The sequence below is a fragment of the Glycine max genome, chromosome 12, assembly GCF_000004515.6.
Source record: "Glycine max cultivar Williams 82 chromosome 12, Glycine_max_v4.0, whole genome shotgun sequence".
NCBI classification, from domain to species: domain Eukaryota; kingdom Viridiplantae; phylum Streptophyta; class Magnoliopsida; order Fabales; family Fabaceae; genus Glycine; species Glycine max.
The window spans coordinates 5,593,736-5,664,734 of record NC_038248.2 but is presented as its reverse complement, the minus strand read 5'-3'; the positions used below and the strand labels follow the sequence as shown (position 1 = coordinate 5,664,734).

Below are 70,999 nucleotides of genomic sequence, written 5' to 3'. Positions count from 1 at the left end.
GGGTATGCACGCCTTGTTAATGAGATATTCTTACTTTCTCTGAAATTACTTCACCAAAATCCAAGTCAAATATACATGCAGTGATGTTAAGAATATGATTATTTTAAATTAGATTCCGGTTGCTTAACTACTGGAGATATTAACTAACTAATGTCATAGCCTGAATATTTTTCCTTATTAATGTGTGTAATGGAATGGATCAGATGAACAATTGAGTTTTAATTTAATAATTCATAATTCTATATGACCTGAACATATGGCCTATTGGATCATAGCATGCTTATTAGTCCATATCTGTATTCCACGATATAATGCAATGACCTCAATCTCTTTCTCTTTCTTTAATCCTTTATGTTGTTATGTAATGCTGTGCATCTGAGATGTGTTAGTGTATCTAGAGTAAAGTTTGAGGTTATGTTTGCTGACTCTGTTTAGGACTATCCCTAACAGAGTGTCCTTTTTTATGCAAATATAACAGTATGGAGGGTGTGTTTTGCATGCCAAAGATGGATCCGACCATGAATGTGAACCGCATTTATGCCTCCATCTAGGTTTGACAGATTACAGGTCTCGTGTCTGTGCCCCTCTTTTAAATGTTTCATTTTTTTATATAGCATGGTTAGTGATATTGATAGGATGCTAATGAGAATATAATCTTGAATGATAATTTATAATTTCATTTTTCACGTGGATACCTCAATGATCTTAATATGTATCTTTTTCATTGTTCTTTTTCATTACTTCTAATATATATATATCTATCTTTGATAGGTAGTAAATAGTTAAAACTCATATTTGGTAAATTAGTGGGAAACTTTTGTATTTCCATATTAAATTTCAACATAAGGTAGCCTTTGGCTTAAAAACATGTGCATGATTGATGTATTAAACAATTTGTATAATATATCAGCTGACATACAAATGTCAGATGTTATTTGCAGCAAATTTCATATATACTGTACAGTTATTTTTGGTGTTTTTGTGAAACCAATGGAGGATATCTCTGCCATGCTGCCTTTAAGCCTAGTTGAATCTTATTGCTATTCTCTCCTTATATTTTGCTTATCAGTTCTACTTCCCTCTATTTATTAATTATTGGTTAAACTTTCTTCCAGGACTTTTGTGGGGACAAATTTAAGTCCTTTGTGGGAAAGGTTCCTGGTTCCATCAGAAGGTAAATCATTACAATTTTCCGCCTTCTTTTTAACTTAAGTACTACTATTTTGTGGTTACCCTATGACCTTAAACTGTTAGCACCTAAACTTAGGTAATCTGACACCTGACTTTCAAAATGAAGCTGCTTTGATGTCCAAAAAAATTATCAGGAAAGGATCAAGGGGATGGGGGTTAAGTTATTGAAAATTTAAGGCAGTAGGAGGGTATCTCTCTTCTGTTTCCCTGCTTGGATGCAGTGGAGTTTCCCTTTATGTCTGAAAATATGTAGATCTCGCTCTTCTCTCTGTTCCCAAGTAGAGGAGATATTACTGGATCCTGAAATCATTAGCCATTTGGGAACTTGAGCATTCATCATCATATAGGTTTCCAATTCCATAACTCTTAGTACAGTAACCCAATAACACAGGAACCACAATCTTCATTCAAGTTATAACTGTTTTAGGTCCTGCCTTCCTCCTTTGTACCTTGTTTGAATTGGATTGTGTTCCACTTTTTAATCAGAAAATATTCAAAAAGGGTAAAGGATGTAAAATTGTTGCCTTTTTTATGCCTCAATTGTCATGTAGGTTCATAGAATTGCTAAACAAGGGAATAAGAAAGAAGGAACAATATTACATATTGGCTGCTTTATGAGTTGGTTGTTTTCATTAAGAGGATAACGTACTATGTCACAGTTGGAAGATATAGAAGCTCATTTATGATTAGTAGTAGGAAGAGAATGTACTTATGTCAGAATTCATATGTTTTATATATTTTTATTTTATCCACCACTTTTCGGGGACAAAGTAGACACGGCTTTCATCAAACATTGTTCAAACATGTTAGCTTCATCCTACGGTTAGATGTATTGGTTGTTTTATTTGATCTCTTTGATTGAATGTTATTAAAAAATAATGGATGGAATTATAAGGACCAAAATTGCGAAGCTTTTATGTTCCCTCTGGCTCTGCCTCTGCCTCTGCCTTCTCCTCTTCCATCCTTTCTTTGCTTTGAATTGGTATTGATTTATTTGTCTTAATCTTCTGGCTTCATCCTTATCTCTCTTCAGATGATTCTGTTCTTTGTCAGCACACCTCCAATCCACTAGGAAATGGTGCAGTGGTGGAAACAAATGACAACAAAATACTTGTATTACAACGAAGTGATAATGTTGGTGAATTTCCTGGACATTTTGTTTTCCCTGGAGGCCATCCTGAGGTATGGTGAAATGGATGTAATAAATCCTTTCTGTTGCTGTTATCTAGTATTACAGTAGTACATTTATTTTCTACAATAGATATGTAATCTAAGAAGCACGGACGCGGCACTTCAACGGTGTGTTCGGTGTTGGACTAACGCCAGACACGGATGCGGACCCGACTCGTATGCGATGCGGTATCAGGTGCGTTCACCGTCGCTGGACATGGTTGGGCCGACGGACATGCGTGATTGGACGAGGACACGTTAGCTATTTGTCGACAGAGGGAGACGACGACAAGATGCGCAAAGGGAGAATGTTGTCGGTTGCTTTGTGGCCGTCAATAATGGCAACATTGTCCGTGGTTCCTCCGTTTTGGTCAGCAGAGGGTTTGACTAAACTTGGGTGGAGAATGTGCTCCTGTGGTGCCTCTTCAACTGCGACATTGTTTCGGGGATGACGCTCAACGGTGTGTTGAAGTTGGGGAAGGCCGAGGCACATCCAGATCTGTGAGAAAGATTTTGGATTTTTGAATTTTTGTTACGATTGGTTGTAATTTTGGATTTTGGTTATGATTGGTTAGGATTTTGGATTTTGAATCTGGTTGAATTTTTATTTCTTTTCTACCTTGTGGAACTGTTACTTGCTAATCTATTTATTGTGAAATTTAATCAATATCGAACGAGTTATTTCTCCATCGGTTATACACCTCTTAGTCTTAGTACTTTTTGTTAGACATATGACATATCTCTTGATGCCTCTTAGTAGTTAGTACTTTTTCTTAGATTATCATATAAATATATAAATTTTATTGTCATGCTTGATCATATTTAAATTTTGATCACGTTCATATTGAGCATATTTTACATATATATAGGTGTCGGTCGTGTCCCTGTGTCCTATGTTTTTTATTGTAGGCTTGTCCCTGTGTCTGTGTCCATGTCGTGTCCGACACCGTGCCCGAATCCGTGCTTCTTAGTATGTAATGGACAGTTCTAAAATAAGTCTTTAATTTGATTTTTGGGTGTGTGATGCATTTATTTGTCATGATATATGCTCCTTTTTGCTGTACCATATTGTCGTTTGCTCCTTTTTACTTTACTGTATTGTCTTCTGTTCAATGATTAATTGATTACTGAATAGAAGCACATAATTTTTCCTGTTCATAAAATTTCTGCATAGACTTGGCTATACATTGATTTTTCTTTATGATTGATTGACAGCCTCAAGAAATTGGTATAACATCTCATCAATATAACAAGGAGTTAACAGAATCTATTAACACTAAGGTTTCACAGGAGATGTTTGACAGCATTGTTCGTGAAGTAGTTGAAGAAATTGGAGTGCCGGCTTCATCCCTTGTAAGTTTCATAATTCCTATTTCCTACTTTAATATTACTATGAGTGAACACAATATACATGGTTTTTACCTTTATAAGTGAGTGAACTTCAGAGCCACCTAGTATGCTAGCTTTGGTAGACTTTGTGATTTACACCTGTTCTCATAGTGAATTGGTTGCTGGTTAAATTTCAGTTTGTTTTGCTAATATTAATCTCCTGTTCCTTTTCTCTTTGAAACTGGGGTTAGATAGGTTCCAAAACTTGGAATCTAATTTTGATCTTTTGTCATGTAGAGCATCCCGGCTTTCATTGGTATATCTCGCAGGAACTTGAATGTTAGACCAGCTGCATTTTTCTTTATTAAATGCGGTCTTGACTCAAAGGAAGTTCGGCAGTTTTATTCAAGTGCACAAGATGGCTATGAGTCAACTCAGCTATATGCTGTTCCAATGGTGAATCTAAAGCTTGTTCTTATTGTGTTAGCATGAAATCCATTCTAAATAACAATTATGTGATTATTTTCATTTTTATTTTTTTGCTGTTTCCATTTAAGAACATTTGCATTATTTTGGTAGTGGCATTAAAAAGAGACGAGCATGGTCTTGGTAGGCTTTTTCCTTATGCCACAGAAGGCCCATCAAAATGATCATGGGTTCAGACTTAAGAGGAGCCACTGTTGGTGGGTTGCAGCTGTAGCGTGATGAATCAATGATAGTGACATAGCTACTTGTTTAGTGATATTTCTTTCTCTAGGTTATTGTGGGATCTGTTGGGACTAATAAACTTGATAGTTGAAAGCTAAAAGCTAGTTTATTGTTAGTTCGTTACTAAAGTTTAAATTGGCCATTTTAGTTTAATGCATATGTTTACGACCAACCTTTAGCCTTGAAACTATAACTCGTTGATTTTGTATCTTTCAGATTGAAATAGAAAACATGACTTCTAGGATGCCTGGCTGTCATCGAGGTGGATTTGCCCTCTATAAATTGATGGTTGACACCAGGAAGATTACTTGATGGAAATTTGTAGCACTCACAGGTGTCAAGAATCGTAGTTGCTTGCCTTCAAGGATTTTTCCTGCGTGATGTAGTTTGATGCTGACATTACCGAGTTGAACCTCCACTTCCCCGCCCAATGAAAGAGACATAATTTAACCGAGTGCAAATCTTCCCACTGAATAGTGAATGCTACAGAATTTCTATTTCATTGCAATAGATTATACTCATGCTTGTTTTCAATTCATACCCAAATAAAATGAGGACAAAACTAAGATGCAATTGTTTAGGACCTTGGGTATTTTTAGTATTATTCTTAAATTAGAAATAGAGTGTCGTCTTGATAATTAATTGTGTAGTAAAGGTTTCCATTAAATGTCAACACAAATAATTGAGGTGAAATTTTAATGCTAATTAGAGAACAACATCAAAATACCTATAGAACTACATCAAAGTTTCGCCGAAAAGTAAATAAGCCAATCTATTCTTGTATTTATATTTTATAGCATTATCATTTCGAATGGCTTCTACCCGATGGTCACCCTACAAAACACGGGTTGGCGTACTAGAGCTCAAGTGGCTCAATCTGCAGTCCATTTGGGACGAGTTTGCAGTCCACTTTAGATTTATCGTCATTTATGAGATATTTATTTCGGATTTACATTTATTTATTTGTAAACATGAACCCTTTTAAGATTGAGATATGTTTCCTGTATCAAGCTTTTTAGCTTTGTTGCCTATAATATCATGCTGCAAATTGAGCTTGTTCATTTATTTATTTATAAATGTATGTTTTACGAAGGAGGTAATTACATGATATAGGATTATGCATTTCTTAAAACCTGTTACTTTTTTTCTTTTGGGGGATTTACATCGTGAATTGTCGACACTTACTGTCTTACTCTTCATGCTTATCCATCGAATAACACTATGACCTTCACGGCTGGCTGATCGTTGAAACTTGTAGCGCTGACAATTAATATTTAGCTTCAAACTATAGAAAATTCACAGTTAGGCCAAATTATTCGATTTTGTGATTTGAGACTTGGTGCATTCAAGAAGCCTTTCAACTTGCGTAAAGGTGGACCTAGCTGTGGTGCTAGTATAGGGAGGTGGCTACTCAAAGCCAAAAATTTCCTTTGTAAATTGTATTTAATTTAATTCATTTGGTAGGCTTTCATAAAGTTTTAAATTTGCCCAGTTTTAATGTGCAAGTAATCTCACCTAATATTTTGTAGTTATGCCTCCCCGTTGAGTAATTTTCGGTGTGACACGGCACGAGCAGTTGCTGCTGACTTGTACTGCCAAAAGTGATTATTCTGTATGTATGAGTGCATGTTTGATTTGTAATTGGAATTTTTTTGACACATTTAAATGTAAATTCAATGGATAAATAAAAAAAATAAAGATTTTGATCAGTTGGCAAAATAATTTTTGCTTTAAACATAATTTTATAACGGAAAACCAGACATGCATTTAGTATGATCAGATTCCTAAGTATTATCTTCATTGTGAATCTGAGAGATAGAACCTAATAATCTTATATATCACGAAGAGTTCTATAATTGGACCAATGTGGATGCTATACTTTGAAAAATACCATTATGAATTGGGCATACCAGCAGTGTAGCTTAAAATCCGTATGTCAGATCATGCTCGTTGGTCAATAATTATTTCAGTGAATGGTCAACGGCCGGAAACATAAAAATTGGTTATCTTCCTAGGTCAACTTTCAGTTCACGTCAAACCAAAATTTTAATTTGACCTTTTGAGTTTGGACAATAAGAAGTAGGGTACTAAAGCCCACTATACGAATAAATACTCATTAAATTTTTACACGATAAGACGATGAGGAATTGATGATGAGGGTCCTACCATTTACTGTAACATTTAAAAGAGAAACTAGAATTTTCAAATAACCTTATCATATCAAAATTTATTTTAAAAGGATTTATTCCCATAACTATTTTTATCTGATATATTAGTACGAAATACTTCAATCTTCGGGACCATATACTACTATCTGGTACAAGAATTTTATTATATTAATATTTCAAATATTAAATCAATAACAAATAAATAATATTAATTGTATTTAACATTTTAAGAATATACGGTACCATCTTTACTTACTAATTATTAAAAATTTAAAATTATAATGTAACTTAAATTTATTCATAATACTGCTACAAGCTTGCTAGGTACTGTTGTGACTTGGGAGTTGGTTAGCAACGTTGTCCAGGCAGGATGATATATTTCCAACAACCAATGGGTGGAGTGGAAGTGTAAAACTTTTTATATTATTTATATAATTTAAATTATTTTAAAATAATTATTTTAAAAATTAATAAATTTATCATATATTATAAATTATGATTCAATAATTATGTGAAACTTTTTATATTATCACATTTTTATTGATATCATACATTATATAATCATTTTTCTCAAATGAATAATGATATCCTGTATCAGTATACGTCATTAAAAATAAAAAATAATTATAAAAATGTATTTAGTTAAATTTTTGAAAACATTTTCAATAAAAATATTTTTTGAAACGAATCAAAAATTGAAAGTTCATTTTTAACTCATTTTGAGTAAAATAAAAACACGATAAATATAATTTTAAATAAATTTTAAAATATATTTTTAATATTTTTATTTCTTAAAAATAAAAAACAATAAAAAAAACCAAATATATATTTTCAAAATTCTAATTTTATAAAAATAAAAATAATTTTCAAAAAATAAAAATACAAATAAAAAAAAACCCTAAATTCCACACAAAGTTACACAACATTTGCACTTACGACATCTTGGAGGTTGTTGTTGTTGTTACGTTTGCCAATTTTGTCCTTGTAGGGTTTAGGATTGTTTGGGTGGTGATTGAGGGAGTGAAAGCAATTGCGTATCTCCTGCTTCTTCGTCTGCGCCGACTGCCTCAACTGATTTCTCATGGTGGTTAGCTCCCTTGCCGCCGCACAACACCGCTCTCGTTGACAACAGGATCCTTGAGAGGGAGAAAATAATGTGCTTATTAAAAACCTCTTTTAATCATCTTAATCATTTAATTATTTGAAGTTAATAATAATTATTAGCACTGTTCAATAACAAAAGGGCAAAAATTTGACAATAACAATTACCTTAACTTTTTGTAATAAAATTAAATTATAATTACCAAGGGGCAAACACGTAAATTGCCCCACCACCATTAAAAATCTAACTTCTCCACAGGATTTCATGGACCCAATCTACTCGTTAAATATTATATTTATAAATCTAACTATCACCCTAAAATTTGACCACCAAACACAATAAATTTATATATATATATATATATATATATATATATATATATATATGAAAATTCTAATTAAAAAAAAATATTTTCTTAAAGAACAAAATATTTGTTATGATTAATATCATTAATTTAGTTAGAATTTATATTCATTCCATTTTTTATTTTAGTAGTTTTTTGTCAACAAAATTGTTCGAAACATACATTTTGATAAGTTATTGTAAATTTTGGATGAGATCTATGATTTGAATAATATCTTAAAAAAATTCAAAATTCATCATATATATGCGTGTTATTAAAAAATATATCAAGACGTTATAGTTTTGATTTTTAAAATACTATTTCCAGAAAGTAAATGGTACATTTCACATTTTTTGTATCTTTCTACAAGTTGTTAGATAATGATAACATTTAAGGTCGACATAAAGGTAAAATTATTAAAGTTGAAGTTCACCAATAAAATATTTTTTATAAAGCAAAAAATATTTCATATTTTGATGATAAATGTCATGTCTAATAATAACTCTCTTATTAAAAATAAAAAATCTTAAAATTTACTTTAAACCTTATTTATTATTGGATCAGCCTTGGTAACACTGATTTTATTATAATTTCATTTTAAAAAAAAAAACTATTTAACTGTACGCATACTCCTACAAAAAAAAAAAAACAGACTGTATGCATATTACATAATATTTGTATAAATACATTTTCACATAACTTCATTTTGGCAATATTAATGTGTCTTCTAATCAATAATATGTTTTTCATAAAATTGAAAGTAAGTAAAAAAAATGTTTATTCTTAATTATCCTTTTACACAATTTTTCTTGGTTTGTAAAATTAGCAAAAAAAAAAAAAAAAGTTTCTGGTCTTGGGTTGAAACTTGAAAGAGAAAGAGTCCGTGATTCACGTTTTTTGTGTACTGTGTTTGTGAAATCGACCGGTATTTGAAGAATATATGTTAGTAATTGCAGAGTTCGTGTACAAATTAGCATTTAAATGTCAACGTTAATAATTTGTATTGCTGAATTTTTTTTAGATTAGAAAATTGATGAACAAGATGAGGAAAAGTGGCAAACTTCTTTGCTGAAACTGACAGACTATTTGATTTATATAAAGTAATGTTATAGCGTCTTTTAACAATTTTGTTATAAATAATTTTAATATTTAATGAAAATATTAAATAAAAAAGTAAAAAATAGAAATCCTAATATCCGAGTCAATTCCTATGACTAAAAAAGAAATGAAAAGTAAAACGTAGAAATCATGTAGTATTTTCTTTATCAAATAGGTAAGAAAATAGTAATATTTTTTAAGAATATTTAAAATTATTTAATTATATAATATGAATTTTCCCATAGCGGAGTAAACTTTCCATACTTTTATAATATGTATTATCTTTTAAAATATATTTTTTACTTAATATATTTTTAATTTAAAATAAAAATCATATAAAAATGAATATGATTATTTTAAAGAAAAATATTACATAAAGACCCCCGAAAAAACTAGATTTTATAGTATTTGTTTGATAGTACTGATTAACAACAGTCACGCGCGCAGCAGAACTACACTTGAAATATGGCATCTTACTGTCGTATTTATTGATACACTCGAGTATTCAGACGGATCCATTTATATTGTATATGAAGAGGAATTGGGTTATTTTTTTCTTGGTTGTGTTATGAGAAAAAATATCAAAATTATGATAAAAAATAGTAATTTACATAAGGTTTATTAAAAAAGTTATATTTTTATTGCAACAAAAAAAAAACAAATATAGATAGATAATGGTGATATATCATAATTAGCACTATAATTAATATAGTGATCCAAAAATCTGGAGATAATACAAAATACATGTGCAAGAAACATATGGGGCTGACACTATATAGCATAATTTGGATTTTCCCCGCAACAAATAATAATCCTTTATTTCTTTACAAGTAAACGAAGTGACATGAATTTTAAGTTATACTTTAAAAGTTTTTTCTTTATAACTATACTTTAGTGAGTTGAATTTCTGGCACTCATTAGAGTTAAACATATCTCAAAACTCAAAAAATATTTATAAAAATACTTACTAATTATTTATCAATAAAATTCTTACATTAACAACGAAAATCAACTCACATCTTTAGAATATGAATATATTTTTTTACCCATTGAATAAACTTTTGTTAGTAAAAGTAAACTTAAAATTAAACTACTGTTTTCATTTTAATTATGTAAATGTTCTTATGACAGCATTCTAAATTAAGATGTTAAATAGTAACAATATTTTACGTGTCGTTTTTTAGTTTATATTATGGCTAATCACAGCATAATGAAATTTTACGTTGCAAGCGTTCACTGTCTCTCTGAATTGACGTAATGTGCTCGTGAAAATTCCACCACTATCCTGACATAGTCAACGAGATGAAACAACCACCAAACTCTTGAATGATGTTAGCATATTTATTTATCTACTTTGAAAAGTTGGCTACAGAGCTTTTAATTCAGCAATGTTAATCACTCCAATATTTTACAGCTTCTTACATACTCCTTGAAAATGAGAAATTCAATCCTAGTTCATTACATTTTCAAATGACCGTTACTTTGAGTCAACTTATGGTTACGCCAGTCATATTACTATTTATTACCATTAACTTTTTTCTACAAAACATCACAAGTTTTTTTTGTCTTTTTAATTAAACTCAGAATATCTCTTTATCAGGAATAAGGACTAATATTAAGATTCATTAAAGCATTAACCTCTATTTAAAGCCATGGTTGAAAAGATTCGGTTCATTTTTTATAATAAAAAGAAAGAAAAATTAAAGCTAATTCTTAAATAACTAGAAATTTGAAATTCATGTATCAGCAGTATATATCTAATTCTAATTGGATAAAAAAATATAATTCTAATAGTCTGGATAAAAAACTAATAGTAGGAAAGCAATTTAATTTCTATTATTAATCACGCCATATTTTGTAGTATAAAGATGATTATATTAAATTATTATTTATTATATCGTATTAATGTATAAAGATGTCTTTATTAGCTAAAAACTAAAAGATAGTTTAATTAAAGAAAATTTTGAAGAAAAAGAAATATTATAAAGGTTTATACAATTAAAACTTCTTAATTTCTCTTATATAAAAATCTTCCAATTAATTATACAAATACCTCCCATAGTCCCAAGTCTTATGTGAATAAAATAATTTATCTCTTTTTAATATATTTTTCTTCTGTAAAATCTACTTGTATAGTTACATGGTACTCCTATATTTTTTAGATTTTTATCTAGACCGTTTGATAATATTGACAAACACAAGCTAAGAGCCTAAGACCCACACTGTGACTTCATAATATCGGTTGTGAGAGAGACATTATTGAAGGAATTATTTATAGGGAGCACTATTATTAGGGAATTTTGTGTATAGATGTAGACGCCTCCTTATCTTTGAGTGCAAATTCTAAGTAAAGATATTATATGCGGAAATTAAGGCAATTATTCTCTGAGACGAAATCGAGGTAATGCCATAGTTAGTTTTTTGTCGGTTGGGAATGTAAGGAAAGATGGTTAGAATCTCAATCTCTTACACCACTTTGCATTGCATGGATAAACAAACCACTTTGCATATGCGTTTTTCAGTGTTTGTCGGGTCAGATAACCCAAATGAAACATGTTTTATGGGTGTTGTTCACGGGTGTCCTTAGATAAAATATTTAATATAAAAAATACATAAATAATCATAAACAACATAAATTTTTACATTCTAAAAAAAAAAAATTATTGTAATTTTCTTAACTAGTCTCAGAACACAGTTATTAGTATTTTCCTTATTTCAATATGAAATCTGAGAGTTGTTGCTTGAATGCTGATTCTGATTTTGCCTGCACCTTCACGCGGAGAACAAGTTCCACCATGTGCTTGAGTACCTGAATTTTTTATAAAGGAAAATTGCGATGGCCATTATTGACCCAATTTTTAAATGTAAATTATAATATAATACGAGTATCCATTTAAATAATGTGGCATGAGTGCGCCCACTTTCCCACGTCCGTCCAAAAACAGATACTCGCGAGTCGCCAAGACCAATCGTGTGGACCCAATATTGAGTCAACTTGCTGTAATCCCTAATCACTAATCACACCTGATACAAAAAATGGAGGAGGTGGATTAGGGTGAAAAGAGTTAGAGGTAGTTAAATTTTATTTTATCGTCTTAAGTTTGATTTAATTTAATCATTTGAGTATTTGAGTTTAATGAATTAATATTGGATAATATGTTAATTGATATTTTCATATATATATATATATATATATATATATATATTAAATTAAATCCTGAGAGTCGGTTAATTTTTTTTGTGTCATTCTAATGTAAAAGAAAAAAAGTAATGCTTCCTATCCTCACCCGTGTCCACCGCCATCACATAACAGTTTTCCTTAACATGCCATCTATACTAATAACAATCTATATTAATAATAAAGAGAATATTTTTATTTGGTGTACATATTTTACTAAATCATTTTATCCTTTTGTTAGTTTTCAAATTTTTGTTACTTCTCTTAATAATTATCCACTGCTCTCATGCTTTTAGTTTTTTTCTTCTAAATTTCTATTTTTTTTTCTTTTTCCTTTTTTTATAGTTAAAATAGGTAGGGGCATGGAGTGCCTCTATCCACTAGTTATTTATAATCTTGTTATTACCACTATTAATATTCTTAGCAACTCCTATTTTTAAAAGCAACTCTTATTGCTATCGTCATATATAACACCTTCACAATTATCATCATCATTTTATTCTTATCACCACTAATTTGATATCACTAGTAATAATTATCTCAGTCTATCACCAATAACTTCATTATTTGTATGTAATTTATATGAATATCTAATAAGTTTTTCAGTGCACATTAAACATCAAACTATCTTATTTTTTATTTATCTCTCAATAGTCAATGCACTAAACAATATTTATTCATGCTTAATAAATATAATTTTCACGATTCATGATTTTTAGAAATCATAATTCTCGAATATAATTTTTTTTCCTCTATCAAATGCCCCCTTATTATCTTATTTAAAATTAATCACTCAAGTTTATATTGCTAGAATCACCTATTTGTTAGTACATAATCATATACATTGATATTGTTTACTTAAGAAAACGGAAATATTCACCAACCAAAGATGAAAAAATTATTAACAATGAATTTTACAATGTTTCATCACGGTCACAACAAACTTACAATTTAAAATTTGAAGATAAGTTAGTATTTTAATTCTCTAATTTTAATTTAATTTTCTAATTTTTCCTTTAGTTCAGTTTAATCTTTTAACGGCCGTATTTTCTTTACAGAAATCTTTTAAGTCTTAAAAATGTAATATTGTAACTTTTCATTTCATAAAAAAAAGTGAGAAACTCTCTTGTTATAGAGTGAATTAACAGAAAAAGATTAACATTATTATAGCAAAAGTTGATGATAGAAACTGAAAAGGACCACCGAAACACGAAAAGAAAAGTTTAATGATTAAAATTGACCAAAAAAATGATTATATTAAGTTTTTTTTATTAAAGTTAAGGAACTAAAATATTAATTTTATCAAACTTAAAAACATTGGTAAAGGTGACAAGTATCTAAATTATTATGGGACAAACTATTATATGACAAATGTTTGATTTCATCGAACTTGTATTTGACAGATTAATTTTGTCAAACTTAAAAACAACAGTAAATGTGACGAATTAAAAACTTTAATCGAAATTATTAAATCAAGATTTTTATTCAACTCTATGTGACTATGTAATTTAATTGGAAACTAAACAGTGTTGATTTGACAAAAACGAGCTTGTTATGAACAAACATGTTTAACATATAAAAATTATAAGTTAAAATATGATTTTAATCTTTTTAATTTTAAATTGAGACATGTTATCCCAATTATTAAAGGATATGTAATTTTAGTCTCTTATTTTTTAATTGAGATATTTTATTTCATATTTTTAAAGAATTTGTAATTTTAATCTTTTAAAAGAATTTGTAATTTTAATCATTGTGATAATTTATTTTAATAAATATAATATAGTACTTTATTATTTCTAAGTATATTTCTCAATTTAGAGGAGTGGACATTAGCCTCAATCGATGAAAATCCTATTCTTTTTAATTACGTCTTTATTTTTTTGATAGATTTTAAGATTTTTTTTACAAAATATTACATTGTTTTTGATAGAAAGATTAAAAAAATGGATGAAAGACAATATAAAGAGGGTGAAAAGAAGCTGGTTTAATAGAGACGAAATATAATGTGAAGAAGATGAAACGTTTAAATTAAAGTAGTGTAAGAAAACAAAAACAATCATTAAGAAAATTCTCATTTTACCCTAACAAAAAATATTATTTCGATGATTTTTTTATAAAAAACATATTTTTCAAAATTAAATGCATATAATCAATTATGCCTTTGGTCTTATCCGATTATATGCCTACTGCAGAAGACATTTGTTGTAACAATAGCCATATAACCATTGTAATAGAGGGTTATTTTTGGCAACAAATAAAATAGTCTTATCAATGTTGTCTTTTATTGCAAACTAGTTCACATGGGTAAGCTGAAAAATAAAAATTCCAATATAGGCGTGGACAATACAATTATAACATTATATAATATTATTATTTATTAAATTTGAAAGCAACTAAATGAGATAAAAAGTAATATAAGCTAAAAAAACGAATCATTGACACGTATAGATTAAATTGGATGATATTGTAAAAGGAAAACAAATATCATGTACCAAAACAAAATTAAAAAAGTCATAATATTGAAGACATAGTTTGTAATAAAAGCTTAATAACTTAATAAATGTGCAATTTACAATTATAACTTCAACATTACAGTAGATTTATAAATATGATCAAACCAAAATAAAGTTTACATTTGGATCAGAAAATTCCAAGACTATTTCCATGTCAAGCTTGAAGCTTTGGGCTTCGAAAAAGACTCTTCAGTCGAATCCAATCTTTGTTGTCTTTCGTTACTCATTGTAAACAAGGCGGCATTCGACACAGTCTTCTATAATCAAATGGGTGAACTTTTTGTCTTTTATAAAATAATACATACTACTTGAAACATCGTGACATAAACAATAACTTAGTTTGAGATATTAGATAATAAAAAAAAAACTGACAGATAAAGGTGCTTTTGAATTAATTAAGTATATAGTTAAGTAATTTATCGAGTTGCTACATGTGACTTTGTATTTGTTCAGAAGCATCTTGAAAGTGATTGAATTCGACACTTAATGATATAATGAGTAGGGGTGGGAATAGGCCAGGTCAGCCTACATGGGCCTACGACCTGGCCTACATAAAGCCTGGCCTGGATTGACCTATTTAATTAAAAGGCTAGGCTCAGACTTTTTTAAAAGCCTATTTAATTAAATAGGCCAGGCTTAGGCTTATTAAAAAGCCTTATAAGCCTGATAGGCCGGCATATATATATATATATATATATATATATATATATATATATATATATATATATATATATATTATTTTTTGGGTATAATTAATATTTTTTTTAAACTAGCAGATTTCATTCCTATAATTAAGTAAAACTTTAATTACAAGGTGTATTCTAGAGCAAATAAAAATCACATCCTATTATATCCTATTATCATATTACGTTCCTATACAAATCATATCTTATCATATCCGTTCTTATACAAAAATTATATTCTATCATATTTACGTTCCTATGCAAAAATCATATCTTTTTTCTATCAGGTTTCCTTTTTTTTAATTCTCCTATTACGTTCCTAAATAAAAGATTTATTGTAAAAAGGCTATCAGGCCAGGCCAGGCCAGACTTTTAAAAAGGCCAGGCCGAGCCAAAATAAAAGCCTTTGATAGGCTATAGGCCAGGCTCAAGCCTCAAAGATTCATCGTAGGCTAGGCTCAGGCCTTTCAAAGCTTGGCCTTACCTGACCTATTCCCACCCCTAATAATGAGTATCATTTTGAAAAAAAATTTGCGTCACTACTGATTTTGAATATGATCAGCAAGAAGAGACACTGACCATAATAGGTTAATGCCACATGGTGATCTCCCTCAAGTCCATCCATGTATAATGGTTAGGTTGACCAAATATTTGTTATAGACAACATCATGCATATTGTCATGCTTATCTACCAAATGCCACTGATAATCTAACTGATCCTTCCATCGTAATCTAACCTATTGATTTCAAAATAAAATTTGAACAAAAAGTGTGAAACCATGAAAGGAAGATGAAGAGGAACAAAGCCGAGACAAGGTGGAAGTGGGAATAGCACCACAGGTGGAGCTTGTGGACATTCTTTTATTACTAGTAAAGGTAGATTTCACACCTTTTTACTCATTTTTACCGAAAACAAACAAGCATGTTTTTTTTATCTTTAATCCCATTTCAAAGTTTTTTATTTTCCCACTTTCATTCAGCTGAATTAAATGAAGCATTAGTCTTTTTGAGATGATTATTAGATTAATCCTTTATCCATAATTTAATCTCTCTTACAATTACTGTGGGTAGTGCCAGGAATAATACAAAGTTTTAAAAAAATACAAAATTAAAAAAAAGAAAAAGAAAAAAAAAAGGATTACGGGGACTTAAAATTAGCGATGGAGGAGTCAACTGAAAAACTGTTCCTTAAAGAGAAAGCATTGTCCACTCGCGGCAGTGGGAATCGAATTGCGCGTGGTACTTCCTTCTGTTAATTCCGTTTCCATTCATTGGACGCTTTCGTTTTGTTGGTCTCTCTCGTGGTTGTCTTTCACCGCATTATAGCCACCGCCGTTGCTGTTTGCCACTCTTTTTTCTTTTTATTCGTCTCTTCACTCTTCATTTTTTTATTATTCACAACACTTTCTCCTCCTTCCAATTCCATCGTCACTAAGTTACTTAAGTTTGGTAGCATAGTTCTGCTTCTGATTTAGATTCCGCATAAAGTTGTTGCTTACACGTGCCCTTCTTCTCTTATATCTTAACCATTGCCCTCTATTGCCTTAGCCTATGCTTATTCTTTTCACCTTCTAAATATTCATTGCCCAGAACCAAATCACTTTCTTTTTTTCATTCTCTGTCCTTAAAGTTCGTTGCTTTACATTACAGGGTGTCCAACCAAAGCTACCCTCAAATCTCAATGCTTTCTACCAACAACAACACAACAAGGTGAGACTCAGACTCTTCCTTCAAACTCAGTTATGACACTTTTTTTTTCTTTTCTTAAATTTGCACCTTTGTGATTACTTCTTTTAAAACTTCACTCCTCCCTCTCTCTCTTCAACATGAAGAAAATGCAATAATAAAAAAAAAAAGACATAGCTTGATGCTGTGCTTTTAACTTTTTAAGTTCTAACTCAGTTTTCTTTTTTTGGTGACCAGTGCAATGATTCTGGAGGGTTGCAGGAGGATAAAAAGTTTCTGATATTTTTATTTTTTTGGGTATTGATTTGGATGATCCTCTCCTTTGAGTTGCTGCTTCAAGGAGAGAGAGAATTATTTGGGATGAAAGATGCTAGTGTTGATCTGGGTTTTTGCTGGAAGGAAGAAAAGAAGGTTCTGAATTCTGATATATAGTAATCAAGAGTCAAAACTGAGGATTCGTTAGGTTGGTGTTGAATCCAGTTCCAATGGACACACCAAATGCACAGCCGCAAGCTGCATCAGCAAGCACGCCAAGGAAAAAAATGACAAAGCAATTGACAGGTAAAAGGGATGATACACCTTTGCACTCTGCAGCAAGAGCAGGGAATATGACTGTTCTGAAAGACACGGTTGGTGGCACTGAAGAGGGTGAACTACGTGTGTTGCTGACAAAGCAGAACCATGCCGGAGAAACGGTTCTTTATGTTGCTGCTGAATATGGTTATGTTGATATGGTTAGAGAGCTGATTCAATATTATGATCTTGCTGGGGCGGGAATTAAGGCCAGGAATGGGTTTGATGCACTCCACATTGCTGCCAAACAAGGGGATTTAGGTATGTCTTCAATGTGGTTTTGTCGTCTGTTGTTCTTTTGTGGTGTGATCTTGGGAGGGAATCTCTGTTGTGTTTTTGTTGAGATGCCTTGAAGAAAAATGCAAACAACACACTCTTTTCTATTAATGGAAATTTATTGGAAATTACAAAATTTTGTGGGTTTTGCATCTTATTCGATGAAATTTTCACATGATTTTGTAGTTTTCAATTAACTAACACGAGAGTATGTTGGAAATAACGTGTTGCTAGGACTCCTCATGCCTTGAATTTTTTTGTTAGTGGATTGTCCTGAACTAAAACCCAACCCAATATGTCTGAGCTCAAAATCTAAGACTTGTTTTTTTTACTTCCTTGGAATGTGAATCTGTTTATTGGGTTGCGCTTAGGGTAAAACAGGGGAGGGGTTGTTGATTGTATCATTGATTGAGACCCTTTGTATTTTTTCTCTGAAAAGAAATTGAGTCTCTCTGACTATCCATGGATGTAGGTCACATTGGCCTTTTCTATTTTTTTTATTATTTTCGTACTTGCCATAACAGTTTTTCTTGTTGCAGATATTGTGAAGATCTTAATGGAGGCTCATCCTGAATTGTCAATGACTGTGGATCCATCCAACACCACAGCAGTGCACACCGCTGCATTACAAGGGCATACTGAGATAGTGAAGCTTCTATTGGAAGCAGGTAGTAATCTGGCAACCATTTCTAGAAGTAATGGGAAAACAGCTTTGCATTCTGCTGCGAGAAATGGACATTTGGAGGTTGTGAAAGCGCTTCTGGGGAAGGAGCCTTCAGTTGCAACACGGACTGATAAGAAGGGACAAACAGCAATTCACATGGCAGTGAAGGGACAGAGTCTTGAGGTGGTGGAGGAGTTGATAAAAGCTGATCCCTCAACAATAAACATGGTTGATAATAAGGGTAACACAGCATTGCATATAGCAACCAGGAAGGGCAGGGCTCGGGTAAATTAGACTATGCCTGTCATAATTATGCTTATATTTACATAAAAACTTCATATGTAAGATTGTAATGATAAGAAGAAGAATGTGATTTAGATCACCATTCACTTATAATGTTCTTTTCGTGGTGTGCCTATCCTGCATAGAAAACAAGAATATCATATTGTTTGATAGTACTCTATTAGGAATTCATGATAGCAATAAGCTTGAATAATTTCTTCGCTATGGTGGAAGTTCAATTATCCTTTTCTTTTAGTTTAAAATGAGTCCATAATCTTTTATTACTAAATGAAAACGAAGATAGTGAAAATCCTAATTTTTTTATGATATTTGGTTAATCATTTTGGGAACAGTAATCTGAATTCTGAAGTCATTTTGAGTTACTTTTAGTGCCTGTTATGTTATGCGCTTGTTCCCAGGACGGATGAAAAATGTAAGAATAGATTTGGCCAACATTTGCTGTTGTGGCCTATTTGCCTAATTGGTCCCTTGAACAGTTTATGTGTGTTCTTCATGGCAACTGAGGATTCAATTTTTACATTATTTTAGATGCGAGGAATTTTGACCTCCAAGAGATATGCATATGTAGCGTCTATGAGTGTTGAACTTATTCAGCCTTGCAATGTTTTGATTTGTAATATTTATAACAATGTTCAAGTTCAGGTCTTGGTTAGCTCAGACCTAGGTCTCATGGTAGGATCCTTTTGAACATTGTGGCCCTTGGCTTTTACATTCTGAAAGTGCTTGCGAAAGCATATTGTTTTTTAAATTAGAACTGTCTTTAACATTTTTGTCTGTTGAAAAGAATGAAAGAAAAAAGAAGGAAATTTAGAGTGCATGGTCTTATTTTAGTGACTAGATTCTTGAGTTGAAGAGTCAATAACCAGAAATAATGTTGAAACATTTATGGCTAGGAGTTAGTCTTGAACCAATTTCACATTCATGACAAATGGTTTTTTGAGGTAAAACCGTAAAAGAACAGGATGGTTAATAACATATAGCACGATACTCATCATGAACATGAAGGAACATTCACCTGTGTCTCTGTAAGAGGGAGCAGTAGATACACATCATTTGATAAATCATCCTTTTCTGCTTACCTATTAACAAGACTAGAATTGATCCTTTTGTGTGACTGAGTCATCTCAATATAGCAATCCAATCCAAGTCATCTTCAATTTGCTGTAATGCAAATGAATTGCTAGCATAAAGTATAAAATAACAATGTGGCTGGAAAAGTTAATTTAATATTTGTTTCTAAGTTATTGGATTAATGGTAGAGTCTGAACTCTTAATTTCTCTTTGTGCAGATTGTTAAGTTGCTTCTTGGGCAGACAGAAACCGATGCCTTGGTAGTTAACAGATCCGGCGAAACTGCACTAGACACAGCTGAGAAAACTGGTAACTCTGAAGTTAAAGACATTCTCCTGGAACATGGTGTCCGAAGAGCCAAAGCCATAAAGGCTCAACCAGGAACAGCCACAGCCCGAGAGTTGAAACAGACTGTGAGTGACATAAAGCATGAAGTCCACTACCAGTTGGAACACACGCGCCAAACTCGAAGAGGTGTTCAAGGCATTGCCAAACGCATCAACAAAATGCATACTGAAGGACTCAACAATGCAATAAACTCCACAACTGTGGTTGCAGTCCTCATTGCCACAGTTGCCTTTGCAGCAATCTTCACAGTCCCCGGCCAATTTGCTGATGAACCAAAAGACATCCCTGCAGGTTCAGGAATGACCATTGGTGAAGCAAACATAGCCCCACAAGCTGCATTTCTCATTTTCTTCGTCTTTGATTCCATCGCCCTCTTCATTTCTCTGGCCGTGGTGGTGGTGCAAACCTCGGTTGTGATCATAGAAAGCAAAGCAAAGAAGCAGATGATGGCCATCATTAACAAGCTAATGTGGTTGGCTTGTGTGCTTATTTCTGTGGCCTTCTTGGCACTGTCATTTGTAGTGGTGGGGAAGGATCAGAAGTGGCTTGCAATTGGAGTCACTATCATAGGGACAACTATAATGGCCACAACTTTGGGCACCATGAGTTACTGGGTCATTAGGCATCGCATTGAGGCCTCAAACTTAAGGAGCATTCGGAAATCTTCAATGGGAAGCAGGTCAAGGTCTTTTTCAGTATCAGTTATGTCAGATTCTGAGCTACTAAACAATGACCGCAAGATATTGTATGCCATATAGAATCACTAATAAAGCCTTGTTGCCCTTTCATTTACTCTCTTTTTTCCACGGCCTGATGGATTTATATCCAACTAAAGTGAGTACAATCATACTAGCTTGATGTTTAATACTCTATTTTCCCCAGCTCTCTTATGATGTGGGGTTTGTTTCAGGTTTCGAATCTGAGTCTTAGTGATCTTATCCAATTTAAACAAGATTGTTTTTAATGGAGGATACAATCTAGATAAAAAAAATCACATTATTTTAATATAATGATTCTAATTTTAATTAATAAAATATAAATATATATGAATTGATTAATTTTCATTACATTGATTCAAGTGGATCTGATTCAGATCTCTTAAGTAATATGTACCAAAGGTGCTTAGTTAAGGATTTTTTTTTTTACAAAAATTTATAATTAATAAAATTGATAAATATTTCATACCATACCATGGATCTGATTCAAATCTTTTAAGTAATATGTATCAATGGTGTTTAGTTGATTTTTTTACAAAAGTTTATAATTAATAAAATTGGTAAATCCTTCATACCATTAAACTGATAACAAAAAAATGAATTGGTTCAAGAAATGATACTATGTTATTAGTTAAAGAATAAATCGTTAGTTCATTTACTAATCTACACGCCTTTTTAAGTACTGATTAAGTTATTATTAATCAATATAAAAATCATGTTAATATACATAAATAACACGTTTGCTTTTACAAAAAGTACAGCCCCATTGTCCCACGGTAAAAAGGATAAAAAAGAGAACAAATAATTTTTCTTCCCATTCATTGAACCAAGCCAGACAGTTTTCTAGTATCTCAGGTACAACGAAGTTGTAACAAAAAATAAAAAAGAAGAGGACAAAATGCAAAAAACAGCTGTCCCAATTATTGTCATAGTTGACATTTTAGTTTATATTTTTTTCTGCTATGCGACAAGATGTATAAAGAGTTAAAGACACATCGAAATGACTAAAACATGGCATCAGTTAAAGAAATCAAATGAGAGCTTTCTTGCTGTTGGGCCTAATGTATGATTTGTCTGGACTGTGATGTTCATATCTGCTGGACTGAATGACCTGATCAAGACTATGCTTAGTAGTTGGTACTTGGTAGGTTGAATCAGTGTTGTAGTAATATTTCTGTTTCTCTTGTTTTGCAGTTTCCTCTTCAATCCAATGCATGACACAAAAATACAGTAATTTACTTTTTGTTTTTGACTTTCATTGTCAGTACAAACATTGAAAAAAGTCTTACTGAAACAAGCTTATTCTGTGTTATTGCTGATTTTTAAAATGTACTATTTTAAGTTAATTAATAATTAATAATAAACCATGAAACTACTTCACCCATAAATATTTGGGACTTTTAAGTATGTAACCGATAAATATTCTATTGATCCTAGGAACAAATCAAAAAGCCAATGTCATAATCTCATTTCAATTCGAAGAAGCAAGAGCAAGTTCATAGCACATGATATTCATTTGGGCTAAAAAAATTTATCTTGAAAATGGATATGGAACTCAGAGGGAGAATGTTATGTCTTAAATATTCATTAATGACTAATGAATTCACTTTATGCTCTTTCTCAAACTGCATTCAATAAGAACTTTTGTTTTTATGAGATTTTTTTTCCACATATCTCCTTATAAGACAATCTTCTTTAAGACATAATTAAACATTAAATATAAATATTTTTCTTAATAAAAACTCAAATATCAGTTCAACACGTTATAAGAGACTATCTCTTTTCGGCCGACCTAATCATTTTTGGTTGTTATTTTGAGATTGAATATATATAACTTAAAGCTCTTGAAAATGTAAACTAATGATTAATAAGAATGAATGAACTAGTAAAAAATTTAATTGAAATATGCTCGTAATGTAATAGTTTTCTACTATGCCATGCAAATATAGTTTACTTTATATGTAAGTTTGTCAATTTTAATATAATTATTTTAAAAATGATTTCTAATCAAATGTTAATGTAATAAATTTTGTCCTTATAATGTATGACAATTAAAGTCATAAGTAAATCTTTTGTTAAATTTGTGGTATGGCTAATGACTTATAAAATGTCTAGATTTGATCCAATAAAAGTACACCATGATGATAACAGGAAAAGAAAATCATTAAACTAGACTCAAGTTTGACATGATTATGACGTAGAGTCTCAAATGAAACTATTCCTTTCCTATAAACTATAATTTACGAAAAGAAAAGAAAAATGGCTTGACCATTAGGTTGATTGACACTTCTACACTTTTTAATGATATATTTTGTACTTTTTTTAGAATATTTTTTAAAGAGTCTATTAAGTGAGTAAATAATCTATACATGAATAGTGTCAATTCATCACAACTTGTTATATATAAAAAATTTATTAACATTTAAAATAATTATCTTTAAAATTATACTAACAATAGTTTATTGAGAGTGTAAGAGGTTTTACATAGTCAATGTATGAATTAAGTATAATTTGTAAGGTAGTTTATTAAAGTTAATAAACTTATCATACATGATAATTCGTAATGAAATGAAAATGTAAGAAACATTTTATACTACTTTACATATCCTATTTTCTAATAATCAAATTTATTTTTTCATTAAATCTATAATCCAATTTCACAACTCATTCTAGACAACTAAGGCCTCGAAATTGGGCAAACATAGGCCCAATTTTCAGCTTTTATGGACCTAGCTTGTTCATAAACTTAGAACTAAAAATTGCTTTATGCAATCCAAAATTTGTAAAGTCCTCATCTTACCCTTCTTCCCTCGGTCACTCTTTTTTTTCTCCATCTTCCTCCTCGCATCGAATATTCTCTTCGCCGCCACCAATCCTTTCCCTCGCACCTCTGTGTTGTCGGCACAACCTCTTCACCCTTTGAATTCCAGATTCAGAGTTACATACAAATGTATTACGGATGGTGATACGTAATTTTACAGTGTAAAACTATGAGCTGCTACTTGATAAAATTATTTTACAGTGCATAATTTATTTTTCATAAAAAATAAAAAAGCTGAAAATTAAAAAATATTGATTTAAAGTCACTTTTTTTTATTAATATTTAATTTTTCTAAAAAAATATCTAATTAATCACTTATAATAATATCTTTCATTCTAATCACATTTTTTTTATCTATAAAATTTGAATATAAAATCTTACTAAAAATGTTTGAGTCTAATTTTAGTCATACCAACCACAAATCCATAAAATTATAGAAACTAAGCTCATATAAGTAATAGTACACGTGTTTGATAGCTAAAAGAAGTCCGTTACTATTATTATAATTATAATTCAACAAGATTTCACCATGCACGACAAATTGTTGATTATACGGGTTATCTTCAAATTCATATCAATATCCTTTCTAATTTCTAATTGATTTAAAATTGTAAAATTTTGTATAATTAAAATACATAAAAATTAAACACTAATATTTTACTATTTTGCAGAAGGATTAAAAGTATATATAAGAGACTAAAACTATACATATATATATATATATATAAAAAAGGTTAATAACCAATAGCATTAGGAAGAGATCATTTCGTCCTTAATCCAAATTTCCTTCTTCAACAAAATCGTGTGACCCGATCACAATTGCAGTGGTCACTGCAAATACAAAACCGAAGAACATTTCAGGGATCCAAACGCCCAATCGGATTCGCAAGCTCGGAAGAGCGAAAGAGAAACGCATTGCAATCTTCTTCGGTGCGTGCGTGAAGATCGAACCATGGATGACGAATTGCTCGAGCTGCAGCGACAATTCGAGTTCGCACAGCAAGCCAAGTCCAGCATTCGATTATCGGAGCGAAACGTCGTCGAATTGGTCCAAAAACTGCAGCAACTCCAATTCATCGATTTCGAGCTTCTCCACACTGTCTCCGGCAAAGAATATATCACTCTCGTACGCTCTCTCTCTGCTTCGCTTCTTTCGCCTATTAGGTTTCCGCGTTCGTAATTTTATTTTCAATGAATTTGATTGAATTCGATAGTCGATTGTGTTTCCGTGCTTCGTTTACTATGTTGTGCTGATTCTTAGTCGAACGTTTATTAATGCGATCGTGCATGCTGTTAGGATCAGCTGAGGAACGAGATGGTGGCGGAGGTGAAGAAATTAGGGCGCATTTCTTTGATCGATCTCGCTGACGCTACTGGAGTTGACTTGTACTACGTGGAGAAACAGGCTCAGAGCGTTGTAACGGAACACGGAGAACTGATGTTGACTCAGGGAGAAATTATGTCGGAGTCTTATTGGGACTCGATTGCAGAAGAGATTAACGAGAGGCTTCAGGAATGTAGTCAGATTGCTCTGACCGAACTCGCCGCGCAATTGAACGTAGGTTTGGACTTGGTTTCCTCCGTGTTGGAGCCGCGCCTTGGAACAATTGTGAGTTTGTGTGTGTGTGTGTTGGTTTGAATTGAACCGTGTTGTGTTAAATTTGGAATGAGAGTGATAATTGTGTTTTGGTGAGTAATCAGTGAGAATTTGGAATGACAGCACAATCCGTTTTTGAAAATAGGTGAAAGGAAGGCTTGAAGGTGGACAGTTGTATACTCCTGCCTATGTGGCTCGTGTTGGTGCCATGGTTCGTGGTGCTGTGCGGGGCATCACCGTTCCCACGAATTTGACTGTGGTATGGAGCTCATTGCAGCAGTTGCTGCAAGAAATTGATGGAACCAGTGGTTTGGCTGTTGAAGGATCTTTCTTCCAGTCTTTGTTTAATGGACTTGTGAAGGAAGGCAAGGTTCTAGGGTCGCTTCGTGCAGGAGTACACTGGACGCCCGCTGTAAGTGGATCCTTCCCTAACTAACTAGGAGTCTAGGATCTCAGTTCACATCAATAATCCTCTGACGGTCTGATCATTAGAGCCTATGGGTAGAAGTAGTCAACTGCTGCGGCATATCCCTTGGGGCATTGAACTAAGATCCTATATCTTTAGAAAGTATTTGTTATGACTTCCATTTCTTATGTCACTCAACAGGTATTTGCTGTTGCTCAAAGGGAGTTTGTGGACTCATTCTTTTCTCAGGTAGGAACTCTCACTTCTCTCATCTTTCTCTTTCGTTGAAGATGCCACAACTTTGCCTACTTCTAGTATATGATCTATTCACCAGAGCTATATAATTGTCTTTACAAGTTTGATAGATTGAACTTGTATACTGACTGACTTTTATCTGTTTATTCTTTGTAAATTGTATCTTTTACATGTATATTCTTTGTAAATTGCTTCTTTTACCTTCTCATTATCTTTTGGCAAAGCAAAATTCTGAACCCCTCTGCATTCATTTTTGCCATCTTTTTGTATGCTATAGAATTCTTTTATCACATATGAAGCGCTGCACAAACTTGGAATTCCCCAGCCCATTCAATTCTTGCAGGTAGCTAAATTGCTCCTATGTTGATTCTTTTTCTAAATAATAACTATTAGGATCATAGATATATGTGAAATGAATACTTTGTACTACTTGTTTCCCTAGCTTAGTTAATGAAGCCTAAGTTTGCGCAATCCAATTTAGTCCAGATATCCTGAAGGCAAGCCGCTAGTTACAACATTTGTTCATTCATCGATGATTGAGATGGTAGATGCTTCTACTGAGGATGCTCTTGACCGTGGTAGCTGGTAAGCACCATAACATTTTTTTCCGCATTATCCCTAGTTTTTGTTTCCATTCCTTTCTTCATTACTAAATTCAGCCAGGCTTAATACTATCAATTGATCTACTAATTACAGTTGTACAGTATAAACTAAATATTTTGAATTATTGTCATGTATATAGTGGTGATTTTCTTATCTGTTGGATGACTGTTGTGAACTCGTGATATTTTTACTCATCTATCCCTCTGATTTAAACTAACTTTCACATTACCTAGTTATTGGCTTAGCAAAAATAGATATCCAAATTAGACTATAACATGTTATTTTGTAAACTCTAATTTACTTATCGTTCCCGGTATCAATAATATGCATGACTTTATTTAAGGGGTCTGGATGAGTTGGTGAAGACACCGGCACACCCTAAAACCCAACTTCTCTTGTTGCCCTTGTTATGTTAAAATTTGTTTCTTCGTATGGATAATGTTTGTTGCCACTGGATGATAATGAATGATCCAATTTTATTGGTTTTGCTCTCTCTCTCTCTCTCTCTAGTCCTAGGCAGAACTAGATACATCCATATGTTGTGTTCTTGAATTTGAAAACTCTTGTGGTGAAAGTTTGGTTAATTTCTGTGAGAATCTTTATGCTATGTGGGATGTAGTGGAAGAATTTTCTTGACATTGTTTCCAAAAATTATTGCAAGTTATATTTACTATTTACTCTTTGGAAGAAATTTTTTTCTAAGCATTGTATTCTGATATAACAATGCTGCAGGAGTGATTCTCTTTCCTTATTGCCTTCATCATTTACACCCCAAGATGCATCTAAAATGTTGTCCCTATGTCAATCTATTCAAAATGCTGTTAAGGTGATATTTAACCACATTGTAGATTTATGCCCAGTGTATTTGATTCACGTGTTGATAAGCTTTATTTTGTTTGCAGTCTAACAAAGCACATATTTTTGGGGATTTTTATGTGTTGAGCAGCAGCTTTATAAAGGTCCGTTGTGGCATTTGATATAGTCATGTAGATGTCAACTTAATTATTTAATTATACAACCACATTGCCTATTTTATAGTGCAAATGCTACTACTATGTCCAGTTTGATGATTGGTTTAATAGATTAGGTTAGTATTGCCAATGAGAACAACAATTAAGATGCTAGACATATGTTATGAAATTTGCTTAGAAGAGGTTCAGCAGTTTAGTGAATACACAGTTCAGAAAATTGATGCTCTGGTCACCATCACAACATGGCTATCAATGGGAACCCTAAAAAAAGTGGTGATATAAAATACCTGCAGTGCCATCTACTGTACAGAACGGAGTAAGATGTTAGGTTAATATGTATGACCCTTTTTTTTAGTGAACATATGTATGACCCTTTTGGGCTTTATATTTCTTTCTGTGATTAATTTCTTTTACTATGTGCAGATTTTGGTTTCGTATCTTCTCTCATTGCTTAAGAACCAAAATCAAATGTAGAAGTTACTGTTGAATAAAAAAAATATCTATATGCAACTATTTTTTATTGTTGGTTTACTGATGCCATGTTTCTCTCCCTCATCTACTAGGACATCTGTGATCGTGTTGTGCGAGAATTGGAGACATCAGGTGTTTCAGGGTCTGCTGGTGACTTTCAAGTATCCAACGAAGCAAAATTAGGGCATGAGTCAAGCAGGTTGAATGACTCCAATGAGATGGCGAGTGATGGTGGTGCCAACAGGCTAGCTGATAAAGGATCAAAGAAAAAAAAGGGGAAAGCCACTGGGAATACAGTAGCAAATCTATCTGAAAGTGCTGCAGATAACCAGGAACAGACTTTGACAAAATCTAAGAGAGGCCAGAAAAGAGGTAAGGATACATCTTCACAGACGTCAGATTCAAAGACAGGTTCTAGGAAAGAATTGCTTAAAATGAAAGAGGATAATCCCGGTCCCTCAGAAGAATGGATCATGCAGAAAATTACAGCATTAGTTTCTGATTTTGAAGAACAAGGTCTGTTGATTTAGATATCAAATTTGTTCTTTTTCCTATACATGTTACCCAATGTTCTCAAATGCAATGCTATAAATTGTTAGGTATAGATGACCCTGAAACAATTCTAAGGCCTTTGGCTAACCAATTAAGGCCTACAATAATCAGTTATTGGATGGAGAAAAAGAAGGCATTGCTTACAAACAATGCAGAAAGAATGAAACATTTGCTTGATAATTTGCAAAAGAAACTTGATGAGGTTTGACTGCTAAAGTTTCATTTTTTTTTTTGTTTTTTCTGCATCCACTATTGTTCTGTCTTTATGTGCTTTATTTCTTCTTTAATTCAAGGGTATTTATCTAGCCATGCAAAATTAGTGGCCTTTTATATGTACAGTTTCCTATGTGCGTTGTTTTTTTTTTTGGCAGTCTTTCTTAAACATGCAGCTGTATGAAAAAGCCTTAGAACTGTTTGAAGATGATCAATCAACTTCTGTAAGTTTGATTAAGTTATTTGAAATTTGGGGTTATTTTCTTGGATGAAACAAAATAAGTTAATGCATATATGATGCCCAGGTTGTTTTGCATAGGCATTTACTAAGGACAGTAGCAGCTCCTATGGTGGATATGCTTCTTCAAAACCTGGTATTATATCTAAACAAGTTATTTGTTATGTTTCATGAGATTTAATAAGATCTAAATCTAATGCTGGATTTATCATCTGCAGGATGAGCACAACAAATTAAAGAATGGACATGACGAGCAGGAAGCTCCAAATTCTGAATCTGTTTCACTTAGTCCTGGAGACAGAACTGTCATTGTAAGAATAAGGCATTATTCAGTATTTGGCATAATTACATTCATCATTTTTCTGTTTTTTAGTGTAGCAAATTTTGTATTAGTCTCGTATTTTTTCTGAAGATCATCATTTGGAATGAGCACATAGAATGGCATTAAATCTCTTATTTATTATGTTCTTTTGCAGTTTAAGAGTTTTCCAGGAGCTCTTGCAAATAAGGCTCTTGCTGTTGTAGAAGCATTGGAGGGAAAGGTTAGCATTTTTAATTCAGAAGCAATTCTCATTGTTAAGGTTCATTATATAGGTTTACCTCACTTTTCAATTCACAATTACAGCTGGTTGGCTGGAAATATCTTTTTAAAACATGAAACTTATTATTCTGTATTACTTCTTAATGGTTTAACTAATATTTGAATATTCAATACAACAGAGTGTGGAGATATTCATGGCTGCTTTTAGAATGGTAACAGAAGAGAGGTAATGTGTCTTTTTTTTTTTCTTTGTAGGACTTTATCATTGATTTGACCTCCAGTTCTTCTGTCCTGATGTGAACCCTAATACATAGCTTGTTCATTAATTTTTCCAGTGGGTTGCCTTTGAAAAAGCTTGACAAGAAACTAGAAAGAACACTTTTACATTCATATCGTAAGGTATTTATGTTTACATTTATGTAAAAACTTAAATATAATTTTTTGGATGTTAGATTCTACTCAATTTTCACACAAGAATATTCTTTGTTAATAATGAAAACATCTACTGTCATCTTTAATTTATTTTTATTCATAAATTTTACTTAAATTTGATAATTTATAAGATACTCTAACAGGGGAAAATACTAAGCGAGTTGAAATTTATGGTTAATTAATCCTTTTGTCTTTAGTTTATCTTTATCATTAATTGTATTTCAACAATGATTTGTAATTCTCCTTAATATTAGTTAGTGAAGCAATTCCATGTAAAGCTCTGTCAGTTTTGTAAGGATACCCTACAATTTGATTGTTCTTAAACTGTGTGCCTTCTATCATTGTTATTAAATAGGAGTTGACAGCTCAAGTTTCTGCTGAGACTGACCCTGTATCGCTTCTTCCAAAAGTTGTGTCTTTACTTTATATCCAGGTAGCTACAGTCTTTCTTTTTTTTTTGCTCCCACCTCCCTTTTTCCATTATAAACATGGATACTTGTATGAATAGGTTTACCACAAAGCACTTCAAGCTCCTGGAAGGGCCATTTCTGTTGCTATTTCCCATTTAAAGGTATGTTCTTTCTGTCAATTGATTTAGTTGTGCATCAAATCATAACTAGAAAAACTAGTAATATAAAATTATAAATACCAGATAATGATGATATGGTCACCAACCTAGGAATTGCTCTTTTTTTTCTATTTCCACTAAATAATAATTTTAGTTGAGTTGAACGCCTAAGATAGACAGTGACATCAAATCTGTTGTAATTGTAATTGTAATTGGAATGAAGCCTGCTGGTGTTTCCCATCCAGACTTCTTATCCATTATGATTGCATATCTTACTGATAGAACCTAGATCCAAGCAGTCTGTCTCATGTTACAATTGAATGGTTGTATAATGCAATGCTATTATTCATGATCCTCATATGTTTTATTTAACATCTAGGATTTTACAATTTTAACCTTTATAGAATTGTTTGCTCAGTGTATTTTTTCTTATTTTTTGTTGGGTGGGGTAGGGGTACCCAAATTGGTCCCTTAAAAGCACTTTAGTCCTAAGTGTTCCATAAATGCAATCTTTAGGGACTAAATTGTGTTTGTTTAATTTTTTCAAGACTCAATTGAGTGTTTATTTTAATTTTTTTTTTTCTGGGGTGCTTGCTTTAATATTATGATCACTGCAATCTGATTTGGTCTACCAGCTGCTGCAGTGTGACATTCTAGTTCATGTTTCTTCTGCGATCACCGAATCAGTCAAGCAATAGGAATGGGTTCAAATTTGATACACTATTAACATAAAGTAGTAAATGCTATTATGTTTTTTACACTTATATTCTGTTGAAAATAATTTGCAACACCTACCTTGCTTCACATCACATACAATGAATGTTTTAGGCTCATTTTTGCTCTAGCTTTGACAATGATGTAGAATGAGACAACCAAACAAAGGAAAAAGGAATCCTCAGGTTTCCTATAAGAACAATGAATACTTTAGAATTGAAAAACAACCAATAATATTTTTTAATTTAATTACAATCAAAAGCTGAATAGCACAAGACACCTAAAGTGCTAAAGGGGTGTTCAAAAGTGATGATTTGAAGTAGTCTAAACCCTAGTTTTTTTCTTCATTTTGTAATATAGCTAGTTGTCGCGGTGTTTGCAATGCAGTCTATGTAATGGTGTACAATAACAATTTTATAGAACTTCTCCCTGATTTTGTTTAATGTGTATTAATTGTCAGGATAAGCTAGACGAGTCAGCATGCAAGATTTTAACTGATTATCAAACTGCCACAGTGACTCTTTTGACATTATTAGCAGCTTCACCCGGTGATGTGAGTAGCTATTAATCAATCATGCATCCTTCTCACGTACATGTCATATCAAGTTTGATTTATGTATCTCTTATAAGTATCATTCAAGTAGTGCTATTCTTTTAAGGCTAAATTTTCTCGTACAGTTTTTCCAATCATTTTTTTAAGTAGCTAGAATTTTTTTCCCTCTGACTTCTGTATGAGCTCTTTTACATAAAAAGCTTTTTTAAGATTAGTAAAGAAGTACCAGCTGAAAACACTCGGTTAATTTTTATTTTTTAAAAAAAAACATCCAAACAGAAAAATGATCAATGAAAGCAATATTCGAAGGTTGTCTTTCTATCTCTTTTATTGAGAGACAGTGTCACATTTGTGAATGTTTTGATCACCCAATTTAGGTTGTTTGGTTTAATTTATTTTAAAGAAATAATCACTTGTTTTTATTAACCTCTGAAGAGAGTTTTTGAAAAGATTAAGTGACTATCTTAAAAAGTAATTGTTTCCAAACATGCACACAATATTTAGATTATTTTGAATAATTAAAATAATGTATATTGTGTACTACTTTTTCTTCCCATTTTCTACAGGAAGAGGATTGTGCATCTGATAGGATTTTGAGTAAAAAGGAGCTTCTAGAGAGCCAAATGCTGGACCTCAAAAGCTTGGTTTTGAGCACCTCCCAATCTTCGTAAAAATTTGTAAAGCCAAATTGACTGCTGAATCAAGCTTCATCGTAAGGATGCATTAATTTTGTGTTGTCTATTTTCTTAGGTGCAACAAAGCTATCATACGTTGCATTTTGCTAAAGTAGACAATGCTGGGAAGTTAGATTAGATTTTGTCGCTATTCATTTTACTCTAATTCACACTACAATCATCATGATGTTGATGACAGCAAAAGGGCAGGAAAAATGTCAATAACGAGTCTAGCAATTTAAAAGTAATGTCGTCCTATATACATCGTTCTCAACCTTTGCTCTGTACAACATAACTTTTACAGCAATTAAAGCCATGGCCAATGGCTTTGCATCAAAGTTTGGTGCTAGCATGTAATGCGTGATATACGAGCTTTCATATACTAGTACAGTAGTCACCATTAACCATCGATCAGTTGAAACCATCCTACAAGCTGGGCCAAACCTAGACTACACATCAGGGATTATTATACCCTCACCTAAACTGCAATATACTAATAAATTAATAATAGACCCCAAAAAGGCAATACAATAAGCTGGTCGTTACAGGTGAGAGGAGGATGGCATAATCTGATATCTAAAACGTGGAAAATCGTTTTTTCAAATGCTTTATCAGAAGGCTGCATAAAGAAAGACAACTATATTTTACAAACTATTTCAAAATCCCTATCACGTAGTCCCAACCATTTTTTTTAAATTAAACCTTTAACAGTAAATACTAAATATACTACTTCATGATTCATCAATTCAACCACATTTAAATCGGAAAAAATTACACATTTAAATATTACATAATATGGTTAGTGACAAACCTAATATAAAATTATTAAAAAACTTACATGTCTAACAAAATGAAAAATCCATAATTAATAGTCAAACAATAAAAAACCATGCTTAAATTTCACGCATAAACATCTATTTATTTAAAAATATTTTTGAATAAATCAAAAGATCATTTTTTTTTAAAAAAAAAGCTCAACTATTTTACAGCTACTGATTTTATCAGCTTTAGACCAATTAGACTATAGTACTCGACCAAATTTTACTTCCACCAGTTATGATCTACCTGGAGCATTTTTGGATACCTTTAAAATCATGGTGGCTACCTCAAAACCCGTGATTCCATAATTCATGGTCAAGCTGGTCAATTCAATTTTAGATCTCTGATTGTAACAGATTCAGATTAAGATAATTATTTCGGAAGGTGGAGTATAACTCCTAGACAGTACATCCATTTTCGATCCAGGTGTTCTTCCTGGGTGCATTAGCTAAGGGGCAGAAAAACATGTTTGTCAGACAGCTAGGTTATCCTACGTATCCTAATTATTGTTTGTATTAAGGCAAGGAAAAATAAAATACTAGCTTGGATCACTAAAGCGACCAGATTGGAAGAAACGCCAAATTGAAGAATTCTAATGCTGCAAAATGACTCCAAGACATTAAATCCATAATTGAAACTTTACAATAAAAGGTTTTTGTTTCCTCCTCAAAGTTGAGGCAGATGTGGTCTCTTTTCCAACATTTCATAATGAAGAACAAAATTATCCTGCAAGGAGGTTCTACATTAGAGGCTAAAAAACAGAACAATATTAATAGGAGGAAAAGTTCACAAACACCATCGACAGAGTATATTCAAAAAAGCTAACCTTTCGGACGGTTTCAAATATGCTTGGATCGAAACAGTGATAAGATCCTCTCTCGTATGTGTTTGTTTTAACCAGCGGCTCCATGTTGGGAACTCTTATAAACCACAAACGATGTTCTTTGTGATAAAACCAACCTCTGTTGTAACTGCGAGCAACAACCCCTACCTCGTTAGAAATTATTGAATTGGGAAAACAATTTCAGAGAATTAAATTTAGGAATTTGTCAACATATTTTTAGTTTAGGAATACTGAAACTAGATAAGTGGTTAATGTGTTAACCACACATTATTTAATTAACCACTCATCGAGTAATTCTACCCAAATTATAAAAATTAGAAGCAAGCTCAAATCATCCAAAAATAAAAAAGAAACAAAAAGGACAGATTGGAGGAAATGGGCATACAGCTCACTGGCGGCGTAAAATTGTGCTTCATCTTTGGGCATGCTGCAAAGAAGATTATTTTTATATTTAATTATAAAATAACAAGCAATTCAATGAAAAAGCAAGTGATATTTAGATTTTAAAGCCACCTGTAAAATAAGTAAAACAATGTTTCCACCGAAAACTTTGAAAAATAACCTTGCTGCATCATGCAATAATGAAAAGTTAGCCCAAAGAAAAGGTTTGAAAATAGGGAAATGAAATTATAAAAAACATAATGTAAATATCTCACATGTAGAGCAGGTGGCTGTTTGGCATAATAACATTGTGGCACAGTAAACTCTGGATCGCCCTTAGCTGATTCATCAGACCATGGAGACCCAAAGGTCTTGTGAAGATTTTCTGATGAATTCAAATTTAACCCCAGAGTAGTAAGATCAATTCCAAGAGCAAGAGACGTCAGGTCAGGATCACTCATCCGGATCACACTTAACAGGCCGAGCAAACCAAATGGATCTGGTGCCGGTTGTGCAGTTTGAATAGACTTCATGCCCTGATCCCTAAAAGACTGATTTACAGCTGACATTTGAAGGCGGAACTGGGACTGATTTTGGTGCTGTTGATATTGCTGGATGAGCTGGTCATACGAACCCATACCAGAAACTGTATTTGGAGAATTTAGCGGCCTTAATCCAATGCCAGGAGGTCCACTGGTCTAAACCAAAATACAAAAGTGATTAGAATGTCAGAAATACTTGTTTCAGAAGGAAACATGTAATTTTATTTGCATCAGGCACCTCATCTTGAAAGACAAGCTGAAGAGAAAGGAGGGGGGAGCTTATTCATTACAAATACAAGTTCCATCAACGAGAACAAAACTTGCACACCTGTGAATGATAGGTCGAATGTGAAGATGGGAAAATATCTGATCCATGTAGATGGAGAAGATCCTGGTTGTTAACAGATGAAAAAGAGACATTGCCACTACTGACTGAAGGAGCATGCTGTTGCTGTTGTGCTCGATGTGATGAATATGTACCCCCTAAGCTGAAACCAGCTGACCTTCCCATCTGCAGATAGAAAGCACGGAAAGTTCAGAAATGAGAACAGTGTTTTGATCCATCAAATATTGTACAAAAGGATATGTATATAGATAAGATTTCTTTGTCTTTTATATAATGTAACCCACAGAGAAATGCTGAGATTGCATCATTGGCACAGCATTGTCATGAAGTTGTTCTTTCTGGTGCATATCCATAGCATAATCTGCATTACCACCTGCACAAATAATTTGGTAAGAAACAAATGTTTAAGTCAACTGAGCAACTTTGACTAAGTAGAATTCTGTAAATAATTAAAAAACCACAGTTGTCATTTCCAGCAAAGCAATCTAAGACTTATCAGCACAAACCAAAGAAGTAATTAATTTCCTTATAAAATTTAGACACAATATTGCATCCTCACTAAATGTATAACAGATAATACGGATGGTTAACTTAAGACAGAAAGCAGGGGCACGTACACCTATCACAACCAATCAAAAGCCAAGCACTGAAATAATACAGAGAATAGTAAAATACAGAGAGTAATAAAACAAAACACTGAAAGTAAACATGCATACAGATCCAGAAAACCCATCTCTCTAAGAATACTCTTTACACTCCAAAGTATAAGGCATACTACACCTTTGAATCCTGGTAAAGCTGGGAAATCTTCATTTTGAATGCTAAACTCTTGGTTTTGTTGAACAATGGGACTAACACCAAGACCCTGTTTTCGTAAAGAACCTGAAATTTATTTTGTATATATCATATCATTCTTTATTGTACAAGGTGCATAAATATATCGAACATAAAAAAAAAACATTTATCATCACTTACCCAACTGTCCTTGAGGCCCTCCAGCAGAACTCGGACGACTTGTCAGTTGAGGGAAGTCATTGATGTCAAAAGGTGAACTGTCATTGGTATTCACATCATTCAACATCCCCATTGAGTTCAAGTTACTCACTGCTTGAACATGGCTTTGGGAAAGTGGACCCCCACTAGGATAAGAATTTCCTAGCATTGAAATTACCTGTGGAGATCCTGCGTCAAGAAAATGTTGGTTACCACAGTCAACTCTATTAAAGGGGAAAAAATTATATATTCAACATGCATGAAACGTACAAACAATTTGATCATGCAATTCATATAAATCTCAAAACAACCAGCAGTTCTTTAAGTTGTTTTCAATCAAATTTTGCTGTCATAGTAACATAACATTCACATGTCATATCAAGAAACCCTTTTTATATCAATACATGAAAGAAATAGCATAGTGACACCACCAGAGCCAACAAATTTGATGCAGGCGAACAAACAGCAATTAATGCAACAGAAAGCTTAGCCAAAATATCAACCCACATTATCAAATCTTAGAAAGTGAAAATTGCAGACTAGCTGCTCTTGTAGAGGGGACAACAGTCCACCAGTCCACATCGCAGAATAATGTGGTTCAGAGGGGTCCCACTTTTAAACAACCCATGGTGTCTTTGATGGCTGCACTATTTCAAAGCACATGAAAATAGTGGCCAGAGTAAATATGGCTGACATATGGAAATTATCTTCAAAACTCCCATTACCCCTGTTACAGCCTTTGGCTTCTTACTTCAAGAATTTAGTTGTGTTTCACATGGATATAAATGTTGAAAATAGCAAATATGGCTGAGAGATGGGAATTATCAATATTTAATTATAGCAATATAGTAAATATGGCAGGTTATATTCTTGTAATTATGACTTCTAATATGAATATATGCTCTGTTGTGTAATTCAGACACACAATTCATTATCAATGTGTTTGGATTGGCGGTGAAGACCCAAAAACCTGAGTCAGAATCTCAACATGGAAAATAGTTGAGGATTCTACTCCCAGAAATAAATAATTTCTTCATGAGACGTATCATTTTTGTGCCTGAATCGCACACCGAATCACATGAATCGTGTTAGAATTGCACGATTCTGGTTCAAAATGGGTCGCACCCAAAGCATGTTAGGTCATGTGTGGCCCGATTCAGAAACCCTAAAAAATACTTTTTCCAAAAACTTGTGTAAAAAGAGGGAAACCAGCCAATTTTCTCCCCCCGAAGAGACCCAACCTGTCCCCATTGTGTGCAAGACATATTTGTTCATGTGATATGAAATCATGTCTCCTTCTTACCTTGTTTTTTCTATTCTCCTCTTTATTCATGCAATGCGAAAAGAGAGTGACCCACCCTTTGTGTCCTCTCTTTTTGTATCTTAATGTGTTGGTTGAGCAATAATGCAACCACACATGCCTGCAAGCTGAGTGGTGGTCCCCTGTTATTATGTAGAAAGTGTTTGTTTTGAAGCTTATATGACACTTGGTTAGCTATTTGACATCCAAACGCTTAATATATATGTGTGTGTGTGTGTTTTCATTTCTCATGTTTCTTTACGTTAAAATGATCCTAGAGTTATGTTTTTTAGTTATTAATCATGAATTTGGGCTGATATGTGTGTGAGTATTATTACTGATCATGAATCTTACGATTCACAATTAAAAATATAGGCTTTCCGATTCATGACTTGTATCCCGATTCAACTACCATGCTTGCAGCCATTCATCAAGTGACAATATGTACCCCACTTCACTCACCAATGACAATATTTGCCCACTTCTTTTTACAATACAAAAAAAAAAAGATTTTGAATTAATATGGCAAAGGGGGAATAGAAAATGCTTACATTAAGGTAAATTTCTTTCATATACAAATATTCCATATAAGAAGAACTTGTAACATTAAAAATGCATACCTTGTGGAAGCACACCACTCATCAATCGATTCGGTCCTTGCATACCTAAACCACCGGATCCACTGTTTGCACCCAAATTTAGACGAGATGCGAGAGCAGGCACAGACAATCCTCCACCAGTCCTTCCAATATTCCCTCCTCCAACCATGTTTCCCACAGAACTTGTGATTCGAGGACCTGCATTTCCCAAAATTGGGTTTACTCCCAATCCTGGAACAGCATTTCGGTTACCAACTGCAGCAGATGTAGGAAGAATCCCAGGAATAGAACCACCAACTCCATTTGTGCTACTACTAAATCCAGGGTTTCCTACAACACTTATACCTCCTCTATTGGTGATTCCTGAATGGGAGCTTCCATGAGATAGCTGCAAATATAATTGAGACAGGCGAAAAAACAGTAAATAACATAACATAAAAAATACAATGACAGAATGAAGAGGTGAGAGTACGCTCAAAATTTCAGTTATTACTCTCATACCTGAGACAATGCAACTGGGAGATTGTTGGATGTAAATCTTCCACTAGAAAGGCTTCCAGTGGGTTGTTGAACACCCCCCGATGGTACATTATTTATAGTTGAGTTTCTTGATGTGAGTGTACCGGGCATGTTGGGAACATTAAAGCTCCCATGAATATTGTGCAATCCTTGAATAGCTCCTGCAGCAATAACCTAACAATTATACAACTACATGAAAAGATTTCCAAAGTAAATCCAGTAAAAGCTCCCCACCAGTGTGATGAAAATTTGGGGAGGCTGCACCAGACTGACCAGAAAACGATGAAGCAAAAGACCGTCCAGCACCATCTGGAAGATTTGAAGCAGATCCATTCAGAGAAGACTGCAAGGAAAACTCTGCTAAGATTAAAAGTTAAGATAGGCATGCTAAAAAGAATAAAATCTAAAAGTGTCAATCAACATCTTATGATTTAAAATATTAATAATCATAATATATATATAGATGTGTGGGGATAGATTTTAACCATGTAATCCTCTTAAAAAACTCAACGCATCATACTACCATGCATGTATGCAATGCATCATATACCAAAGAAATGAAAATATATCAAGCTGGAATTTGTAACTCACAACTGAGAACGGAAATCATATAAATCCTAATATAAGCCGTCTACTTCAATTTAGCAAGAGAAAAATCAGAGTTTTTCATGAAAACAAATCAAAATACAACATTACAGCAAGTAGACATGACCACGCAAAAAAGAGTGAACAGAAATATAAAATACTGAAAATAATTGCCAAAAGAAAAAAAATAAAACAAGGATGGGAAGGGGAAAAGCTTTTTGGGACATAAGGGAATACATTAAGTAACCCCGACATCACATGAATTTCAAAAGGTCAACCCAAAAATCATCCCTTGCTGAAAATGGTCCTCCTTTGTACTCAAAGTCCTCAGAACAATCTGAGAAGTGTTTCCTTGCAACCAAATAACAACCTAAAATAACATGACGTAAAAGACAATATTAGACATGATGCAATACAGTAACTTTTAAGCATCCAATAATACAAAAAACTAAAGCAAACTAATTAAAATGAAAAAGAGAGTCACATTTGACAAGTTCTCCGATCAGAATCCTGTTCCCTTCTCCAAACTAACATGAAATTCATCTAGGTTCTACCATTTAATCCCTTGTAACTAAAGATTCTCTATAAATCCAGGTTATCTCTCCATATAACTAACATGGAAACATCCACAACTTCAAGACAAACAAACAAAATAAATACAAGCTGAAAAACATACTACACACTTATGAATTTAATAGGCATGCAAAATCAACATAAAAAAAATATACTATCATCCATTCAGAAATTATCTTTGTTTAGACTTTTAAGGTTATTATAAAAGCTAACAAACTTACCATACGCGACAGTTTGTTAAACAACATAGTCGGTACATTTATTTATTCTACACCTTATTTACTTTCTGACATCAAAATAAAATTTGTTGTTCCACTTAGAATAGACCAGTATTGCAGTTGCAGTATTGTCCACAACCATATCAACCCACAATTGCGGCGTTGTTTCCATTAATACAAAAAAAAAAAAAAAAACACAGCATAATCCCAACACCTGCAACGCAACAACAAAGGTCTACGCGTTCCAGATTTTGTTTTAAAAAAACAGATGCATTCACCACAACTCATGTCACAGTAGTCTCAACTCCGGCAATCGCATTAACCACAGCGCAGCGCAATATTCTGTTCGCATCACAATTTAAACACTATAGAAGAAGCAACCGACGCATATTTCAACTCCCTTGTTTACAAAAAAAAAAAAAAAAGACGTGTTAAGCTAAGCTTAAACCTCTAGTAACGATGTGCAAACCCTAAATAAACTTCCAAAGTACATCTCATTTCTTCACAAGGATACCAGGGCGTGAAAAAACAAATTCGAAGCAGAAACCATTGCCAAAAAATATTGCCGACACACTGATAAATCAATTCAAGACCAAAAAGTTACAAAAACTAAACCGCGTTAAATTTTCAACAGCGAGATGCTAAATTCTTTCTCATCGCGCAGATAAAAAAAAACAGCATGCAAATCATTACACAGAGAAACACGCCACACTACAAACCAATGGCAACCTATAGGTTTCAGTTCGCTGAATCGAACTAATTGTTAGGAATAAAAACCTACAACGAAATTCGAAGCTGGAGAAGCTGAAGAACAAAAGCGTGGAGAGTTACGAAGGAATGAGGGAAGAGTAACGAGGATCTAAGGGAAGGAAATGATGAAGTGAAAAGCAGAGTAGATCGAAGTTGGAATCAACTCGGAGAGGAAGAGAGAGTACCTGAGAAGCAGATCAGAGCTAGTTCTGAGTCAAAGACCGAGTTCGGGAGCCCTAAATCGGAACCAGAAAAATGAAAGTGAAAGCTACAAAGGAAGAGAGAGAGAGAGGAATAATACTTCGGATTGGTTTGGGTCCGAGACGACAAAAGAAAGGTTTATTATAAATTTCTGGTGTAAAATGAAAAACAATGTGCATGCGGCTGCCAATACTGGTTCGTTCGCACCACTTGGGCCTGTCTAATTTGTAAACTAGTGTTCCACCACTGTTTCATTTAAGAGCCTAATTTTGTGACAAAGGTAGACATGGCAAGAAAACTAAGTACTTTGTGAGTATTCGCCCGAAATTGTAAGAGGTATTTAGTAAGGTTGTTTTTTGTTTTTATTTCTATTGGGAATAGAAAAGGATGATAGAAATGTATTTGGTTAGATTTATATTTTCATTTTTAGTGAAAATATTTTTTCAAATACAATTGTAAACAATAGAATCGCTTCGAGAGTTCTCAGTCGAAATCAGGAACTCATCTTTGATAAAATGAAAACGCGGTGACAAAAAATATAATTTTAAGTAAATATAAAAATATATTATCTTTTAAAAATCCATTTTCAGTGTTTTTATTTCTTGAAAGAAAAAAATAAGAAGTCAGGTCAAACATATTTTTAGAATTCTAATCTTTTGACAATAAAAACAGTTATCAAATAATAAAAATAAAAAATAAAAATGCAAACTAAACACACTCTAAATCTACCAAGGATTTATGTATAAAACTTACTAAATTTTGATGTGTAATTGAACGTATTTTTTAGATCAAATGACACAACATTCTTTGTAACCTTGTTTATTAATAAATACAAGAAATATCATTCATACCAACAAAGCATTTTCCTATTGAAATTGTGAAAAATCCAATTTGATGAAAATCATAATTCGTGTCATTTTGACGAAAAAATACGTTCGTAACAAATATCATTTTCCCTGTGAAAATAAGTAAATGAAATTCATTTGTTAATACTTAATTAATATTCACTATATTTGACCAATTAAATAAAATCCAATATAAGTTACTTGCCCCATAGAATTATTGTTCTAGAAGTCTAAACTAAATACATTCAACATATGATGGCGAAGGGAACTACTACATAAACAACATAGAAAGATCATACCCAATAATGGTTTTTTGTTTGTCCGAAAATCAACCATATCACATCCTGTAGCAAAAGAAAAAAAAAAATCAACCATATCGATCAAATAAATAGAATGTTGAGTGAGTATACGAGAGATCACTGCTTATAAAAACAAAGTATAAGAGAGATCACCCCCGCATGCACTTAAAAGGATTTGCCACAGTGGCTTAATAAAAAAATGCCTTTGGGAAGTTAGTAAAATCAAACATCTCCAAGAGATAATTTGAGTACCTTTCAGTTAACTTAGAAAAAAGTGGGAGGTCTGTAGCAATAAAAAAGATAAAAACAGTGGGAGACATCAAGTGACACAAAGTCACAAACTAGCAAAATTTCAAATCATGAAGTTATTAATTATGGGTGTTTCACTAATATCAAAATTGTTGATTTCTAAAGATACAGTTTCTTAACTTTTCTGAAATATCGTATCAGTGTGACTTTGTGGAGGTAGCAGGATAGACACTCATAAATTGAGTACCATTCCCAGGGTTGGCTTGAGAAGTTCAAGCTAAAATACGAATCAAGTCATTTTGTCGTTTTGAAGATAGTTATTCGGTTGATACAAGAAATGGAGATTAAATTGAAATCCAAAAAGAAAAAAAAAAACAGACTAGTTTCCTTTCATATTGTTTTTGATATGGATAAAAATGTTTTTTTTACAAGTGACAAGCTGATTATTCTTTTGCAATAAAACAACTTAAAGGAGAAAATACAACAAAGAAAGGTTTTCAATTGTTATTTATTGTAATGAGTCAAGACATGGCAATGGCGCGGATTGGGTATGGATATTGTCTCTCCAATCCCTTAATCTGACTCCTCAATATATCCTCATACCCGTACCCGATACCCGACGGGTTTGAGTTTATTGTCTCATCCTCGTACCCGTCGGGTATCGGGTATCCCCAACCCCATTCCACACACCATTTAGAAAAATATTTCTTTTTTTGTAAAAAAATATTAAAAATTTGATTTTAGAAAAAAATAAATTGATTGTTAAACATTTATTTTTAACTACTTATATATCAATAAATTTATTATAACGCGTGTATCTACATAAATAGTTAAGAAAATAATATTAAATTATGTAAAAAATTTAAAATAAAATTAACTAGTAATAAAAATTATATGTCTTTTGATTAAATTATGCAAAAATTCTAAAGATTTTAAGTGGTGGGGTGGGTTCGGATTCGGAATCGGAACGGGTCTAGTAATCTCATACTCGTACCCGTACCCGTACCCGACTTTTGGTTATCGGGGAAAACCCGAACCCGAACCCATACCCGATCAACTCAGGTATTACCCGTCAAAGTCTCTCATTCAAGCCAAGTTGAACATGGAGATGAAATTTGAAGTCCATAAAGAAAAAAGAAAATTAGACTAATCTTATTAAAAATTGTTTTTTTTCTAACCCAAATATTATTCGAAATGATGTTGAAGATCACGAATGATGAATTTTTAAAGATGTATACATGCACTTGGGATACATCACATGATGAGACAACAGATCTGATAAGGCAAAATTTCAAACCCAGGAACAAACAAGAAAACGAAAGAGGAGAGAAATTTTTTCGGGGTGTAAAATTTGGTCAGGAAAACTCAAATATACAGGACTGAAGGGAATCATATGATTGTTTAAATCGGAAAATCCCATAATTGTTGTGATTGAATCAAATCAAAATCTATCACATTAAAATTAAGGATTTTCCGCCAAGCTTTTGTATTTTAAGTTCAAAATAATCTCAAAAAGGATTTTATTAAATTAGAAAGTAAAAAATTTGCACAATCCAATATTACACACAAAGGAGGAATCAAATCTGCATAATTGCACTACAGCAAGTGCACATGATCCAAATTAAACTTATGGTGAGTAAGACTTTCATTTTTTGCTAATCACTTTGATAGCTCACATCACAAGATATATGCATAAATTAATGAGACAAAACTATCTTTTGATAATGTGAGATTTTACCTTTTAAAATATCTATCAAAATTACAATAAATATATTTTTCAATGAAAACAATTTTGTTCAAGAAAAAAAAAACTATTATGACAAACAAAATTCTCCCTCCCACAATCTATTATCTATATACACCTATTTTTTAAAAAAGCTATTCACAAACTGATTATATGGATCCCAGATTGTTATTTGTTGGATCAATGATAGTGGAAACTGCATGTGTCATACCACGCATATGACATTTTATTGTCACTTTCTATCTCTATCTGTTTCTTTGTTTATATTCCAGCTGGACAAGTGGCACTACACGCATGCTTCTGTTCTGGGACGTGCCCCAACAATTCAACTATCATATCCTTATTTCATTTTCGTATTTCCCAATTTCGCTTTTTTGTTGGGTAGTGAATGAATTACACTCTTTTGTTTAGTTTTCAGCAAATGAAAGAAAGAAAATGAGCATTTGATTTGATTTCACGTGAGATTGTCCACCTCATAACGAGGAAGTTGTTGCAGGCCACCACATCTTCCAACATTCATCTGATAACACCTTCCCCATACGCATCCTATTATCTCCTTTTAATTTGTTAATTTTGTTTTCTGTTTTTTAATTAATTAGTTTTCTTAATGTATTATGTGATACTTGCGGGCAAAGAAAATTAATAATGGATGATTTTGACGTAAAGACAGAAGGACGTGCAGTAAAAACCCCTTGTTTTTTTTTAAGTAATGATAAAAAAAAAATGATAATGAGAAGAAAAAAATAATAAATGTAAAATAAAAAAATTCAAAAAATGTAACTCAATTGATTTATCAAAATAAATAAATTATTAAAAATCTTGGATATTATCTTTAATTCCTCTGATAATACGAAGAAAAATAGAAGTTAAAGATATTTAGGAGTTTCAATAAAGTTTAATTTTAGTGTCATTGTAAAAAAATTACATTATCAATTAATAAAAATTATTATAAATATAATTTTAATATATTTGCTGTAGAATTTATTAAATTTATAATTAAAAAATAGTGTAAATTCTATTATACTAGTGTATTACTTTCTCTTTAATAAATTTATAACATTTTTATAAAATAACTAGCAATTGAAAATTCATAACAAGATTTGAACTGAATTTCTTCCCCTTATATGTTATCATGTGTGTAATATATATTTTAATACTACTATATTGATATTTTAATACTCTAGTTTGTTTTGAAATTAAATGTTCCGTTTTCTCGATTAATGCGATTTTTACTTTGACCAAAATTGCATGAGAAAACGTGCCTCTACGTTGTAAAGAAAACATAGTACTACCTAAATGTTTTATGTGAACTGTCCCATGAGGTGAAAAATAGTAAAATATAAAATTAAATTCCCATGATTAATACTGTGTTAACAAAACAGTTTTCTTTCACATATAATTCTAGAATATAAAAAATCAAAATTATTAACACATAACATACAAATAACGACATATTTAATTTAATATATTTAAAATTAAATATGATTAGATAATATATTAACAAGTTAGTATATTTTAATTTTACAAAAATGATCAAATAAAACAATCGGTTTCTTTAACCGATGCCATTTCTCCAAAATATTTCTTTCCAATTTTCAAGGAATTTCATTTCTTAACGGTCATTTGAGAAAACTTCAATTTTACGATATTTTGATTACATTTTAATAATTTATTTCATTGCCCGTTTCTTACGGTTACCCTCGTCTGCACGAAGATATTAGTATTAATATCTTGCTCATAGCTCAACGTTTTCATTTTCTGGCTATTATATTAATCATTAAAATATTAATTCCTTATCTATGAATCGTGAGATTTGTAGGTTTGACAAATTTTATGTCAATGTCGAGGGTTCAAATACAATTCTTCTCTTCTATGTTGGTTTGAGACCAATTATAAAAATGGTTATTTGAGAAAATTATCAAAAAAAAAAATATCTTATTTTAAATAATATTTCGTATGATCCTTTATATAAAAACAAATAGATCTATTTTTTTTTATAAATATAAGAAACATAAAGTCACTTTTAGATGTATTAATTGTTAATTTCTTTTTTATATCTTAGTTTACATTCTTTTCTACTATACCTTAATTTACATTGAACTATAATAATGATATTTTTTTTCTTAAGAGAACTCTAATGATGAGATGTTCACTCATTCTATATGCAAATAGATGTATGTACTTTCATCAAATAATGGGTGAGTTTATTTAAATTAAAATAAGCATTTTATGTAAGTGTTTTTTTAAGAAGTAAATAAAAATTTACTTCTTAAAATAAATATAAAATTATTTTTTTAAGCAAAAATAATTTAGACAAATACATTAAAAAATAGGAAGTTATTTATTGTATTAAAATAAATATTTAGTTCATCAAATAAGTTTAAACCAATTGATTGATTATCATTACTTATTTTTTAAAAATATTGTCACTACTTAACTCATGTAATTTCATGAGTATTTTTAGAATAAAATTTAAATTACTATATTATTATTTAAAATTATTTCACTTATCTATTTTTATTGTTCTCGATAAATTATTTATTTTTTATTATAAAAAGAATCGGATAGAGTACTTTTAAGAATTCAATTTTTTATTAAACATAATAATAACGTCGTGTAACTCAATAAATAAACCTATGTCGTTTTCACCAGTTTTTGGATGGATTTAAAAATACTTACTTTAATAATAGTAGTTGGTTGTTAATGAAAAGCTGAGTCTGAAATTCAAATAGGTCAATATATTAATTGAGAGAGACATAAGATTGTTGATATCGTATTATATTCGGTCACTATTTAACCAACTTTTTTCGGTTCATTGATGGTCACTGCCAGCAAAAGCGAGCCCACAAGCATATGGTAATGGCAGAATAAACATTCATCTCATCTCCTCTGTTGCCAATATCATTGCATAACAGAATCATTAACTCTTTTTTATTACTGTTTATATATTTTTTTTAGTCTGGTATTAGTATGAAACAGTACTCATAAAAAATTATGACTAATATTCATTGAAAATCATAAGCATCCATAATAAACTAAATATGAATCTCTTATATTCTTTATTTGATCCCAAGATTAAGATTCGTATCTGAATGATTTAATTAAGAAACATAAGATTATGTCATCAATTTCAAACCATTGTAATTGTTTATTATTTATTATTATTTTATTCCCAGATAGACATGAATCATGGTTCCACCTCAAAAACCAGGTCATCTATCTGAAGCATAAGCGGTTTTTCAATTTCAATCTTGTGCACACCCTTTTGACCTTGTTTCAGTCTTTTCTCTTTCTCTCTCTTTATTTAATCTTTCTTTTTTATTTAAATAAATAAAGTAGAGCACAAAAGAATCTAGGACTATATATATTAATTTCGTTCAAAAAAAGGACTATATATTAATTACTAACGTTGTCATCAGTTTATACCAGCTTGTCCTGAGCTAGATGCGTGTTGGCATGCGTTTCATCTTCGGCTCTCATCATTTGCATTGAATTCCTTTCCATTCAACAAAGGGTATTCAGATTTGCGTTCTGCACTTCTGCTCTTTGGTTCTGGTGGAGCTCTCAAGGTATTGTATTGTGTTTAAACTTTGAAGGTGCAATGTTTAATAATCGGTTTTCATTTTTATTCTGTTCTCTGTGTTTTCCACCCTTTTAGTTTTATGATTGACATGTAGAAATTCATTGCTTTGTTTTTCTTTTCTTGCATGTACCGGTACTCTTCCTTTGATAAAATCATAAGGCAGAAAAGAGAAAATTTGAGAGAAAAGGAGAATAAATTGTTATAAACATGAGGGATTGCAGAGAAATTTGCTTGTTCATCTGTGTCTTATCAATCTTGCCCTTGGTATGTTTTTCTGCCAACTTTGTTCCTACAGATAATTACCTTATAGACTGTGGATCACCAACCAATACTCCAATAGATAGCCGCAATTTCACAGCGGATAGTTTCTATAAGAATTTCCTTTCCACACAACAAGATATTGTTGCCAGTACCTCCTTGAAATCAATCACTTCCACCAGTGATTCGCCTCTCTATTCAACAGCTAGAATTTTCACTGCACCCTCAAAGTACACTTTTCCTATTAACAAAAAGGGGAGACATTGGATCCGTCTTTATTTCTTTCCATTTGCATATGAGAAGTACAATTTGAGTGCTGCGAAATTTGCTGTTTCCACCCAGAACTATAATCTTCTCAGTGACTTTAGTGTGCAGAAAAATCCTGTTATGAAGGAGTACTCTCTAAATGTGACCTCAGACACCCTTGTGATCACCTTTTCCCCTTCCGACAATTCCATTGCTTTCGTGAATGCCATTGAAGTTGTTTCGGTCCCTGATGACCTCATTATTGATGATGCTAACACCCTAAATCCAGCAGGAAGCTACTCTGGCTTGTTTGCACAGGCACTGGAGACAGTTTTCAGGGTTAACATGGGTGGTCCAACCATCTCCTCCGGCAGTGACACACTTCAACGAACTTGGGTTCCTGATGAGAAATTCCTTATACAACCTAACTTGGCCCGTAATTTTACAAATATAGGTGCTGTGAAATATGTAGATGGTGGGCCAACAGAAAATACTGCTCCACCTTCTGTTTATGGTACTCTAACACAGATGAATTCAGCCGATGATCCCCGAAGTAATTTCAATGTGACTTGGCAGTTTGATGTGGAGCCTCAATTTCAGTACCTTGTTCGACTTCACTTCTGTGACATAATCAGCAAAAGTCTCAATGAACTGTACTTCAATGTTTACATTAACTCCTGGTTTGTTGCCAAGGATCTTGATCTTAGTACAATAAATAATAATATTTTGGCTGCTCCGTTTTTTAAGGATATGATTACAGCCCCATCTGCCAGCACCAAAATTTTCATAAGCATAGGCCCTTCTACTGTGAATAGCAATTATCCTAATGCTATTTTGAATGGGCTGGAAATAATGAAAATGAACAACTCTGTGAGTAGTCTCAGCTCATCAACAGCTGTGCCTTTGTCTAGTACTTCTGGTTCAGGTTCTAAGAAAGTTGGCTTGATAGTGGGTGTGAGTGTTGGGGCATTTCTTGCAGTGGTCATTGTTGGAGTTTTCTTTTTTCTACTATGCAGGAAAAGAAAACGTTTGGAAAAAGAAGGGCATTCGAAGACATGGGTTCCCTTATCAATCAATGATGGAACTTCTCACACCATGGGAAGTAAATATTCTAATGCCACAACAGGAAGTGCTGCTTCAAACTTTGGGTATCGCTTCCCTTTTGTGACAGTTCAGGAGGCTACAAATAATTTTGATGAGAGTTGGGTTATTGGCATTGGTGGTTTTGGTAAAGTATACAAGGGAGAGTTAAATGATGGTACTAAAGTTGCAGTTAAGAGGGGGAATCCTCGGTCTCAGCAGGGGCTTGCGGAGTTCCGAACTGAAATTGAGATGCTCTCTCAGTTCCGCCACCGCCATCTAGTATCATTGATTGGATATTGTGATGAAAGGAATGAGATGATATTGATATATGAATATATGGAGAAGGGAACTCTCAAAAGCCATTTGTATGGTTCAGGTTTCCCAAGCTTAAGTTGGAAGGAGAGACTTGAGATATGCATTGGAGCAGCCAGAGGACTGCATTACCTTCACACTGGCTATGCTAAGGCCGTTATTCACCGTGATGTGAAATCTGCAAATATCCTGCTTGATGAAAACCTCATGGCCAAAGTTGCTGATTTTGGGCTATCGAAGACTGGGCCTGAAATTGATCAGACACATGTGAGCACAGCTGTCAAAGGGAGTTTTGGGTACCTTGATCCCGAGTATTTCAGGAGGCAACAGCTTACGGAAAAGTCAGATGTGTATTCATTTGGGGTGGTTCTGTTTGAGGTTCTTTGTGCTAGACCTGTTATCGATCCAACCCTTCCTAGAGAAATGGTGAACTTGGCTGAATGGAGCATGAAATTGCAGAAAAGAGGGCAATTGGAGCAAATAATAGATCCAACACTTGCTGGGAAAATCAGACCAGATTCTCTTAGGAAGTTTGGAGAAACGGCTGAAAAATGTTTGGCTGACTTTGGTGTTGACAGGCCTTCTATGGGAGATGTCTTGTGGAATTTGGAGTATGCTCTCCAACTTCAAGAGGCGGTTGTTCAAGGTGATCCTGAAGAAAATAGTACAAACATGATTGGTGAACTCTCTCCACAGGTCAACAATTTCAACCATGAAGTAAGTGTTTCTGCTGCACAATTTGAAGCTACAAGTCTGGATGATCTGTCTGGTGTATCAATGAGTAGGGTATTCTCACAGCTGGTGAAGTCTGAAGGGAGGTGATTTTGAGCATTACATCTTCTAAATTTGCATTATATTACTCTTTTTTTATTATTATTTTAGTGGTTTGTCTTCTGAACGGGTAGTTCTCAGCCTCCTTGCCTGCTTGAGGCACTTTATAGACTTGTAAAGAAAGGTCAAGTTAATGAAACAAGTTTGCTTAATTGTATCCCAACAATACATTTCCCTGTTAAATATCTGATTTCTGGTGTTTGAGTAGAATTGTCTTGAAAAATGAATGCAAATTGTATAAATATGTTCTTTTAAGTACCTTGCCTCATCAGCCAGAGAAACTTCTGAATGGCAAGTGCTTATATTAAATTTGTCAAAAAGCCATGGGTTTCTTTTTTGTACAAGTGGTGATAGTGATACAAAGTTGTTTTTGACCAATAGCCTAACATGCAGTTTCCCTGAAATGGTTGTTCAATTAAATGTTCGGCATGCTGTAATTTGTTATTCTTTGCAAGTTTTGGTTCAACAAGCTTCCAAATTTTCTAACCTGAATTTTATTAGTTGCAAAAAATTATGTGCATATCATATCATGCTCATGCACGGTGTCAAGATTGGAGACATATATGATGGCGACATTGGTCAGAAGGAACAAGAAATTTAAATCGTTTGATTTAGCAGGGGATATGTCAGCCATGGCCACCATTGGTTCATGGCTGACATAGAATACGCCAAAAATCTATTAGATATGGCAGGTCTTGGATTACAGGAATCAAAATATAACTGTCATAATCGTAGTACTATATATAAGACCTAATTTTACTATAAGGAAGTAAATATCTTTTGGACAGGATAAAAACATTGTACGTGTAGATAGTGTATGCAAGGGGTTAACAATATGTGGGTAGGTGGATTAACAATATGTGGGTGTGGGATCTCAAGTGGAGAAGAGTGTGGTTTGAATGCGAAAAGATTTTGGTAGGTGAACTTGAGTCCTTACTAGAGAGGGGAAGTATTGGTAGGGAGGGGGAGGATCATTGGTTTTGGGTAGAAGATGATTCAACATTATTTTCGGTTAAACCGGGCATATTTGACCTTAAATGATTTGAGAATTGGTTCTTGTAAGGTGGACATATTCAAAAAGCTATGGGAAATTCATATTCCACCAAAAGTGTCTTTCTTGATGTGGAGAATATTTCTCTATAGGATCCCAACAAGGATGAATTTACAAAAAAGGCATATACAATTGCTAGATCACCAGCTTAAGTGTGTTCTCTGCAATGAGAAACCGGAAGACACGTCCCATTTATTTTTCACCTGCTCGGTTTCTCACCTTATCTGAAAAAGATGGTCACTGGTGCAAGTTCAGCTCTCCCAGAATCTGCAACGGATCACTTCTGGCAACATACTCATGACTCGCTTGGGGGTAAATACAAGAGATTGTGGTTGGTGGGGTGGCTCCATATTGTGGAATATATGGCTGCAACGCAATGCTATTATTTTTGAAGGCCATCAATTAGATCGTGAGAGGTTATGACATAAAATTATCTTTTTCACATGAACATGGTTGAAGGCACTCCATAAGGATTCTACAACTCCCTTCCAGCAGTGGCAAGCAAACCCGAGAGCTTCATTTTTTGTCCTTTCAAAGCTTATTTTATGCGGTATTGGAGAGGTTTACGGTTGTTGAGGAAGTGTATCTTATTTTATGCAGCTTGCAGGTAGTATAGAATAAGATTCATTTCTTTCTTATTGGCCAAACTCATGTATTATTTGATGGCTCTTAATCTTTTCGGGGGATGTGCGTAGTATAAGACTGTTATTGTGTATTTCTCTTTTAGCACGTCTTGTGCTTTTAAAAAAAAAAAAGTGTATGCAAGGTTTTTTTTTCTTCTTACTTTAGCCATATCATCAGTAATGATTCTTGATTCAGGAAACAGGATTATTGCTTGAGAAGCCTCGTTACATAAATTTTGTCATTACATACGACCGATGTAGGATACTCATGGTTGGGTATTTACATAACTATAACTAATTAATAACTAGATTATAAGTTCATGAAATCCCTAAAGTTAATATTTCATTATCTTTAGCTTTGTCTATGCTCTTCAATAAATTCCTAAGAGTGTGTTTGGATGGGGGAATTTAAAATTCTAAGAAATTTTAAATTTTAAGAATTTCAAATATTTCAATTGAAATTTTTTTATTTTTAAAATTTTGTGTTTGGATAAAAAAAATTAAAGTTAAAAATTTTTAACATTTTAAGGTTTTCGAGAACTTTCAAGTAAAAGAGATGATGAAAGTTAATAAGGAAATACGTTAAGGTTTTAGAAGATTCTTTTATAAAAAAAGAATTTCGATTTCTCACCTTTTAGAAGGAAATTGAAATTTCGTATTTTTAGTTGTTTAAAATTATGTTTTAAAATTTTAAAAATTTAAATTCTTCAAGAAAAGCATCCAAACAATGAATTCTAGATTACAAAAATCTAAATTTTCAGATAAATTATTTTCCTTAGTTAAAATTCTCTATCTATACTAAGTATAAAGTTAATGAAATACAAAATTTTATTCTTTTTCTTTGGATAAAACTTCATCCAGGATACAACAGAATATAAGTTAGTATTTCATTATCTAAAAAAACTTCATCCAGGAGTACTTCACAGTATTTATGCTCCTTTATAATGCTTGAGGAGTCCTTGTTCCCAAGAACCGGAAAGTTGAATTCATACAAAAAGGTATATAAATGAGCACTTCCAAAAAGTTTGCAAGACCTGAAATCAATTAAAGCACATGCCAAACTAAACACTCTAGCCATTTGATTATCAGTTTAAGGCTTGAAGCAATTCACAATAAAAAGTTGAGTTACAATTTCACTTCAATATTATTATGCATTTTAAATACATCAAATATCTTTCTTAAGTATTTCTAACTTCTAAAAGTATTTTTAATAGAAAAATTTATTTTGAGATCTTAGTTACATTTTTAGTGGATCTTATAGTGTTACATCATTCTTAAGATCTCTCTCATTTTTAATTTCATATTTTGAGATCTTGAACCATTTTTTTAGATTCTACAAGAATTAGATACAAATTAATTTTGTGGAGAAAGAGAGAGTAAAAAATATTTTTTAAAAAAATGGATACAGTTATTGACAATTCTTCTACAAGTAATGGATCTTCACATAAAATCTAACATGCTATTCCAATCATTATTCCAATAATAAATCTTAACAACATCAAATTTTGAAACTAATATCTCCTTACAAAGATTGGAAATATTCTAACACTTTATCTAGAAATAAATTGCAACCATCCGTTTAATTATACAACTTTGCATGATGGCCAATAAAACAATTGTGATTCAATATTATATTGGTCTCTTTTTTATATATAACATGAGATTAATGCTCCAAAATTAGATAACTATATTCAGGAAAATAAAGAGCATTACATGCTATGATAATTACCTGATGCTTAGACTTTCAGGGAAGAAAACGTTGTGATTTCTTTCCAATCTGTATTATATTTCATTATTCCTAAGGCTAGTATAATCTACAATAAATCTAAAATGGAGAGATGTGAACTCCGTAAGCTTGTGATCATACGCAATCAAGATAAAAGTAGTAACAATTCCAAAAAAAGGCATACTATCAAAGTGAATTATGAAGAGAAAATGATTTGATATGTAAGCTAATATACAAATGAAGAATAAATAAATAAAATGTTCTTAGTTCCAACAAAATAAACAAAGAAAAAAGTAGACAGAAAGGTAAACATCAACATAACAATGTCAACTCGGCTTTGATTCACTGGAAGATGGAATGCAATTGATCGTGTCAATTATGTAAATTGATGTGGAAAAAGTTACACCAACTCTGCTTCATGACCATCTAATCTGAAAATAAAAAATAAAATAAAAAAAGAAAAGAAAGAGATTAAGGATAAAATAAATCCTCTATATCAACAAAGCAACACAATTATTTAGGGTCATCAATCCATGACAATGACCAAAGCTTTACATTAATTTGCTCAGGTACAGTTTAGGAAAAATTAATAACCAATTTGATGCATAAGAGTTAAATAATTTATTACATTCTACCCTATGCATAATTTGGAATTGAAAAGGATTCAGTAATATCTAATTGCATATCTCAAATTTAGCCTCAAGTGCACCCAAAATTGCATCTGGTATTTCAATGAAAATTAATCAATCTTGTATAACATCAAATATTGATATTTGCGGTACAAAGCCAGAAACTCCACATATAACATCAAATATTGACTTAGAAATTTTAGCTTCACCTTGGAAATGACCATATTCGTTATTGAGAAGCTCAAAATGTGATAATTATGAACAAAAATTAAAAGAAAAAAGTCAAGTACGTTACTGCAAAAAAAATAAAAAAAATTACGAGCCAACCAGAATGTGAACTGCCTCACGGCATCCGTCTTTCCTTGTAACCACTTATTTCCAGCCTCTCCTAGTGTTTGAAACTTTCAGTAGCCGCTAGAACCTGTTTGGCTATTGACTTCCAAGGTCACACAAATCATTGCAAATGAGCATCTCTATTTGTATTTGCAATGAAAAAATATTAAAATTTTATATGCTGCTGATGTATAATGGCTTAAATCACAAATTTAAAATAAAAAGTCATAAACCTTAGACATTATTCTTATGCACATGGAGGTCTCCTCTTTTAGCACGCCTAACAGCTAATTCAAAACTGTTTGTCTGCAAAAATACTCAAAACAAAAATTTAGAAGTTGATTCGAATAAGGTATCCATTTATGATATTGTGATCTTTTTTGCATGATATTATGGGGAAGATGAAAAAATGTTGGGGGCAGGTTTGAACCCAAAGGAAATGGGGAACAAAAACAGAAAGCCACTTCCTTTGGGCTGTAATCCACCTTCTTCAAATACGATGAAACTTCCTTCACAAATTTATCATACCTTGCCTTAAAATACTTCGAAGTTGTTGCATGTATCTGCAAAACAAACAAACCAGAAACACTTGAGCACAAAACAGAGTAAAGATTAAAACAAAAATCCATTAAATAAGGAGAGCATGCTCATGGGTCTGATCGTCCTTGAAGATCCCATCTTCAAAACCACCCATGGATGAGGTTGCAGTCGTAGAGTCATAGTTAGAGATCCAAACGACGCCGTTGTGGACGATAGAGAAGGTGGACAGGCCTTTATAATGTTAATAGATATCATGTCTATATGTACCATGCATTATTTTGTGCAGTTATTATATATATATATATATATATATATATATATATATTCCTGCAATGCTACAATTCTTCATTATTTTGTTGATTGGTGCTTTGCCTTCTACTGGTGGTCCTATTTTTTGTTGTTTGCTGGCTTAGCTTATTGTGAAATTGTAACGTTGGAGAGGTTTGTTAGAGATTTTAATTTCAATATGTTCTAGAATAGAAAACGTAATTGCCATACAATGCTACAAGTCAAATTCATAAAGAAGGTTAATATAACTTAGAAGTTAAATAATATCTATCTCCACGAGTTTTGGGTGGCAGGCTGGTAACAAGTTAAATCTTAAGATTCAAATACATACTATTCTTTTATTGTAGCTAACACTTATTCCTTCAAGTTACTGAAATATGGTTTAGCGTATTACCTTCAAATTTAAGTATTTTTTTTGCTGTGTAATTTATACAAAAAACTGCTACTATCTTTAAGGATAGAAAATAGTAGTAGAGAAAGCAAATAGTCTCTTCAGAAAAAGTAATTATGAGCATACGATACTTTTAATATATAAAGAACATTGTAATTCCATCATCATGTAAAAAGTTTCACCAAATTTGGGATTTAGGATTCTTACTAAACTCAAGAATGTGTCTCTTCAGAAATATGGAATGCTGCTCAAAAAATGGACTGACATTTTAATCAGAAATACTTGGAATTTCCTATATCAAGGAAAGCAAAGAGTCAAAACTTGAAAAGCTCCTATGGAATAGCGGTTTTTTAATACTCTAGCTCTTATCAGAAAATCTGTAAACAAAAAAAGCTCTTATCAGAAAAATGAAGGACACTCACCGGACCAAAATAAATAAAGGCCCAATTAAAAATAGAAATCTTCACAAATTCAATGGTGTAATAACAGAGGTTCTAGGATTTTGCCAACTTGAGTTTTAATGTTATTGTATTCTTCTTTTTTAATATTCTGAGTTTGGTCATAGCCTCTATGTCTAATCTGTCGTGTTTTAATTTTATCAGGATATATTTGAGGAGGTTCAGCTAGGTGAATGAAATATTTGGATAGAACAAAGTGGCTAAAAGCAATGCATTAAATAGTGAATAATACTTTTGAGAGTTTCATCTCTCCATAACTTGTGATTATTTATGGAGTGAAGTCTATCTATATAGTATTAACTATATAGTAAAAGAAAGTCATCTATGACATTTGTTGGCTTCTTATGAGTTATTTTCCTGCTCATTTTTACATTTGGTAACACATGTTGTTTTTACTTTTTTGAACATCTGCAATAACCGTTTAAGCTCTCCCTACTAGCTATTTGCAGCTCTTGCAGTAGAAGCAAGAAAATCTTTGTACAATTGGTGATAAATGTTTTTACTTCTTTTTTAAACTCAAAAAGCTCAATTCATTTCAACAATAAGAGTTTTAGAGCATTAGTTTCACCCCCATCTCTCTCATATTTGTTAGGGAGCTATCTTCAAAATTTCTTTCTCAGAGGACAATCATTCTTAAACTTGATTTCTAGTGTCTATGATGTGATAAATTGTCAGAAGAAGATACACTAGCCAATTTCAATAAAATCACTTTTGCCTTTAAAATAAGAAATCTACGTCCGTATTACCTATATGGTTTAGCCTTTGGGGTCTTGCATGACCGTGCTATTTTTAAAGAATGATTGAGTCATTGGCATAATACTTTTCTATAGGGAGAAGTGAACATTATCTTTTAAAGAATATAGATTTAGATTCTACTTTTTCGCATAACACACAATGTTGTCTCAGAAGTGAGTAAAGGAAGCTATAGTCCCAATCCTCAAAGAAGCAGAACATGAAAGAGAGACACTGTATGGGAAGAAGAAAGAGACTAAGACCAATCTATATTCAGTCTCAAGAACCTCCTATAGCATGTGCAAGGTAAGTTCTTTGCTCCGAATTTAAAGACAAATTAAGGTAATCTAAAATGGTTTTTCATCTCATTTCAGTTGATTTTGTGCTTTATTTTTTCTTCTTCTTTCGATGTCAACAGTATTTACTACATGACAGATTGGATAAACGAACTTGGACTATTTTTTTAACTTGCTGTGTTAACACTGTTCAGACCTTCCCTCTCCACCATTTTTTTTTTTACAATATTTTAACTTTGAAATACCCTTTTCAAGTGGGTTTGCAAAGGATCTCAACGACTTTTCTCAAAAAATTGTATGAAAGGGGACCAAAAGGTGTAGCTTATTTCATATATTCTGATGCTTTTGGTTTCCAAAAGGTGCCCTTTAACAAGTGTAAGATTTTTTCAATGATCATTGATTGCTTGCTACTTCCCACATCAATTATTGATTAAATTATGTTGCATTTATACTACTTTTGATTTTGCAGACTATCTTTAATTTCTATTTCTTTTTAGCCATTTTGTATGTTGATTTTTACTCCTATCTTCTCACTTAATCAATGGTTCATTACAGGGGAAACCCTTTACAGTCTAATAATATCCATAGATATCTTATTCTGGCTATGAAAAATGCCAGCGATAAAACTAATCAGCATAATAAGCATGCTATGAGATGACATATAACTCATTGTTTATGCATTTATCGACTGATGCACTAAAAACTGGGTTTTTAACACACTTTCATTGGCTTGATTTGTTTTTACTTTATGTAGATTATTTTCAAGGAATGTATAGGTGACCTATCAGGAAGAGTATTAGAGGAGATGGGAGATCTACAATTATAAGTTTTTAGGCTTTGATTCTCACAGATTTAATTATATAATTTATTGCAAGGATATATCTCAGGCTTAGAGCCACTATGCATAGGTCAATGAGTACATTCATTGTGCACCATTATGTCTGCACCCCTATAACATGCAGTTTTCCTGCAAGCTTACTTAGAAATCTTAAAATGCTACCTGTCCTTCCTTCTATCCACTAATTTCATGATAATTTAGCACAATTCTTTCGAAGGCTCTATGCTTTGCATTGATGGAGACTGATCTAAACTAACATGAAAAATTCAAATTGAAATGTATTGAATGTTAAGAAGAACTCACGATTCATGATCCAATTTCTTTTGTCTAATGTCATGATATGCGATTTTCATATTGTTAGTGTAACAAACCTTTCAAACACTACTTTCTTCTCAAGTTAGAATTGTTAGGTGAGTTATTCGTAGTAAAATGGCCAAGTCTCAACTTGAAAAAAGGTGAATTAATGCCTATATTATCTTAAGCGTTCACACTTAAATTTTTACGGGGGAGATTACAAAGTCACAGCCACCGTTATTATATTTCTTTAGATTTTTTACAGGAGCGACTGAAATTTTCTGGTCTACAAATGCGTTATGATAGTACTCAGCCATTCAAATGACATGATTGTACAATTTGATTAAAACGGCATGACAAGTTTGTTTTTATGGAGTGTCAGCTGATAGTAGGTGCGATTAATTTTTAAACATCAACCTTTTTGAGTGGGATTAATTTTGGATAGTGAAATTTCTGGTCTATAAATGCATTAAGAGGGTGCTCAGCCACTCAAATGACATGATGTACAGTTAACTGTTTGATTAAAACTGCATGTATCAATAGGGTCTTTCTTCTATTTTGTACTGACTAACCAATATGAATAATTATTTCCCTTGCTGTTATGGAATTTTAAGCTATTGGGTTTGGCAATGTAAACTAGCTTTTTACAAAGGAGTTTTCTTGTCATCTCTATCTTAAAAAAATGTCTGTTTCTCTAATTGATGCTAGAATTAAGTTTTGGTCAAAATCAGAATATGGTTTTGGATTTATATGACTGAGAAATTTAAGTGCATTGTGACAAACCATGGATGGAGTCAGAGACAACGCAATAATAGACCATAACTCTACTTTTATTATTTTTTAACTTTGAACTTATTTTTACATGTGTTATTAAGGGAAAATTATAGTATCTTACAAAAAAAATATTGGAAGGAATGTCCTGTTGCTTAATGATTAAAAGGAGTTAATGCCTTAAGTATTTGATACATGAAAGGAATGCTCTAGCAGAAGGTTGATTAGCTCCAACTTTGTGCAGCAGTGGGGAGATTAGATCTTTAAACATGGAATACAAGAATATATGCTCTCCAACCGGTATGAAAACTTGTCAAAATCAGTTCAAAGAATTTACTTTTCTATGCTGTGTTGTTTTGTTCTTGCTATGTATATTTAGGGAGCTAATTGATGTGCTTGTGTGTCCATGTGTTGTAGGAAGTCAGCGAGTTATTGTCATTCAATTTGCAGCTTCAACTTTCCTTTTCACTCACAAAAATGGAATTTGTGTTTATAATACTAGGCTTCCAGAAACCAAGAATCTTTTTTGTTCGACAAGTTCAAGAGTCCTGGAAGTTTTGGCTATTTGTCTCTTAACAGTAGAATTGGTTCATATACCAACAATGAAACACAATACTCAGATGTTACATAATCAAAGGCCAAGGATGATGACCAGACCACAACTTTTCATATGATCTAAGAAATGTTTTTTTATAGCATTTATGATTTTAGTTATTCACATCAGAAATAAATAAAGAATCACTAATATTTACTTATCTGCCTCGCTTAGATAAATGACTGATACTACAGCCATAGTGACAACAAATTGATGTTATATTTGTGTGCCATGTTCATCTCTTAATCGAAACTTTCAACTTTATCACATGAATTTATATTTAAAGTATCAATCAATTGGGTTCTTTGTTGAACAGTTAAATGGTACCCACCACTACCCACTATAGCTGCATATGATGAAAAAGGCAACTCCATGAGCATATATTCATGTTCTAAGAAATGTGGCTCTACCAAAACACAAGATCGTGAGCATTCTTCCCTTAGTATGTAACCACTCAAAAGTTAGTATTTAAAGTTTTTTAAGGTTACCTTGCTATGTGTTCTTATACCTTACTAATTGGAAAAAGAATTTTACAATTGCATATAGTGCATCTAATCTAATTCTGTAAAATACAAAAGTATTCTAATTAAGTTTAACACATTACGCAAATCTTTTTAGTTTAACATTGCATCAAAGCGACACATTATAAAATTTATCCTTCAATTATTTATAAAATTGAAACCAAAAATTTAAACAATTAAAAATTAATTTGTTATATTGAAATCCAAATAGACTAATTTTTAATGTAACATAATCTGTAAATAAAGAAATTCCCGTGCAACGCACGGGCATTTAACTAGTTTTCTACGTTGAGAAATGCAGGAAACAAAAAAACTAACTAAAATTAAGATCCAAGCTTCGAGACTACACCCTCCCATGCAAATGGAAAAGTTCTATTCGACTAGTGACGCAGACAATGTTGAACACACTCCTCAATGCCTTTACAGGACCAACATCCACCAATAGAAGATGAAAACTACGCATGCGCTGAAGGCCTAAACGACGACAGATGTATTTGAAAATTGGGTGATAACTATTATGCAATAATTAATTGGTCACCAAAAAATAAAAAATTCAAATTTAGTCAATACAAGAAATCATAATTTAATCATTAAATTGTCTACAAAGTTTAGGAACTTATTTGTGATTAAATTATTTGCAAAATTAATTTATTTTGACTAAGCCTTGACAAGTGGTAGACTCAATTTTTGGTCCCTAATTGACTTCGTGATTTTGGCCAAATCTCCAGTGCCAAGTCATGACCTCATACTAAGTTTCAAAATTTGATTTGTCCCGTGTTCAATTTTGACCCCGTTACTTATTTTTTTGGCTAAGTCATGGCTAGCCATTAGTTTAATTTTTGGCTACCTCATGGTTTTGATCTATTTCTCGCTTGACTAAGTTCCCAATGCCAAGTTATGGTCCTATCCTAAAGTTTGGGACTTGATTTGTTGTTGGCTTAATTTTTGATCCCTAGTCGACTTCATATTTTTAGCTTATTCTTTTGGCTTGACTGGGTTCTCAAATTATGGCCTAGTGCTAAATTTCAGATCTAGGTTTGTTTTTCATGAATTAATCTGACTATTTACCCAATTAAAATTAGAACCATACCCTGAACAATATTACAAAAGCAAAACCGCATTTTCTAGCGCATTCTACCAAATCCATTTCAAACACGCCAAATCACTAAACAACAATGCACTTGCTTATCACCCACACAAGTCCATGACACAATTCCAGGTAACGAATGACTAAAAGCGAAAATTAAGCGAATAAACCAAACACGTTTGCCATCCAAAAACTCAAAAACGAAACATGAAACAAAAGTAGGCCGCGTTTGGATTGCTCTAAATAGACTAAGCAGAAGCAATAAACAGAAAAACAAGAATCTGACATTAGCAACATATTGTGATACAATTACAAGCTTGGCAGCAATATAGCTCAATACATTACATGTTATAGAAACCCTTATACCTAAAACACCACCAGCAACTTACTACACCAAATCCTTGCAATTTTTTTCCCTATCTCCCTAATAGCAAGGGTCTCTTACATCCCACATAAACCTCCAAAACAAACGAAACCTAACAATAAAAATTAAAAAAAAAAAAAAAAAAACAAACTAGCCTCCAAATCCGTAGAGGGTTCTTCCTTGTCTCTTGAGAGCATAAACCACATCCATTGCCGTAACGGTCTTTCTCCTAGCGTGCTCAGTGTAGGTAACGGCGTCACGAATCACGTTCTCCAGAAAGATCTTGAGCACGCCACGTGTCTCCTCGTAGATGAGACCACTGATACGCTTCACACCACCCCTGCGAGCCAAACGCCGAATCGCAGGCTTGGTGATTCCCTGAATGTTATCGCGCAACACCTTACGGTGTCGTTTCGCTCCTCCCTTTCCCAAACCCTTGCCCCCCTTTCCACGTCCAGACATTTTGCTCGAAAAGTTCAGTTAACAAACAATCACAGTCTGCAACAAGCAGCAATTAGAACAACAATTAAACGAAACCATAAGGATTAAGCGTAAGATGAAGAAAGCATGGAGAAATTAGTAACTAGTAATTGGAAATTACCGAAAGGGAAACGAGAATGAATAGTGAAATGTGCGTTTCGCGGTACCAATGGAGTGGGAGGGAGATTTTGTTTGGTATTTATAGTATTATGTGGTGCTGGGATTAGGGGACCAGTGCGTGGATCCGTGAGAGGAGTTTCGGCGAAGCGTTTTGGAGCGTTGATGGATTGTTAATGGACGCTTTAGATGTGAGATAAGGTTGCGTCCGGATCGATGACGTGGACGATAAACTAGATTTTGAAAATAAAGAAAGCGTGGTGGCTCCTGTCTTTGGCGCCTTTGCCAGTTTGGACTCCGGAGCCCGCTAGGGGTTCATAATAACTATTATAAACTAAATTTATAGTTAATTGAATTAAACTGAACTTAAAATAACTAATTATAAAAAACTGAATTAAACTTATTCTTTTATTTTAAATAAAAACTTAACAGTTAATTGTTAACTTAACATTTTTACTCAAACATTCACATGATTACATGAGATAGTGAAGTACGATGTACTGACACACTTTCACTCAACAATACATAATGCCTTGATGCATATTCGTTGTTCACTTTGACTCAATCTTCGTCGCTCAAGGTTCACACTCACTTATGTCTTGCACTCTGGCTCAAGTTTTAGTTCTCACTCTCACGGAGATAAGACCCTAAATCCAAAATCCATTTATGGGTTGTTTGATTTTGATTGAATCATTGTGCTTATACAAGCATCCACTTAGTTTATGGGTTAATAATTTGATTCGTTTTTACGGGGTGTTGTAAGAAGATTGTGAATGCCTGAGAGAATTGTTATTTCTTAGAACTTGATTATGACTGTTTGTGTTGAGAGTCTTTCGTTGGATGATGGGATTAGGTATTTTTTTAGGATGTGGGGTTGTGGGTTTGAGCTTGATGAGACTTCCATGGTTGTGTTGTTGCTCTCTGCTTGTGTTTTTCAAGCTCCATACATTTATATTTCTTTTTTTATTTACTAATATTATCTATGTTATTGCTATTATATTTAATAATGAATAGTTACCAATACTATATATGTTATTGTTATTACTTACAATTGAACTCAATGACTTAATTTTGATCTCTGATGCTTATCGTAATGGTAGAGATACAATGTATTTGTCCTAGAAACTTCGATTATATTACTCTCTGGATTTTAATTATTATTTTTTAGTTTAGATGTTTACTTGGCTAGTCGTTAGTTGCTTAGATACAATTTTGATATTTGTGTACCTTAGTTATTGGACCAATTACTATTGACACTTTTGGACAAGCATGAAAAACAAGGAACTTGTTACTTTGGAGAGTTATCATATATCAATTTGTATTTTATACCAATATATCGCTAGTTAGATGGTATATTATATATTTGTCTATATTATATATTTGATTTAAGACTTATGGCTAAATCAGGGTTTTTCCTAATGTTTTAGATATTGTTGTGTATGGTGTGTGAATTTGTTATACTTATTTGCATACCAGTGTAGTGGTTTTTCCTTTACTATTTTTGGTCTTTGTGTAGTAGACTCATTTGTTGTTCAATATTACTAGGATTAGTCTTTGAGTTTGGTTTAAACAATGGCATGCAAGCTTACTTTGTTGTCAAGTATAAACTTCACTTTTACTAAGTGATAGATGTTGTGGAATCTAGAAAAACATAGTTTGCAATTATTGGTTTCTTTCTCTCCTTGTTCTTGCTTTTCTTATAATTGAAATAAGATGGATTCTTCATTATCGAAGACAATAAGACATTCAATTGCTAATACCTCAGATGCCTCTACCACTAAAGCTCCATTACCACATCATTCAAAAGCATCATCAAAGAGTAAAACTTGATCAGTAGCGATGGACCATTTTAAAGAAGATTTCAATGAAGACTATAAGGTGACATGCAATTATTGTAGTACCTTATTTAAGTTTAAGGGTGGACCAATTGCTATGAAGAATCATTTATCGAGATGCCTTGATAATCTAGATATGCAAAGATCAAATGCTTCCCCATCACAAATTGTAGAGGGGCAAGTGGGTGGTGGTGTTCGTTCTTCACCAAGTTGTTTTAAATTTGACCAAGAGTTGTGTTGAAAAGAACTTGTGAAGATGTTTGTGATTGTTGAGTTGCCACTTTAGTTTGTGGAGAATGAAACATTCATCAAGTTTCTATTTGTGATTGTTGAAGAAATTTCTTTCCAAGCACTGCGAGATGGTTTGTCTTACCACGAATACATGGACATCAACCTAGAACTTCACTTATACGAGTTTGACTGCTCACTTCATTGATAATAATTGAAAGTTACAAAAGAAAATTTTGAGCTTTCATCAAATCACATGACATTTTGGAGAGAATATGGAAAAAAAATGTTGACATATGCTTGAATGAATGGGAGTTGAATTAGGTCTTTAGTGTAACTGTGGACAATGCTTCATTTAATGACCTTAAGATTCAACACTTAAAAAAAGGTTAATGTTTCGATACAACGTACTTTTGAATAGTGATTATATCCATATGTGATGTTGTGCACATATTTTGTGCTTGATTGTGAAACATGTAAAAGAATTTGTTTTAAGAATTTGTGTTGCAATCAAGTATATCATATCCTCATCATCTAGATTGGCTAAATTCAAGGGTTATGTTGAACAATAGAAAATTCTTTACAAGGGCCTTGTTTACCTAGGCATGGAAACTAGGTGAAATTCAACTTACTTAATGTTGGAGGCAGCTATCAAGTATCAAAAAGCATTTGACAAGCTTGAAATGGAAGATAGAAAGTGTGTTAATGATCTACAAAGAGGGTATGATGTACCTTCAAAATTTGATTGGAATGAAGCTCGTTCGCTCCTACCTTTTTTAAAGATGTTTTATGATGCAACGATGCAGATTTCTGGTTCTTACTATGTCACTAGTAATATGTATGTGTGTGTGTGTGTGAAGGAAGTATTTGCAATTGGTAGGTAGATCCGCAAGTGTGAAAATGATAATAATGTTTGCATAAGTTCAATGACTACTAAAATGAGAGTTAAATATGACAAATATTGGGGAACACCTAACACAATCAACATTTTGCTAATGATTGTCGTTGTCCTTGATCCTAGGTGTAAGGTGAAATATGTTAACCACTTTGTTAACTACTTATTTAATGAAAACCAGACAAATGAATTGAAGTTAAAGTTGTCTTCTAGTTTAAAATCACTTTATGAGCAATACCAAGGTGTTGAAGAAGACTTTCAAATTAACCAAGAAGTAGCACAATTGGATGAAGAAGATGATGATGATATCCATGGTATGAGTTTCTATCTATGAACAAACAGGCATAAAATTGATGCAAAAACTAAGTTGGATAAATATATGAATGAAGATTATGAGCCTTTCATTAAGTCAATTAATTTTGATATTTTAACTTGATGGAAGGTAAACTCAACCAGATTTCCAATCTAGGAAGTATGGCCTAAGAGGTGTTAGCAATTCTCATTTCTACTGTAGCATCAAAATCTTCATTCAATGTTGTAGGAAGGATTATTGATCCTTATTGAAGTTCCCTTACTCCAAGAATGATGGAAGTATTGATTTGCACGCAAGATTGGTTGAAAGGAACATCTTTTTCGATATTTACTGATGAGGACTTTAAAGAGCTTGAGAAATTTGAGTAAGGTAAGTTAATATCAATGTTCTACATATTTTTGTTATGCTTTTATAATAAATTTTAGGAAGTAACAAAATATTTTTCTATTTGCAGATATATTGTCTCCACATGGAGGAACTTTATTGACAACCACTATTAATTTTGATGATTGAAGGAACATTAATTGAGTGTAATTACTATTTGTATTTACCTTGTTTGTTAGATTAGTTAATGTTGTTATCTTGTATGGTGATGTTGACTACAACCCATGTATATTTTAGGGTAATGAGATTTTCAAGTAGATTTTAGGCTAATGCTCAGTATAGTGATGCTAGAGACTACAATTCTAGGAGCATTGTCATATTACCAACGGTTTTAGGACCAAATTTGTTTCAGACTTTCTATGTTTTGTTAGATTTTTTAGTTCAACTTTTGTCCAAGTATATTGATTAGTGAGAGTATGGAATTTTACTTGTATTTCTATTGAAACTATGGAATTTTATAACTTGCATTTTCGTTGTTTAGTTTAGTTATTGAGAACTGTTTGTATAGTTCAATTCAGTTTGGGACGAAAGCTAAACTGAACTTTGGCCACCCCTACTTAATGCCATTGGTGAAATGTTGTTTTCTAAGTGAGAGTTTAAAAAACACACTTTATGGGGTTGAGTGCGTCTATTAGAAAGAAATAAAAATAAATGAAAGTACGAGGAATAAAAAGAAAGTGAAAAGAGAGATGGAAGTAAAGGTGTTTAATTAAGATGAAAAAAGTATAAATGAAATGAAAGATTTGCATTAAATTAGTAGATAAATAATCAAATAAAAAAGTAAAAATAAATGGAGATTGAACAAATGTCTATTTTATCCCATTAAGAAAGCACGTTTTCCTTACAGGTTTGATGAAACAAATTTAATGCTTGTATAGGAGATTATGTAAATTGCATAATCCATTATGTACACTTACTCGAAAGCAAATTCTGAACTTGTGACCACTTAATTGACTATGCTAAAAACATAATAGATTATGTTGCAAGCAAAAGGGAAGACGCAACAAAGAGAAAAAAATAAACAAACAAAGCACTACTAGGGTCATAAGGTTGAGGGAGGGTTAATTTGGGCAAGTGATCAATGTTGGCATTGTACACACACACCCCAAACATAAGTTTCACTCCCTTTCATCTCTTTTTGAGATGAAAGTTAAATAGCATAGGTCTCCACATTGTTTCCAATATTTTAACTACCTTTCACAACCACCGAACATCCTTAGCTTTCCACTTTCACTTATTTTTAGTCGAAAGTGTTTTCAGTTTCTTTCCTCTCCTTAAATCAAACACTATCGAAAGCTAAGATTCCATTCGAGGTGGTTTTCTATTTTTAGCTTTGAAACTTTTTAAATTTAAAAGCAGTTTAAGTTTTGAATTTTTTAGATTCAATTTATTTTTGTTTTTAGTTTTAAAAATATTACAAATTGAAGATAGATAAAGCAAGTTAAAAGTTATATCTTATCTCGTTACACTGTGAAAATAATGATAGTGATAGTGAGAGAAATAATTATAACGGTGGCAGAATGATAGCAGTAACAGTGGTGAGAGTTGAAAGGTGATGGGGGCAGAATTAACGACAATGACAATATGATTATTGTAGGAGCGACAACAACAAGATAGTCTTGACAATAGTTGAATGATGATGGTGATGATAGAATTATCAATACATAATCAAACATAGGGGAGGGGGAGAAATCACAAAACAATTTTATATAAACATGACTCTCGGAATTTCATACTTGTATAAATTAAAAGAATAACTGCATTTATGGTTTAATAGTCTAAAGGTTTATAATTACATTTCACTCGCAGTTGACAGTCCCTTAGATTTTTCTGCATCACATCCAACTTTTAAATAAATTATAATACTTATTTAACTGAAATATAATAAAATTGTTATAAAATATTATAAAGTTATTTTTCCATGACCTATATAGGTTTGGTACATTTCTGAAGGATACAGTAAATTGCTTAAAAGAAATTCAGCTCATAGGCGTGAATGTGTGATTAAATAATGGGAAAGAGAGATTTATTAGTCATGGTGATTAGTTTCCAATGTAGAGTTTGAATAAAAAAATAAGGAAAAAGAGGATTATGATATTACCAAAATCTCAAGTTCCTGCACAGACGCATAGTTTACCCAAAGAGAAATAATAAGAAAGGAAAATGGGATTGTGATTTGAGAGCTTGTGTAACTCTCTATGTTTCAATTCTTATATAAACATGACTCTCAAAGTTTCAGTACTTATATAAATTAGAAAATAATTGCATTTATGGTTTAATAGTCTAAAGGTTTATAATTACATTTCACTCGCAGTCTTTGAATTTATGGGGGAGGGGGGGGGGGGGGGGGGGGGGGGGATCACAGAACAATTTTATATAAACATCACTCTTAAAGTTTTAATACTTATATAAATTAGAAAATAATTTCATTTATGGTTTAATAGTCTAAAGGTTTATAATTACATCTCACTCGCAGTTGCTGGCCCCTTTGAATTTTTCTGCATCAAATCCGACCTTTAAATCAATTATAATACTTCTTTAACTGAAATATAATAAAATTGTTATAAATATTATAAAGTTATTTTTCCATGACCCATTGGTTTGGTACAATACTGACGGATACAGTAAATTGCTTAAAAGAAATTCTGGTCATAGGCGTGAATGTGTGATTAAATAATGGGAAATAGAGATTTATTAGTTACCGTACTTAGTTTCTAGTGTAGAGTTTGAATATAAAAAAATAAGGAAAAAAAGGATTATCATATTACCAAATTCTGCATATACGCATAGTTTACCCAAAGAGAAATAACAAGAAAGGAAAAGGGATTGTGATTTGAAAGCTGTGTAACTCTCTATGTACTTTTCAAATAAGGGTGTGCCGCATGAGATGAAACATACATAGACAAATTTTTTTAAAAAAGTTAGGTCCATAAATATGACTAAATTGAAAAATTATAAATCATTTGTGAATAATTAAATATTGTATTAAAAACTAACAAATAGTTGTATAATTGAGAGGGGATATCTAATTAAAGATGACTAGTAGTTTTCCTTGCAGATTAATCAATAAATTTAATGGATATTTTATGCCAATGTAATGTTCTGTGAAAAAAAAATATTATATTAAAATTATCAAATAATTAACATTAACACTAAGTTATGTTGTTTTTATTGCACATGCACACACCGTTATGTTTTTCAATTACTTAATAGTGATTTATAATTATTTATCAAAATGAACTACTAATTTACAATGTAAAATTAAAAAAAGTCTTGGGGAGCCACACACCATTATGTTTTTCAATTACTTAATTGATTTATAATTATTTATCAAATGAATTACTCATTTACAATGTAAAATTAAAAAAGTCAGGGGGAGCCAAGGCCACCCCTCAATGCTCTACACATTCCTCTGTTCCTCATAATGGTAGTGTATTTTTTAAAATTAAAAATCAAATATATATATTTTTTTCATAATTTTAAAATTGAATATAAAACTCTTTTAAAATTGAATTAAAAATTATTTCAATTTCATCTTTTGTTGAACACCTGTTGTTTTGAAAATTGATTTGAAAATCAAAAATAAAAAATTCGCAACCACTCAAATCCAAATCAAAACCTACAACAAAATAGTTGTTTTGGGATGTTTGTTTTGGAAAGTGTGATTTTCTAGTTCTATGTGGATTCAACGTGTATCTAAATACATCCAAAAAGTTGTAAGCACAACTAAAAATATCTTCAAATACAAGAACTTATTTTGAAATAATAAAAAAATTCACATCATTATATGTAGAAAAATATTAATCTTAGTACCTAGAACTGCAAAACAAGGTAAAATGTACAACAAATACATAAAATAAGATTATGTTTGTTAATATTATTACTGACATTTTTTTAGTCAGATTATTAACATTATTGTTTGCATTTTATATCTAAAATTATAAAAAAAACACAATAAATTGAAATATATATTTATTTTCATAATACACAATCATAATGCATTTATATTGGGGTGAGAGAAAAGAGAGAAATGATAAGAAAAAATATCGTCGGAAAAAAGAAAAGAGGAGGGTCAAATAGTTAGTTCTCTAAAAGGTTATGATGCTCTGCCCTATACACAATATCTTTAGTGTACCATTTTTTGCATTTTGATAGTCCACTTGATATACCAAATTCTTTGCTTCGTTTATGTTCTCTTCTGATAGAGGTAGTGCAAACTTGACATATTTATTTTGTCATTGATATCGAGCCCTTGTTTTTGTAAATTGGATTTGTCCGAATCCAATGTTATAAATCCAACTCCAACTAGTTACCTTGATAGTCGATACCTCAACGTTCACTCGTTCAGACGTTCACTA

The 70,999-nt window shown here is 32.3% G+C and overlaps 6 protein-coding genes, 1 long non-coding RNA gene and 1 other non-coding gene across 20 annotated transcripts in view; 5 read left to right on the top strand and 3 right to left on the bottom strand.

Annotated features, from left to right (window-relative positions):
• LOC100809516 (nudix hydrolase 9) overlaps window positions 1-5,091 on the top strand; it is a 5,603-nt gene extending 512 nt beyond the window's left edge. For both annotated transcript variants that reach the window (XM_003539708.4, XM_014764569.2), the window contains 7 exons: window positions 1-2; window positions 479-567; window positions 1,116-1,174; window positions 2,225-2,373; window positions 3,577-3,714; window positions 3,988-4,146; window positions 4,615-5,091. The exon at window positions 1-2 is cut by the window's left edge and continues 55 nt beyond it. In XM_003539708.4, coding sequence (XP_003539756.1) covers window positions 1-2; window positions 479-567; window positions 1,116-1,174; window positions 2,225-2,373; window positions 3,577-3,714; window positions 3,988-4,146; window positions 4,615-4,710 — 692 coding nt within the window. In that variant the 3' untranslated portion in view covers window positions 4,711-5,091. The remainder of the gene's footprint in view (window positions 3-478; window positions 568-1,115; window positions 1,175-2,224; window positions 2,374-3,576; window positions 3,715-3,987; window positions 4,147-4,614) is intronic.
• Window positions 5,092-16,673: 11,582 nt separating this feature from the next.
• Window positions 16,674-21,272, top strand: LOC100808971 (ankyrin repeat-containing protein At5g02620). Its single transcript, XM_003539707.4, has 4 exons — window positions 16,674-17,196; window positions 17,410-18,006; window positions 18,561-18,970; window positions 20,278-21,272. The coding sequence occupies exons 2-4, from the start codon at window positions 17,658-17,660 to the stop codon at window positions 21,163-21,165; spliced, it is 1,647 nt and encodes a 548-aa protein (XP_003539755.1). The 5' UTR covers window positions 16,674-17,196; window positions 17,410-17,657; the 3' UTR covers window positions 21,166-21,272.
• A 3,410-nt stretch (window positions 21,273-24,682) lies between these two features.
• LOC100808087 (E3 UFM1-protein ligase 1 homolog) lies at window positions 24,683-33,070 on the top strand. Of its 2 annotated transcripts, none has more exons than XM_041007430.1 (20): window positions 24,683-25,070; window positions 25,242-25,553; window positions 25,687-25,953; window positions 26,149-26,196; window positions 26,480-26,545; window positions 26,684-26,787; window positions 27,538-27,631; window positions 27,708-27,764; window positions 28,340-28,763; window positions 28,853-29,001; window positions 29,171-29,236; window positions 29,318-29,386; window positions 29,469-29,561; window positions 29,727-29,792; window positions 29,971-30,017; window positions 30,127-30,190; window positions 30,579-30,656; window positions 30,732-30,794; window positions 31,966-32,058; window positions 32,625-33,070. In XM_041007430.1, exons 1-20 carry the CDS (start codon window positions 24,897-24,899, stop codon window positions 32,727-32,729), a joined length of 2,439 nt encoding a protein of 812 aa, XP_040863364.1. In that variant the 5' UTR covers window positions 24,683-24,896; the 3' UTR covers window positions 32,730-33,070. The 2 variants fall into 2 exon arrangements, with proteins under 2 accessions (XP_040863364.1, XP_003539753.1); XM_003539705.5 differs by having other exon boundaries at window positions 28,847-29,001.
• A 1,077-nt stretch (window positions 33,071-34,147) lies between these two features.
• On the bottom strand, window positions 34,148-41,679 carry LOC100807026 (probable NOT transcription complex subunit VIP2). 9 transcript variants are annotated; one of them, XM_006592193.4, is made up of 15 exons: window positions 41,387-41,610; window positions 39,898-40,030; window positions 39,310-39,418; window positions 39,058-39,236; window positions 38,902-38,944; window positions 38,578-38,787; window positions 36,640-36,846; window positions 36,445-36,546; window positions 35,949-36,037; window positions 35,647-35,829; window positions 35,052-35,474; window positions 34,909-34,961; window positions 34,781-34,822; window positions 34,378-34,522; window positions 34,148-34,277 (listed from the first exon to the last, which is right to left on the bottom strand). In XM_006592193.4, exons 2-15 carry the CDS (start codon window positions 39,913-39,915, stop codon window positions 34,218-34,220), a joined length of 1,863 nt encoding a protein of 620 aa, XP_006592256.1. In that variant the 5' UTR covers window positions 39,916-40,030; window positions 41,387-41,610; the 3' UTR covers window positions 34,148-34,217. The 9 variants fall into 9 exon arrangements, with proteins under 9 accessions (XP_006592256.1, XP_003539751.1, XP_006592255.1 ...); XM_003539703.5 differs by having other exon boundaries at window positions 38,578-38,944; window positions 41,387-41,679; XM_006592192.4 differs by having other exon boundaries at window positions 38,578-38,944; window positions 39,349-39,418.
• Window positions 39,310-39,390, top strand: LOC112998619 (small nucleolar RNA snoR35). Its single transcript, XR_003263713.1, has one exon. It is a non-coding gene; the product is annotated as a small nucleolar RNA snoR35 (small nucleolar RNA).
• A 5,623-nt stretch (window positions 41,680-47,302) lies between the features above and the next one.
• LOC100806488 (receptor-like protein kinase HERK 1) lies at window positions 47,303-51,059 on the top strand. 3 transcript variants are annotated; one of them, XM_014764565.3, is made up of 3 exons: window positions 47,303-47,395; window positions 47,969-48,108; window positions 48,282-51,059. In XM_014764565.3, the coding sequence occupies exon 3, from the start codon at window positions 48,330-48,332 to the stop codon at window positions 50,841-50,843; it is 2,514 nt and encodes an 837-aa protein (XP_014620051.1). In that variant the 5' UTR covers window positions 47,303-47,395; window positions 47,969-48,108; window positions 48,282-48,329; the 3' UTR covers window positions 50,844-51,059. The 3 variants fall into 3 exon arrangements, with proteins under 3 accessions (XP_014620051.1, XP_025980353.1, XP_006592254.1); XM_026124568.2 differs by having other exon boundaries at window positions 47,312-47,395; window positions 47,959-48,108; XM_006592191.4 differs by lacking the exon at window positions 47,303-47,395 and having other exon boundaries at window positions 47,465-48,108; window positions 48,286-51,059.
• A 3,499-nt stretch (window positions 51,060-54,558) lies between these two features.
• On the bottom strand, window positions 54,559-56,021 carry LOC102667945 (uncharacterized). Its single transcript, XR_005887570.1, has 2 exons — window positions 55,743-56,021; window positions 54,559-55,520 (listed from the first exon to the last, which is right to left on the bottom strand). It is a non-coding gene; the product is annotated as an uncharacterized lncRNA (long non-coding RNA).
• A 6,266-nt stretch (window positions 56,022-62,287) lies between these two features.
• LOC100805597 (histone H4) lies at window positions 62,288-63,115 on the bottom strand. Its single transcript, XM_003539700.4, has 2 exons — window positions 62,991-63,115; window positions 62,288-62,887 (listed from the first exon to the last, which is right to left on the bottom strand). The coding sequence occupies exon 2, from the start codon at window positions 62,849-62,851 to the stop codon at window positions 62,540-62,542; it is 312 nt and encodes a 103-aa protein (XP_003539748.1). The 5' UTR covers window positions 62,852-62,887; window positions 62,991-63,115; the 3' UTR covers window positions 62,288-62,539.
• Window positions 63,116-70,999: the final 7,884 nt, after the last annotated feature.

Excerpts from the sequence above, each read along its gene's own strand:
- LOC100808971 (XM_003539707.4), top strand. The coding sequence starts at position 17,658 with ATGGACACACCAAATGCACAGCCGCAAGCTGCATCAGCAAGCACGCCA. Across the intron at positions 18,007-18,560 it reads TGCCAAACAAGGGGATTTAG|ATATTGTGAAGATCTTAATG; the intron begins GTATGTCTTCAA and ends TTCTTGTTGCAG. Across the intron at positions 18,971-20,277 it reads CCAGGAAGGGCAGGGCTCGG|ATTGTTAAGTTGCTTCTTGG; the intron begins GTAAATTAGACT and ends CTCTTTGTGCAG.
- LOC100808087 (XM_003539705.5), top strand. The coding sequence starts at position 24,897 with ATGGATGACGAATTGCTCGAGCTGCAGCGACAATTCGAGTTCGCACAG. Across the intron at positions 29,237-29,317 it reads AAGATGATCAATCAACTTCT|GTTGTTTTGCATAGGCATTT; the intron begins GTAAGTTTGATT and ends TATGATGCCCAG. Across the intron at positions 30,795-31,965 it reads TTGCTATTTCCCATTTAAAG|GATAAGCTAGACGAGTCAGC; the intron begins GTATGTTCTTTC and ends ATTAATTGTCAG.
- LOC100807026 (XM_003539703.5), bottom strand. Across the intron at positions 36,547-36,639 it reads AGGGCCTCAAGGACAGTTGG|GTTCTTTACGAAAACAGGGT; the intron begins GTAAGTGATGAT and ends AATAAATTTCAG. Across the intron at positions 34,278-34,377 it reads TATTTGAAACCGTCCGAAAG|GATAATTTTGTTCTTCATTA; the intron begins GTTAGCTTTTTT and ends ACCTCCTTGCAG.
- LOC100806488 (XM_014764565.3), top strand. The coding sequence starts at position 48,330 with ATGAGGGATTGCAGAGAAATTTGCTTGTTCATCTGTGTCTTATCAATC.
- LOC100805597 (XM_003539700.4), bottom strand. The coding sequence starts at position 62,851 with ATGTCTGGACGTGGAAAGGGGGGCAAGGGTTTGGGAAAGGGAGGAGCG.